This window comes from Ylistrum balloti, unplaced genomic scaffold, assembly GCF_031769215.1.
Source record: "Ylistrum balloti isolate Yb309-2 unplaced genomic scaffold, AGI_CSIRO_Ybal_v1 Utg370906, whole genome shotgun sequence".
NCBI classification, from domain to species: Eukaryota; Metazoa; Mollusca; class Bivalvia; order Pectinida; family Pectinidae; genus Ylistrum; species Ylistrum balloti.
Genome location: NW_026782514.1, coordinates 529,513 through 601,601, shown reverse-complemented (window position 1 = coordinate 601,601; position 72,089 = coordinate 529,513). Strand labels below are relative to the sequence as shown.

The window sequence follows — 72,089 nt, the reverse complement described above, 5'->3', positions numbered from 1 at the left end:
CCTTGTTTACTAATATGTTGAGAAAATCTAAATATGTGATTGAATATTTCACTTCCTTATTGATTGTACATTAAAAAGATGAGAGGTTTTTGTGCAGACTTTGAGGTGTAAATACTATATTGGTAGTACATATATGTCAGGTTTGATACAATCGTTGTATTTCCTGATGCATGTGTAACCAATCGTGTCTTGTTTTGATTAGTAGTGCATTCAGTTCATGTTCTGAATACATTACCGAAACTTTAACCTGCTGATTTCCTGCTATTTCCAAATCAATTCGGTGTTGATTATCTCCACCTGATCTGTTCCTATTGGACTCGGAATCATTGCTTGACCAAGACAAAAGGTAGAATGGAGTCCACGCATCTCTTTTATCTTTTTGATGCCTTTATCTGTACTAAGTTTATGTCACCTGTACGACAACTTAAGTTATGGCTGTAGTTACGTAATCAGAATGAGAACCTGTGGCCGTAGTTTACATAATTGAGAGGAAAAACTATGGTTGATGTTTACTTAATCAGAAAAATTTCTATGGATGTAGTTTGCATAATCAGTTATAATTTACATAATCGTGACAAAAACCTGCAGTTGTACTTCTATCATCATGAGTTCCACCTATTGTTGTAGTTTATGTAGTCATGACTACAACCTTTAGTTGTAGTTTATGTAGTCATGACTACAACCTTTAGTTGTAGTTTATATAGTCATGACTACAACCTTTAGTTGTAGTTTATGTAGTCATGACTACAACCTTAAGTTGTAGTTTATATAGTCATGACTACAACCTTTTGTTGTAGTTTATGTAGTCATGACTACAACCTTAAGTTGTAGTTTATGCAGTCATGTCTACAACCTTTAGTTGTAGTTTATGTAGTCGTGACTACAACCTATTGTTGTAGTTTATGTAGTCATGACTACAACCTTTAGTTGTAGTTTATATAGTCATGACTATAACCTTTTGTTGTAGTTTATGTAGTCATGACTACAACCTATTGTTGTAGTTTATGTAGTCATGACTACAACCTTTAGTTGTAGTTTATATAGTCATGACTACAACCTTTTGTTGTAGTTTATGTAGTCATGACTACAACCTTTAGTTGTAGGTTATGTAGTCATGACTACAACCTATTGTTGTAGTTTATGCAGTCATGACTACAACCTATTGTTGTAGTTTATGCAGTCATGACTACAACCTATTGTTGTAGTTTATGTAGTCATGACTACAACCTTTAGTTGTAGTTTATATAGTCATGACTATAACCTTTTGTTGTAGTTTATGTAGTCATGACTACAACCTTTAGTTGTAGTTTATGTAGTCATGACTACAACCTTTAGTTGTAGGTTATGTAGTCATGACTACAACCTATTGTTGTAGTTTATGCAGTCATGACTACAACCTATTGTTGTAGTTTATGCAGTCATGTCTACAACCTTTAGTTGTAGGTTATGTAGTCATGACTACAACCTATTGTTGTAGTTTATGCAGTCATGACTACAACCTATTGTTGTAGTTTATATAGTCATGACTACAACTTTAGTTGTAGTTTATATAGTCATGACTACAACCTTTAGTTGTAGTTTATGTAGTCATGACTACAACCTTTAGTTGTAGTTTATATAGTCATGACTACAACCTTTAGTTGTAGTTTATGTAGTCATGACTACAACCTTTAGTTGTAGTTTATGTAGTCATGACTACAACCTTTAGTTGTAGTTTATATAGTCATGACTATAACCTTTTGTTGTAGTTTATGTAGTCATGACTACAACCTTTAGTTGTAGTTTATGTAGTCATGACTACAACCTTTAGTTGTAGTTTATGTAGTCATGACTACAACCTTTAGTTGTAGTTTATATAGTCATGACTATAACCTTTTGTTGTAGTTTATGTAGTCATGACTACAACCTTTAGTTGTAGTTTATGTAGTCATGACTACAACCTTTAGTTGTAGGTTATGTAGTCATGACTACAACCTATTGTTGTAGTTTATGCAGTCATGTCTACAACCTTTAGTTGTAGGTTATGTAGTCATGACTACAACCTATTGTTGTAGTTTATGCAGTCATGACTACAACCTATTGTTGTAGTTTATATAGTCATGACTACAACTTTAGTTGTAGTTTATATAGTCATGACTACAACCTTTAGTTGTAGTTTATGCAGTCATGGCTACAACCCTTGTAAATTCTTATGATTTCATGGAAGGTTTGACCAGGTCTTAATGGATCAGATCGAGTTAGATAAGATCACGTAAGTTAAAACCAGGTCAGGTCAGACAGTCTGTGGCACTGTACATGACAATGATGATTGAATATATATTAGGTACTGAAACTGACTAGGATGAAGCTGACCTTTAAGTATGAGTATTACCTGAATATCTATGTATCTGATTAATAATATCCTTACCTGGTACCTTGGTGGTATATGTATACGTGCTCCTGCACACAGGATGCTATTTTAATCTATTAAACTATTATCTATATATTGCTATCAGTGTTCCTCTTTTGTCTGGTTGACTCACTCTTGATAGTCGCTGACCTACTTATGGCAAGCCATCAGGTCAAGGTCATTGTGTATTGAGATCCATAACTTGCATTGAATTGTCCTTCTGTCAAGTTGTGGACTGGTGAATTTAGTGGGTTTTAGTTGATGAACTTCAAATCTCTTCATTAGACTGACAAGTTAATACTCGTTCCTTTTCTCAATGAACTTGCTCTCCTTCGCTCCTTATGATTAGTACCTCCTCTCTGTTGAGAAAAACATAATATAAATCAATATTCCGCAAGATATGTATACAGCAATGTTTCAATCACAATTTGGAATTGACAGGACTAGTCATGAATAAAAGTGTCACACAAACTATACATTTTAGGTAGAACAGACAAGTTCATTTTGAGTAGAAATTTAAACACATCTTTTCTTTATAACAGGTATATTGTATACAGGCGTTCAATGATAAGAGCTGTTCATGGGACATCCATTGATGAAACTGACAATGCACTAACCACTAAGCAACTACGTCCCATATCACAAATGATTGTTTTCACATAGTGCTGATTGATGAGTCGGACATCGAACCTCAGTGTTGGAAAGCATTTCTATACTCACCTGGGCTGATGTGATATGTGAATACATTGCTGCTCCACAGCTCGGTATACACAACATTGCATGAGCCTCGGTTATTATAGGGATGCAGACTTCTTCTTCATCAGTCGATATCATTATGATGTAACTATATTACAATTAATTATGGTCCATTTCAGAAATGGTGGTATTTTCCCCCCTCCTCCACCAACACACACACATTCATACACTTACACAGAGATTTATGTGTCCCATGGAGAAATTACCTAGTGCTAGTTGAAGTTTCATCAGTACCAATGGTTGAGGGAATACCTTGTGTGATTTACAGAGAGAGTTTGTGATTAATTTTAATAGTTACATAATGTGTGGTCAAGTAATCCCTGACTACATTTGAACAGTGGTCATTGTCAACAAATGTGGTTGGTCAAAATCAGTCGGTATAGCTCTTCCTATAAACTTGGAGAACACCTGGTCGTACACCTGGTGGAAATACAGATAACTCACACCCATAACTTAGGCTCATTCACATGCCTGGTCAGCTCCCTTCACATGTTGTTGTGGTTTTAGATAGGTGGGTGATATGTGAGGTTGTCTTCATTTCTTTGTTATACAGTCCATCTTTTATACGAGCTGCTCCCCACCTACTGGACTAAGGAACAGTTACTCTCAATTGTTACAGAAATAAGTCGGAGGTCCAGAGGTCAATCCTTAACCGATGCATCAAGAATAAAATCATCTTTGCTACATTTGGCACGTAATCAGGGACCTCGAAAATATTGACAGAAAAGTAATGAACATATCTCATATATTCTTTATAATTTTGCAAGAAACATTGATGTTCGTTTTTTCATACTGGAAGTTGTCTAAATTTTTCAAACTCTCATAAACATTTTGTGTAATGCAATATGTATATTGTAGAATATATGGTTTTATTTGGTGAAAAGATATCTTTAAATTGTACCAATTATGTTTTTTTATAGTCAGGGAATTGGTATGATTTGTCTGTGCCTGAGGTAGAACACGCTGACAGCGTGACGCTACCTCTATTGTGTATCGCACCATACCCATTGTACTAGATCATTGTAGCCTAGTCCACCTTTCAACTCTATGCTAATTCTTTAAATGTACACCATTTGTTGCTTTTGAATATTATAATGGACTGCTTTCCACTTTTCTATACAAATGTAAATGGGTGTGATAAATGGCTGTTATATAGGCTGCACAGTGTATGTTGTCTAATTGTCTGTGTACGGCCTTCCAATACCTGTACTTTAATATGGGGATGTAACCTTGAACAACAAAACAGGATCTCAACATGTACCGATCTGTTCCTCATCTGTTTGTTTATAATGCAGAATTATTCTGAGTGTAAAACTCTTGACTAAAATTCATTTCCTAATGCATGCAAAGTCAGTCATTTGGTTTCTTGCCAAATATATAGAATTGATTTTGAATGTAGTAATTAAGTTGGTGATTATATAAAGATGAATATGTATGGAATACCGTTCAATGGAGAGGCAAAATTAATGTTCATATTTCATAAAGATATGAATATTCCCAAACACCGAACACTAAAGGAGGAACATTTCAACAAAATGTTGCAGTTTACTGTGGCCTTTCAATTGATGAAAGAATCATGTTTACTGTTTAAGTTATGAATTACTCCTAGACTGATGGGAAAGCATTTACATGATATTTGAAACACTCCAAGGTTTGTTATTTGATTCCAGTAGACATGGCCTATTGTCCTTTATTTCTTGCTTTTCTTGGTTCTACTATGCAAAAATTTCTGATTTTGTCAGCCATTTTCTCTAATCCTGATTAGCTAGCCATTTTCTCCAAACCATGATTTCTCTTTCCCTATTGAAAATGGGTTGTTTTTTTTTATCAAACAGGCTGATTGATTAGAAGAAAGGCCTTCCTTGATTCAAAATGACATTTGATCAAAACTACTGACACATGATAAAGAAAAACATCATCTGGCATTAGCACTAAGCAAAAACTTTGATTTAAAAAGATATTCTATACTGATTAATGATAAGACATTTTGTCCTGTTCAGTCATAGATGTATTTATACTGAAGTGGGGGGGGGGGGGCTAAATGAAGTTTCCCTCATTTATGTAGCATTTTATGAGGAATATTATATCATTTTTCTTCAAATTCTGTCCAATAAAATGCCAATAAACTGTTTTGTATGTTGAAAACTACCATTGTGACAATCAGAGGTTTATATTTTGCTAAGAACAAATGAAGCCCTCAATATGCATTTGACAAATATTCCAAGTCATCCTTTATTCAAGTCCTACCAAAGAATTTGCAAATTTTTATTGCTATTTAGAGCAATGGAGGTAAAGTGTTTTGCCCAAGGACACCATCATGACACCAATTCATTTCTCAGTTACCTAGGAAACAAGAACCACCACAGGTAGGAAGCTTCGAACCATACACCTGGGTTCTACACCTGAGGATACATAAGCTAGCTCTCGTCAGACTCAGCTATCGCTGCAGCCAAAGAGACGTAAGACTTCATTATCAATGGACTAAGAACCAGTTTCACATCTTTGCTGTACATGATTGCACAATACCAGTAAAGCAATTAATTGTATTTTTAGAAAAGTTAAGGTTCCCAAGCTAGAACATACTTAAAGAGGGTCCTTCACTATAGAAATCTTCAAATGTACAAATACGCTGTATTGTAAAGTGGTGGGATGTTTTCTCTTGTACACTGCTAAAAAACGAAGTTGCAGAAAAGGCAATACAAAGCCTTTTGTTAATTTGTAAATAATGTTTCACAGCATTCTTGTATAAAACGTGTGATTGGTCGCAGACAACAATACATACTAGTTAGTGAACCTCCGGGTAAATTGGTACAGAATGTGACTCACTTTTTTTATTATAGATAAGAAATGTATACATAAAAATGAAATAAGACTTTGAACCAATGTCAACAAACATTTAAATACGTGTCGCTGTTTTGTGACGTATTCTTTAGTATTGCACAGATTTATAACTGATAATTCCACGAGGGGGGCATACCAAGGCTTTAGCGTTGTCGTCAGGGAAGCAGCATGCACTGATATCAACTTGCTAGAGTATTCCCCCTACTAAAATTTGCTTTGCAGTTTTATTTTGAATTTTGAAGTATGTAACCGGCATGATTTTAATGAAATATTTTGTTTCTGACCAAAACTATCAGAAAGTTTCTCAAAACTTGATCTCTTATTACAGTTTTTTTAATGCTGTTGTAACACTCTGTGGTGTGCAGGTATCTACAAAAACCTAAGTGTGCTTTCTGTTGCAAGAGCGTAATGCATGACATTGCATGAAAACAATATTTCAGTTCTGCACTTTTAACAAATTGTTCTGATTTAAACCTTCAAATGAAATGAATTCCCCCTCCTCCCCCACTTTCTCACTTTTAATGCTTGCACCAGCTATCTTTTGTGTAAAATCCAATCTGGTATTAGGTATCTCTCCTTCTAAACCTTTATATCTCTCTCCCTCTCATAACAAACCAAAATTTACCTCCTTTAAATGCTTACACCATATACCTCCTCTCTATACCTTCATGCTTCAGTTATCTCCCCTTCTGAACCTAATCACTTTTCCATGACATCAAAGTTATCTCCCCCTCTGAATGCTCACACCAGATACACCTCTCCAAACCCACAAGTTAAGTTATCTCCCTTTTGGGACCCTTACATCACTCTCCCTCTGCAAATCCTCACAACAAACTTATCTTTTCCTCCAAATGTTCACATCAGATACCTTCCCTTCAAAGTTGTATACTTAAGTTACCACTCCTTTCAAACTTTATATCTCTTTCCCTCAAACCAAATTTACATCCCAACCACAAAAACACCTCTCTCTTGCATAGGTAGTATTACAATTATTATTGCCTGTCTACAGATCTTCATGATAAAAATATGACTGATGTTCATTTCCGCTGTTATGTGATATAACTGATACACTGTGACAGAGTGAACAATATCATATAGTCAAAAGTATCTATTTCCTATATAGTCAGATAATTAGTGATTATTTAAAGGTATTTGTGATTTTGAATTTGTATGAAATTTCAAATATCATTTTAATTGGCTGTCCAGTAGGTAAAGAAAAAGTCAGACTGTTGTAATGTGATAATCCTATTCTGATGCATAAGTATTACCATGCAAAATTTCTTACGGTGCCCCATGGTACATTGTAAAATTAGTCAGTAATAATGCCAAAAATGGACAAATACAGAAATTCAGACTTTCTGAATACTGTTGTTATCTCCCCTGTTTTTACCATTTCTTTACAATTGTGTGTTGGCATAATCTAGATTAATTTAGATTAATTCTTTCACTTTAAACCATCTGGGAAATGGTCTCAATCTCTGACCATCATTTGATGGAATCCATGAAAACATTTTCTGTTGACATTTCTTAGACTTGAAAATCGGTAAAATTATTTATTGAAAAACAGGAATAACCTTGAAAAACTGTAACATCACCTTGACCTATATACAGGGGTCGGATGTATTTTTGAAAAATTCTAGCAAAATTTTGTAAAAAAAAACAAAAAAACCATAGATTATAAAGCCATGATATGAAAGTATGTGTAACATGCCAGCTGTGAGTATGCTTTAGAAAGTAACATACACAAGTACCTATATAGGATCTAGTAAGTCATGAATGTTCATTAGTATGGATTTCCACAATATGCAATGTTCTAAATATACACCATCAAGTATCCAATTAGCTAATTACCCTTAAAAAATAGGAATGTCACTATGGTTTTCATATCCAAATACTTCTAGTATTACACAACAAATATACATCCCACACTCTTCTTCAAAGCGGTTTTTCTTTTCATTTTTTCCCCACTTTTTTCATTTACAACTGTACATAATTGCAACAATTAGAATGATAATTGTAAACAAAATTATCTGTTGAAACATGACATTTTTACATACTTTAGCGATGTAAACAAGCCTCTTCAGAATAAGGTAACAGTACATTTTAAATTTCATAGATTTAATAGAACAAGAAATATGTTTTAAATGACCTAAGGTCTTATTACTTTTTTGAATTGATGTATAAGAATTACACAGCAAATTCAGAGATCCACTTCACATACTGTCAACCTGACATGTTCCACAATAGAAATTTTAATTGGGTAAAAAGTCTCGGACACTGAGTGGCCTGAATAGGTAAGCAGCAGGTAGCCAGGATCCCCGTCAGCTGGACAGAGGCCACAGCCACAAACATGAGACCCTCGCCTAGGTAACTGCCAAACAACTTACCGCGGCATGAATTCTATTTTATCTGGCCCCAGCTTCAAGTGTCACATTATTGGATCACAGGGCCTGAGTAAAATCAAGCTCGCTTCTGATTGGTTCATTCTTCCATAAATGTTTACTATCAACTTTACTACGATGTTTATACTGATGGCATGACTGCGGTTTTATATATGTAGCAAAGCTTTACACCTTTGTGGAAGACAACTGATTTGGAAGAATTGCTGGTAAGTTGTTTGTTTGTAGAATTGTCAGTGCATGCATGTAGTGGATTATGAATATTGAGTGCATATGCATTTATGATGAAGGGTACAGTATGTAGGGGCACAGGTGTGAGCAGGTAGCGTGCGAGAGCTCCGGATATGCTGATGAGGTCAGTGTTACCTGTGAGTGTACAGGTGTGAACTCTTGTCAGCTCACCTGGTCAAGCAAACAGTGTAGGGACAAAAAACATTATTATTTATGTTACCTTAAGAAGAAAACACCTTTGTGTCAATTTTAATATTCAGCACACTTAGATTTGATTTTTCAACAATTTTTTGATATGTTGCATTCATTGTGAGAGATATTTGTTGTGTCGTGAGGACAATGATGATAACTGTTACACAGGAGAAGGAGATCTGGCACAGTGGCTCATAGTCATTAGTTAGAGAAAATAAGCAATGACATGGATTAGTCATGATGTAATTAGTTAACAATGGAGGTAGTTACCGTAAGTACATGGGGGACTAGAGAGGGAGAGATGTGGGCAGTGAAACTAGTGAGAGGAAGGTACATAGGGACAGGGCAGGGAAAGGAGGGGGGACCTGGAGCTAGTAAAGAAAAGGAAGGACAATGGAATCAGCGAGACAAAGTGGGGGGCAGTAGACCTAATGAGGAAAAAGTGGAAACAGTGAGCAAATGAAGGGACAATATAACTAAGGCGAGAACAGAGAGGACATTGAAACTAGTTATGTAAAGGATTGGGCAGTGGAACCAAGTAGTTAAAAAGTGGGACAGTGAAACTAGTGAGGGAAAGATTAGAGTATTGAATCTTAGTGAGAGAAATAAGGTGGCAGAGAAACAAACGAGTGAAAGGTGAGGGTAGTGAATCTAGTAAGGGAAGTGGAACTAGTGAAAGAAGGGGGCAGTGAAACTGTAGAGAGGGAGAGGGAGGGCAGTAAAACTAGATAGCTTAAAAGGGGGTAGTGATTTGTGGGAACAGTGCAGCGAGAAAGAGGAAAAGAGGGAGGCAGTGAAAAGTTAAAGGAAGGTGTGGGCAGTAAATCCTGAGAAAGGGAAAGGTGAAGGCAGTGGAACTATTGAGGGAAAGGTCAGGGCAGAGCAACTACAAAGGAAAAGGAGCTGGTGGCGCAGCTATAGCAGAAAAGGAGAGGGCAGTGCAAATATTAAAGAAAGGGTTGCAGTGCAGATAGAGATAGGGAGGGAATGGGGGACAGTGCAGTTATTGAGGAAATGAGTGGACAATATAACTATTGATATAATGCACTGTTAAAGATAGGAACTTGACAGGGAGAATTGGGAGCTGGAGAGGTGCTGGAATGTAGGCAGATATAGGGACAAGGAACAGAAAACTGGACAACAAATAAATAAGAAATTTCAGAAAACAAAGCAACAAGATGGAGGGGGAATATAGAGACAGTGTAAGAGCAGGGATGAATTTGTGTCTGAATGTATACATATAAACACTGCCTGTGTCCAAATTAACCATAAAACTATTGTTTTTGTAGATCTCTATTCTCATGATAGTGTACCCATTGACTATTCAGACATGCATGTGCATTACATGAGAGTGATGTTTATTAGTGTTGTATTGTTATGCATGACCATGTGTCAGAGCTTTGTCTGGACCATGTATGAGAAACTCTCATCAGTGCAGATGTGCAGCGATTACGAGGAATTATGCCAGTTGTCTTACATAAGTTCCAAAGGGTTTCCATGACAACAGTAAACAATTGGTAGATAGGTATAGTTGTACCCAGTAGATTTTCTCTCTGTATTGTGATGTGTACTTTTTTTGACTTGATTCCAAAACAAAGAGTTCATGTAACTACAGCAAAAAAGAAAGGAATCTTCCACATAATATTGTAAGAAAATATGAAGAATTAATAACAGTGCTTCTGGTTCGTTTGAAGGTGTGTATTCTAGTCAAGCTTGTTACAAGCTGCACTATACATCTCTCATCTATTTACAGGCTCAACAAACACAAAACATGTATCAGCACTTCATTTTTGCTGATTTTTTTTCTTATTTTCTTTTATTTCTATTATTTATTCATTTTTTAAATTTTTTTGTTTGATAACTGCTAGTGTGACCTGTTAGCATACTTAAGAGTTTTCAGAACATTAATATCATTTCAAGAGGGGGGAAAATGTGGACTTAATTTTAAAAGGTTTATTGAACTTTATACAGACATGTTTGCACTATACATATCCATCTATTACCAAGCTTGAATTTTGTTCATCAGTCTGTTACCACTATTACCAAACAGCACTACAGGTCTGAGTTTTGTCCGTCAGTTGGTACCACTATTACCAAACGGCACTACAGGTTTGTATTTTGTCCTTCAGTCTGTTAATAGTGTTAAGGTAGGGCACTACAGGGTTGTGTTTTGCCCGTCAGTCGGTTACCACTATTACCAAACGGCACTACAGGTTTGTGTTTTGTCCTTCAGTCTGTTAATAGTGTTAAGGTAGGCACTACAGGGTTGTGTTTTGTCCGTCAGTCTGTTACCAGTTAGAGGTTCCATTTCAGTGGTCAATGTCTCTAAAACTCTTCTTTGGTTAAGAAAAAACAATACAGTGCACATTAAAACTTTGGTTTTGGCAATATTTGTAAAAAAGGTAAAGTTTGAATAGAAAGGAGCAGTTGTCGTTGTTTAAGGATATGTAGCTGATGAATGCTTTAGTTCACCCACCTGCAAAAATGGGTACCAAGGAAGATTCAATTTGAAATGATCGATATACGTATAAATGGGATATACACAGCCAACATCATGTTGATCTCTTTCAAAATTGTCCTTAAACAAACTTCTATTCTAAAAATCAAAGGCACATTTTTTTTTCTTATTGAAAAAAAGACAACCATGTTTATTGAACATTATAAGTTCATGCTTTTTTGAGTAAATATGCACACACATGTAATGCAAACAGCACTTCATTTCCAGCTTTGTGCATGTTGTTTGACTCTTTACTTCAAAAAGAGAAGTTGGCATTTTTACCATTTGTGGCTAATTCTGTTCCAGGCTGAGACACAGCTTATGGTGTATATAACAACATTGAAATCATATTAGCAGCTATTTTATTTGAATTTCTATAGACAGGAAGAGAGGTGATCAAGTGTTTGTTTGAGAGTTTAGACCAAAGTTTGTAAAGTTTTGAGTTTCTCCAAATTTCAAACCCTTTATCCAATGAAAATGCAAGTAGGCAAACAGACTAATTTTAAAATTGGTATGACTCATTGTGATTCTGATAATTCCCGGGTGGACGGATCTTGTCAGTGTTAACGGCCTTGAACTTATTGCAAGGGGATTTATACTACTTAGAATAAAATCACATCACGTTTACACAGGTAAAATTAGTTGTAAACGTACCGACAGGATACACATGCGTTTGTCGGGGTAGCCAAATAGACTGCAACGATAAGGTATGTTTACTCAAAGTAAATTTCCCAAAACATCGATGGAAAGAAATGCTGTGCTCCATTTTGTTTCAAAGCAGGAATGTGAAAAATACTGAATAAATTTCTAAATATTAAGATAAAACCAACTGGAAATTATGTTTTATTTACACAAGAATGATCAGTACATTGGAAATCTCCCAGGTGTTAGAACATATCATGTGACTTCAGTATAGCGCTTTATTGTAGACATCAGAAACTAGTCTTATCTACCGTAGTATTACATGTGTATTGTAGTAAAATGTATGTTTATCATACTATATGCGTTACTATTTGCGTCAATAGTGAATATACAGTGAGTCATGCATTAGGTTCTATAAGACATGAAAATCAGCTGATCACAACTTTAGGTTGCATGGCTGCACTTAACATTTTAGGTATGTAGTTTGGTTGTCCAGAGTGATACCACATTGTCCATATGCTGGCCATATTAAATAATTTGTCTGGCACGAGAATAAAAAGCATCACACATAGATAATGGTATATATAGATACAAAGTGAAATGGACTTTTTTAAAACAATCAGCTCGGGAAATATTTTTTGTCCTCTACTGGGGGAGATGGGGACTAAAGATTTGTATTGTATTTCATACTTAAAGTTGTCTTTCATCCTGTCCTCTTCATCCTTACGTACTTATTTCATACAGGCTGTAGCTATCTCCTACACTACTTGTCACTGCAACTTCTCTGATACTTTGGGCATGGATTCGCTTAGGTGAGACAGTTTGTCAGGTACAAAAAGTAGGTCAATGTCACCTACATATTGACCTACATCAAAGGAAAGATTGTCCAAGTGCTACCACAATATGACCTTCAGTTTGACCTTCTACCTAAACGTTTAATGGATGGTATTATTGATTATAATTAGTAAAATTTGTTTAAATCAGTGATATCACCTACTAAAGTTAAGGATATTAATGCATTCATGCACTTTGACACTACCAATAAAATAATGAAAACCAGACTGAAATGTGTTGAATCACAGACTTAGACCTACGTTACACTATAAATCTGTGGTGGAATAGTCTGGTTGTATTTTGAAATTGCTCAGCTGTGGTACCTAATCTATTGACTTTCTTAAATTCTTCCAAAAGAAGAAAATCTATTATGGTTTTATACATCGTTTTACTAATACACTATTTTGTCCAATCAAATTATCAAAATGGAAATAAATATTCATGGAAACAAATAAACAGGAATAACAGAGAAAGTCTAACATAGTGTCAGATATGTTTCTGTAGTCAGGATATTTATCAGGAGAACTCTCACATTACTAATAACTTCACACTATCTTTACACATAATTGTAAGTTTCCTGTAAGAAACTATTATGTTACAGTGTTCTATTGGACATTTAGAGTTATCATGATCCTAGAAATCACAACTGTAAATTTTATTGCTATTTGCATTCATGAACCACTTTAAATAATTCATCAAGTGTTACTGAAAAGTACTCTTCTGTGTCTTTAATTAACACATAAACACAATTTCACTTAATTAAACATTAATTTTCAAAGTTGAACTATAATTACACAATTAACCATTTGAAAATTTAAAGAAAAATATCTTTTAAAAAAAATACCAAATATAGTAACATGGTTATATTTAATCAAGATTAATTAGCAATATGTGAAGATTTGTGTATAGATGTTTCATTAGACGAAGACTTAGTTGATAGTGGGGAGACATTTCTTACTAGGGGGCCTGTAAAAGGGATTACTCTGGTATTGTATTTCTGTGATTTTTCATTTATACTTAGGAAGTGTTTCAGGGGGTTTATCTGTAAATATTGATCCACAATGGTTATAGACCCCCACAACGGTTGTGTATCTGATCAAGACTTAAGTAAACATATAAATGGAACCTATAGGTGTTACTGTGACACCTGTAATCAAGGTTAACGACACCTGCTAACAATCAGGTATCTTTTACATATGTAATAAAAGCTGTGTAGAAAAAGTCTGTCTTAAGTCTTTTCCTACTATTGCAAAATTGGCCGTATAGAGTTCAAAGTGGTATATGACTTTTCTTCCACATTATTCATTAGTGTTTTCCCCACTCACTGGTGAGCTACAACACACCTGAAGATTTGGTCATTAATACTGTGTATACCTAGCTCCTGTATACTACACTGTTGGTTTTACCCCCTACAGACTTACCAGGTAAATACTGAGCTTTATTTGTGAACACTGATAGTTGGGAATGAAATGCAGCTAGAATTGAAATAATAATGGTATCAAATTTATTCTGTATCTGTTAATTATCCAGATAATTTCTTTGAAACCAGTGTTCTTATCTAGTGTGATCCTGTGTTCCCTAATCAGCAGGTCGAACTGTACTGGTCCCAATCAGTGCACAGTGACTGACATCTCGATCGACCAATCAGCTACTAGCTGATTTTTTAAGCTCCGCCCCCCTAGAGTGGCAATGAGTAGATACAAGTTTTACTACAGCACAAGCACAGCAATGAAAACAACAGCACATGCTGTTCTGTGAAACCCAATGTTGAGTACTATCCTAATGTCTGATTACTGTGGATTTCTATGTAGTAGTTAAGAGTGCTGATACTGGTGTGTATGTGTCTGGATTATCATCCTGGAAATATAACCTCACTATGTACAGAGAGCTGATTTCATCTCACCACAAGGAGACATACCTGTAAACTATATAGGATTTTTTTTACTCCAGTAACTTGTTTATTACCTGTCTTTAAGACCCAGGTGAAAATTTGGCATGACTCCAACTGATGTGTAGTGACAGTATCATGTCATAAAGTTTAAAGTGGTATAAAACTTGAGGATTAATAAACAGACAAACGTGTAGACAGGTTTGTTGGTGTCTTACTATAGTTACCTGTATTTGTTCTAGGATTCACTAGTTAGCGGATAACACAACTGCACCATGGACTTATTACCAGTCCTGATGCTCCTCCAGGTCACGGCCACTCTCTCCCAGGATTGGCATCGTGACTTTGAAGCTGTGAAGATCTGGCAAATCAAAGGTAAATATCAATTATTTGTATAGATCAGTGCTTCTGGAATAGCTTCAGGTTAACTTACTTGATTTGGAAATATTTAACTTATTTGATTTGGAAATATTTAACTAACTTGATTGGGAAATATTTAACTAACTTGATTTGGAAATATTTAACTTACTTGATTTGGAAATATTTAACTTATTCATATTATACAACATTTAAATTATCATGCTATATATGAGAGCATATGTAGAATGAAATGTTAAAAAGAGGTGCATTTTGTGTATAACATTTCCAGTTTTAGCGTGTAGAGTTGACACAAACCCCTGCCAGATTTTAATCTTGGTCAATGTAGACATTTTAATGGCAGGGTTTTGACCACCACTACAACTACTTCTAATGTGTTGACTTAGTCAGCAAGGTAAACCCTTCACCAGTCCTGATTTCTTAATGGTCAACAGTATTATACAACGAGGTCAGTGTTAGGGATGGTCCAGTGTCACAGCTAGCTAACCTATTTATCAGGGGAAATCCCACAGGTAAAGTCACGTTGATTGCACACCTGTGAAAGTCTGGGTTTTTTGTGGCATTACCTGAAGCGATGGGTAAAGATATACTTCAGAAATGTTGATGAGATACTCCAAAATTGGTTTCTGACATGTACGGTAGCACAAAATAAATAACTCCACAACAACAGGATATTTATATTGAAATCTATCACAGTCTTTCTCTCCCCTCTCGGCTTCTTTTTTAAAAGCTGAGGTGGTACAAAAATTATAATCTCAACATTTTATATTGAAATTCATTTATTCATATCCTTCTTATACTGAATAACAAAACAAGTTGAATTTAAATAGAGGGGGGAGGGCTATTTGATACAAAGGAGTTGTCAGGGTGGACATAATAGGTTTGTGGATCAGGGTAGGAGTGTTGGTTACAGGTAACTTTATACCCAGTAGAACCTGTCACATAGTCCTGCCACAAACCAACATCTAATCCTCCCCACTGACACTTCCCATCCAATACCAACAGCGCGGCAAAGTCAACCAACCGGCACCAGGACGCGTGATGTGTATACCAAAGGAGGCACATGGAGTCAAAAACCAGTCCCGCTTGTTTTGGTCTAGGTATCTGTAGTAGTGATATGTTAAATCTTATGAAGGATCATCATCTGGCATTAGGATATCAATTTCTTTCGTCACTACAGTCTTACAGGGATGGGAAATTTACACGAGAAATATGTTTACGAAAACAAAATTATTTGGTTAAAATCTATCAACAGGATATCTTTTAACAGTCTTCATCTAAATGATAAAATAAGGCATTTATCTTTCAGAGCTGCACATATTCATTTGACACTGATACCCTATTTCATAACTCTAGAAATGAAATGAATTGCATTAGGTTTAATTGATTTAGTGAAAATATTTCATAATTCCTCCAGTTCATGACAGTGCTGTATACAGTTGAGTCTTGGAGTCTCTTGAGTACAGCTGACTCAGACTCACTATCAAACGGCTCCTCACATCTGGATCTTAGATACAGCACTAGCTTAGTCCAACAGATTTGTAAACACTCACAAAGCTGTCAAAATCATCATAAATTATCCCATAAAATATTCACATGTCATTTGTCTGAAAGGATCTGTAAATGGATATTCACACTGATATTTGGGCTTCTGTAGTAAAATTGGAGTAGGGAGGGGGCCCTCAATCAATATTCAGGTCATGGATACAGACGTCAGGGCATTCCTTCTCCCTGGACATTCACAAATCAATGTACTGAAGGTCAAAATTATACAATTTTGTAGAGCACATTACTACAGACTGGAGTGAGTCTGTCTTGTGGTCCAATTATCATGATTGACCATTCCTTGACCTGCTGGCTCACCTGTTGAATCAATATAGTGGTCAGTTGTGACACCTGTGCTTGATAAGACCAGGGTAGTTACCTGTGTACTGCACCTGGATCTTTATCATGGTGAACTTAGTCATAAACATTGGACCTGTGTGTAACAATCTTTTACACACAGTCCTGTGTGTATGACTGTATACAGATCTATGGGATGGAAGTTTTAAGGGGTTAAGGGGTATAATTGAAAAAACTGACAGGTAGATACATATATAACACAGCCATATGGCTGTCGGTAATCTCGGCCTCAGCTCCTTTCTTCTCGTCTGCCAAGTTGTATTGGCCCCTGCCCCTATAAAACTGACTCTACTGGTCTGAAGGGTAAATGAAGCGGGACTTTTTTTGGCACCACTAGTTCTGTCTATCAGCCCTAATCTGTACTGGACCAGGGTCTTGATCCACTGCTCCTACTGAAATATTATCAACACATCTTATACTTCTTGCAATTTTATGAAAGTTTAGAAAAAAATTGGGACAAGATATGATAGGGGACAAAATTTGTAAATGCCGTGCTACTAGTTTAAAAAGATTCATTGGGATATTTAAAAGTGGGGTGATAATTTGATTATAATTGGTTTGGTGAATTGGTTTGAAGGTTCAAATGAATTTTTGAGCCTTTGATCTGTGAACACTTTCTCAGCGGAGGGGGAATAGGTGAAAAGTAGTAAAAATTAATGAGTTCACAGGTAAAATGTTGTCAGGCACTTCTGACCAGGAACAATAGTCCACTAACAGGTCTAGGCGAGGAAATCAGGGGGTCAAACAAGCAGGCGAGAAAACAATAGCTTTGGTAACACCTGCTGCTAGCTCATTAACCTGCACACAGGTGTCACATTTAACAGGTTACAACATATTTACCTGTGATAGGAGGGTGATAATTCCTCTCTTCTATTCCAATTAACACCACAACTAATCATACTGACATTTACATAAGCTAGGCATTTATCTACTTGCCAAGCCTAAATAAATAACAATTAAAAACATTAATTGTTATTTTTTATTAATATTTTTAAGTAAGAATTTAAGGATAGGAGATGAAAAATAGGGGCAAAAATAAAAGCTAGAAAAAAATTCAGAAATGATACAAAACTCTAATAACCATGCAGGTGTTTTTGTCAGCATCAGTTTTAACGGTGATATGGATCACTTGAAAAGTGATTTAAAATATAGATTTCAGGTTGTTTATAGAAAAAGAAACAATGTGGAGGTCATTAATATAACCTTGAGAAATTGCCTTACTGTATACTTTGTATTGTTTATTTTTATGTACATTATATACATGTTTTATAGTTGTCATTGTACGAACAAAAGGAACATGGATTTAATTATATTGAAGGTGACTCAGTAAATAATTTGTATAATAGAATCTTTATTCACAGTTCTGAAACATGTAACACAGGGTGATTGTACTGACTTACCTGTAATAAAGATGTTAAATAGCATTGTTTTAAACTTTAATTCATCAGTAAGAAGTCATGTGATTGACATGTTGGTTTTCCATTACAAGTTTCTGAAGTTCTATATTCTACAGACATTTAACCATGTCAGCTGATATTTGAATTGTGGTTTGAGCTGTACATTGTTGGTGACTCCGAGGGTCAAGGTCTGCATACACCTCTCAATAATTACGGGTATAAAGTTGTGTCATTGTCTCTGTGTTTTGCAGTGTGTGCATATTTACTGTATAAACTCTGAATATATCAAATGTTAAATTTGGAAAATGTCAAGTTAATTTCAGTGTATTTCATACATTCATCTCACTTTTAACCTCTGGGTCCTAAAACAGTCAGAAAAATCCCCCAAGCATTTGTTTTTTTCAAATTAACAGAGAACCTTACTTATATTGAAAAGCAAAAAATGTGTATAAAGTAAGATATTTTATATTCAGCTGTAGATAAAATATTAATACAAATACATGTAAATGTGTTGAATGTAACATTGAAACAAAATGGCTGTAGGTGACAGATCACACACACAATGTTCACACGCTTGAGATCAGAGGCTGTACAATATGGCTTTATGTAGAATCCCTAGTGATCTAATAATATTGTCCCTGTTACCAATATTCTACACAAACCTGCATCACTGGGTTCTATAATTGACTACCTAAATACTTCATGACTGGAAAAGGCTATGTGGTATCCGTCATACAAGGAAGCTTCCAATCGTTCAAAATCCAAACTCTATTTTGGGCATCAAAATATGTTTCAATGAATGAATTGATCGCTGATGATTCTAATACATCTGTTTCCTTTTTCTGGTTTTTACATTTCCTGTTTTGATTCATGAAAAATGACAAATAATTCCTGGGTTCACCAAACAACTTTATTTAAGGAAGTGATAGATCAATAATTTGTTGAAGTTGAATTTTAAACTTGAGCTTAGATGTTGATACCATGTAGATGTGTACAAGTCTGAAACATGACTATTCCATCAAAGACTAGATCTACCAGAAAAGCAAAATACCTTAAAAACAACCTACAACTGTTTTTTACTACTTGAGATTTTTTCGACAAGCTACACCGTAACAGGAAATAGGATAAGATGATTTGTGGTACAGGTCCTCAATAGAAGTATATAATTAACGTAGCCGGATTTCCTACACTTCACACCGTACTTGTAGTATCAAAGTCAAACCGAACCAGGTATATCCACGAACATTTCCGTGAGACGACTGTTCATGCAGTATATGTGTTTATTCCTGTGGTTAGGTTTCGATTACTAATATTCCTGTGGCTGCAATATCTTAACTTACTAGTGCTATTCTTTTGCTTTATTTTCTCATTCGATGCCTGTGAAAATATTTTCTCTTCATACTTATCTAACTATGTATGAATTGTTCATGCGTGAGAATTAATCCCCCTTTGAAAAAACATAGATTACGAAATAGATTTGTAAGATTCCTTCAGGCACCAAACTTTCACTACAAAGTGTCTGTGGACATGTCCATTGTCACGTCCTAACAGACATCACAATAGATAAACTATTGTCAACACACATCATGATAAGGCACATTTCCAAGTCATTTACAGATAGGCTGTGTTCATGATTCTTGAACAAACATATGCTGTTTGAAGATAGAGATATTTTATGGAACTACTGGTATAGTCGTCAAGACCTACAGTTAAACCTTTAGATTTGACAGCGACTAGTTTGGCTTGGGCTTGTAATGGTGTTACTTGTGATTTCTTTGTGGGCTTCTAATCTGGTGTGCTGGCTAGTTATATACGTTACCATAGGCAGCCATACAGAGCTGAAGAGGTAGGGAATGGACAAGAAGCTCCATCCTCACCAGGAAGCTTGGCCACACACAAACCAGACATCAGACAAGGCCTACATTTGGAGCTATATCTCTGAAAAAACAAGATGACACTGGGGGAAATTAAACCTTTCCACTAGAAGAGATTTCATCAAGGGAAAGCTGGCTGATTCCATGTTAAATTGATTTCAAAAGCAATTCTCCTGGGGATGGTATTCATTAAACACTGGTGCTGAAAAATCTTGCTTTGCATAATGAAATTTTTTAACAGTGTCATGGCCAGAATGAATGAAAAGATTCCTTGCTGATAGAATATTACTGGCTAGTACATGACTGATGTTGATTGGATGGCAGTAAAATCTGTTATTGATAAGTTTAGTATACTTTGACTTCAAACGAGCATGCTCCTAGTTGTCGACCTTATTCTGAAGGGCATGCAATCCTCAGGCATGGTGAAGCCTCAGGTTTATCACTACTGGTGAGAATTCACACTTCCCAATACAGGGACATTGATAGGAAGCCTGGTTGATTCAAGCTACAGTTGATACACAAGATTTTATACAAACACTTCAAGGCTTAATCTCTGTAGAAAGATCAGGATGCTACATCCTGGGTACTCAGTAATTGATGGTTATTATAGACAGACATTGTAAACCTCACATCTCCCTTCTTGACTCCTTCCTTTTAATCTCTACCCTCAACTTCCTCTAATCTATCTCCTCCACTCCTTCCTTCTAACCAGTCTGTAGTGGCGACTTTCAAGTTCTGATGATATTAAATAGAAATGATAAAAATAAATAACAAGCTGTGGATACTATAGATGATGAATTAAATTCACATGAGTGGAATGATCTAAGAGACCACCTGTATAAAGATATTTTAGACTTCTCGAATGTATAAGTTACGTAGGTAGTAATGATCAGAGGACTGGAGATAATTATCTATAATTACACTGTATTGGTGGTCGCTGGAGGGTTAGAAGATCTGTACAAACTTTGTATACAAGTTCATATGTAATCCTACCCTTAGAGGTAAGCAGCACATCAGATCTTGCCTTGGTACAGTGGTTACACACCAAGTACTGATCTATTGGAGGCACATTATAGTGATACATGTATCACCTGACACTGCACTCTAGGTACATAGCCAGGTTAGCTTGTCAGTTCCTAAGTACAGCAATAAAGAAGATTATAATATGTTGTTTGATATCAAACCCCCCTCCCCTTCCCCCCTCTCCCCAAACCCATGTTATCAACATCCTCCAAACATGTAGTACAATATTTTATTATTTGCTGGATCAGTGTGGTGAATCCTGACCATCAATCACTTGATTTGATGAGTACAACAAATTAACTTGTAAGTACAAATGAATCCACATAATGTTAGCTGTTGTCGTGACCCCAGGCAGGATCTGGCCTTCCCGTCTCTATTACTGACCCATAAAACAACATTTAGCTGACCAAACCTATACCCCAAGGGTCATCAGATAATGTCTCGAGCTTGACAGTTTTACGTCTGAATTAGGACAGTTTGTCTGTTCAGGTAGACCCTGAATAAATAGTCGTATACATAATAAAAATCAACAATGTCTTACAAGATAACGTTGCAACAGTTAGTAATGTTATGTAAAGATGACCATGAAAAGCAGACATCGTAATTAGCTCCCATGTAGCTGGCAGAAACTGATATATCATACAGATTTAAAAACAGATACTAATTAACAATGTCAAGTTTTAAAATATCTTTTTTTAATAAATTAAAAAAAAAATATGGATTACCAGGAAACTTATGTATCAGTCTTGAAACATGACAGGACAATCCCGAAGATTTAAGGATCAGTCCCTCGGAAGATTTAAGATAACATTCTCAATGTTCCCTCATACCTCTTCCTTTTGATGTAGAGTTTAATTGCCAACTGCCTACACTAAAGTGCATCATGATTTTGCCCTCAGAACAAGATCTCTTCTCACGATAGTGGATGGCATTTCAATATGATCTGATGATGTGGGTATCACAACTTATAGAGGCCCTTGTTTGACCGATAGATATACTTTTCTCCACACTGAACTCTTACATTCTAACACTTTAATTTCTGTTGAAATTTCTTTGATTTGATATTCATTTGTTTTTGAACTTGGACTTTGTGGCGACAACATAACAGATGACAGTTGACATTTGCATTTTAAAATATGCAAACACTTTTGTTTAGGTAGACATCTCCTACGTAAGGCTTGAGGCCATAAATACTTGCACTTACAAAAGGTGTAGGTATGCAAAATCTATGTGAAAATATCCAAAGGCCATTTTTGTCTGAATGTTAGGAAGGGATACATACCACACTCTGCTACCTACAAGATTTTTGATGATTCTGAATATCACCTGTCATTCCACACCTGCACATGAGAATACTTGTAATAATAATAAGAAAAACAGTATTAAGTACCGAAACCTGATTGATATTGGCAGAAAAAAAAGATAAGATGTCGGCCATTTTGTTTTACTGCCGCTGATGTAGATGTACTTGCTATCTTCTGTGATTTACCCTCTTGACTTTTCGTGTATGTAGCTAGAGTCGGGGTTAAAAGTACATGAAGTGTGTTTTATCGGACATCAAAGCGAGTTACAAAGGAGCTGACTGGACTGTACAAGTGATGCCCATTCAAGTCGCAGACAAATGTCTAACACTGGATGGTCAACATGTTGGCATGACCCAGTCTAGTTCTTTTTTTAACCTGACCAATAATCTTGATTGTTCGATTGTTGTCTGAGGAAATATGATGAATTGATTGTTAATGATAGGCATCAGGGGCAGGGGAGTTAAAGGCCGAAACCAGCGTTTCAAACAAGATAGGGATCATTACAGGTAAAGGAAAGGTAGGCACTCGTGGAGTAACTTTTGGGTCATGATTTAGATTCAGTAGGTGTTGTTTCTTGCCAACATGAATGGAGAAGTGCCAGGAGTCTGTTATTATAATATCAAATTGGTTTGATATTTGGCATAAATTGGTTCTGTATAAATTGTGTTTACTGTTTTGCTGTGCGTCAGATTGAGTTTTCGTGTCCAAACAACATCCTGTATACGTAAAAAGGATTAGCAATGCAAAGCCAGGAAGAGTGTATGCTTTAAACATTTGTTTACCTGGGGGAGAACAGTTGTTCTGTATAGAAATCAGTCTCTGAAGGATAAGCAGTGTTAGAAGTGTTTTCTAATATTCTGATCCAAATACATTAAGCCAGTACGAAGATTAAAGCCTTGATCACATCTTAATCACAAACTAATCTCCAATATTACCTAGTACCTAGTTTAAAAAACAATACTTAATTGCATTGGAAAGTTGACAAGAGATTTAGAGGCCTGCAACCTTCATTCAAATCTGTTAGGTTATGGAAATGTTTGAATGGCAGCACCAATGACTACATCGGGATAAGCCTTAATACGACTAAGATTATTATAGTATAGTTTTAACTCAAGTCTACATTAATTAAATGTCCTACATTGGTGACAACTTCTAATTATCATACAGTTGATGATAATTGTTAGCAGTGATAAATAATACATACAAATAAAATACACATACATTAAATTTAAATTTTACAAACAATAAAGAAAAAAAGAAATTGATTGATTGAACAGCACATTTTGGATGTGAAGTGTTTACTTAGGGTTGGGACGGGTGATGCTGACGTCACAGAAATGAAGTTTGACCTCAATAAACAAATATCAAGCAGAGTTTTTGTCAATATTTGTCTTCTGTTCTGCTATATGAAACTGGTATTACATGTTTGCTTCGTTACTATATTTTTTTCCAAGGACTATTTTAGGGTTTGGATTACGTCTGGGTGATCTTGTGTTTGATAAACCATTCAGAGTACACTACAAACTAGAGTGATTTAGAAATGTTGAGAAGTATATTCGAGGCGAGAAAATATTTTGGTGTTGAATACTGGTGTTGTGTGGTTATGTGGTATGAAAATCATTATAGTAGGATTTTATCTTTAGAGACAGTCATTTGTCTCTGTTGTAACAGCTAAAGTTACAGGTCACAAAGTGAGATTTCAACACTTAGAGTTATTGGTCACTTTAGGTGAAGACACTTGAACATATATTATAGGCCTAAAGTAGGAAAGCATGTTAGATACAAATAAATTGTTACCATGAAAAATGAAAGCCAGCAAAATAATTAATTTACCTCAACATATTGTTCCATGAAAGAAACATAGGTATAAAATTTGAGGTTATATCTGACAAGTTATCTAACTTAAACACTGACAAATAGTGGTGACGTCATCTGTGAAAAAAATAACATTGATTTACAATCCATGGTCGAGTTAAAGTGTATAGGCCTGTGGGAAAGTGATGGATGGATATAGAGAAATGTTTTTTACATCACAAGGTGTTGCTTATTACAATGTTTTGTGAAACATTACAGAATATTTTTTGTATTACGACTTGTTGTCTGTTACAAAACTTGGTGACACATTGGTAATGTTGTAAGAGATTGGCAAAATATCAAGACTTGTCGTACAAAAACCCACGTCACCCATTCTTGTTCTGGTAGGATCTTTGCCAAATCTTCATACAAACTTTTGTATAGGCAGATGGGTATCAAGAGGAAAAATAAATCTACGATTGTAAATATGAAGAAGTTTTTATATTGTATTAAATGTGACAGTGTGTATCGTATTTCCAATGGCCATGGAGTTGTGATATATACACAAGAGCATACAATATTGCTATCATATTTTTGGACAGGGTCAGCGATTTATATGAGATAAGTCGTGGGACGAGTCCTAGTTCACTTAGACATACACTGTTATAGAGTTTGTCAAACTTTTTATAGGGTATGACTTTTATTATTGAATATAGTAGATGTCCTCCTTCATGATATGTCAGACAATTAATTGTGTAGTAATTATATTATACTTTGAAGTAGGCCGCCAAATTTTAATTTGATCCTGACACACAAACTACCCCCTACCCTCCACGTTGCTTTGTAGTCCAAAGCAGTGATACATTATTATATGTTCATCACCATATTAAATTTTTATTAATTGCAACTTAAATTAACTCAAACAATACCAAATGTTTCACAATCTGATTAATTTGTTAAATAGACCAAATGGAGACTGTAGTATTTTGAGGGTTTTTTTTGTGTCATGGTGTAGGCTGAGAGTCTTGTAGACAGATATCAACACAACAGCTTTACATAATCACAAAACAAATTGATTGGAATATCATGATGCATTTTAAATATCCTTCAATTAAGGGTTTATCAGATGGGCGTAGGCCGTGTTATAGTATCGTGATTAGCTTTCAAATATTGACGTCAACATATGGTGGTTTGATTAGTTGTTACAGATAACTCCTCGGTGATCTACCTGGGTAGTCTGTTTAAATTAATAGGGTATTTAAAGAAATTATAATTTATTTCTATCTAATACTAATCTTAAATGAAGACTTAACGTGTAATCAAGAAGATTGAGAAATTCTATACCAAAGTTTTCATTTACAACAGATTGAACACACTGCTAAGAGTATACAAGATGACTGGTAATATGGTATAATTTCAGTTATAAGCCATATGTATGGGATCAGAAATAAACCCTGATATAAGAAGTATTTCCATAAGAATTATATTTATTCTGTTCACATTTTATAATTTTATTTTATAGGGTGGCTTTGCCAGCATTTATTAAAAATCTCCATTTAATTTCAAACCTCAACCTTTTCAAATTATTCAAATGAACAAAAATCTTCACATCTGTTTTGAATGAAGTTTCAAAGTTGATTTTATGCATCTTAGTTCTATTATAGAAGTAATATGAATTATTCAGCAGCTCCTGCTTGCCTCTCAGTGTTACAGGAGGTTCACTCTCACTAGCTCAGGCAGAAGCATTCTGACCTGGCAGAGTGCCAGTTCAGGTCAAAGGTCATAAAAACTAAAAGCGTCTGACATACAGATGAATGTTAAGGGCCCCTAACTAGAATCTCTGCCTTTTGCTTATCATGTCTGTTCTTCCTAAACTTTGTTTGATATTACCACAAATTATATCTGCTCTGACAAATTTTACAATTAATTTGTTGAGGAGCAACACATGTGTTCCATTTAGGAGTATTAACCGGATAAGGTGGTTCTGGGCTTTTCTTATATGTAAATTTTCACTGATAAGTTGGTTTAAATCTGTACGTTTTATAGAAATACTAATCTGAAATTTTACTTCAGAATTATAGAACATTTGACACTACTTACAACCAAACTTTTTTTTAAAATATGCTAATTGTGACCTGAAGTATGAGGTAACCTGAGATCTGTCACTTAAAGGAGTGTGTGAAGAAGTAGAGATATACGGCGTAAAAAGCACTTCACATTTAGTGTGATATTCTCTACAACGCAGTAGTCTTAACCTGCTGACATGTCTAGTTTAATACCGCAAAGTATTTACGGGATGGTCTCATTAATACCTTTACCTGGAAAGACATAATTACTCTTTCTGATCAGGAAATTATTTTTTGAAATAAATTCAATTAAAAATTGCTCAAAGACTCGAGATTGAAACAAATTTTGAAGTTTGGAATATATGAGGTGACCTTTTTTACAAACCTACACCACACATTTAACGGTTGGAACAAAGTTGGACAAGAAGAAACGAAACATCAAATACAGCATGTTTATTCTTAGAAAAGGATGGGAAAGAAAAACATGGCTAATTTAGTCTCACAGCACATAATCAGTAAATATATCTCACTGGTGTGGCAACAGTCCTAAGGTTATCCTTACTTATATCAATCACGGAACTGACAGTAACTGAAAGTTTCTAGGGTTTCTCCCAGCATTAATGATATGCATACCTGGTGTGTACTTGGGACATCAGTCATTCAGTACATCACTGACAGAGGGTTTAGAAGTCCCTAGGGAGCTGGGGCTTCTTCTTTATAACATTGCCTCATAACATCAATTCTGTCATTAATGATTCAGAAAGACTCCTGATAAAATATAGCTGTACACTTGGAGTAAACAGTGAAGCTTAGAAATTGCCATCAAATATTAACCAGAATATTGAGTGATAGCTTTCTCAATACAAAAAAACACTATAAAATTAATCCATCTATCTTATCTGTGAGGTTGTATCCGTAATCTTCTGTGATTATTATCAATTTGAAGGGGTATATTTCCTGATTATGAATTGCCTATCCTTTATAATGAGTTGTCTTTTCCTGGTTATTAATTGTCAGTCCTTCTTATTGGGTTATCTTTTCCTGATTATGAATATTTCCACTTTAAACATTAATATTGTCTCTTGTATTTTGCAGATGTGCCAGGAAGACAGTCATATTCTGGTGTCAGTACCCATTCTGACTACTTCAAACTTTTGTACACGGACCAAGGGTCAATGTCAATGCTAGTTGGAGCAAGGTAAGACTCCATCAAATTGATATCCATCAGTAGAAAGAGATGCAACAAGATTCAATACATAAGCAGATATTGTGGAAAGGGATAAATTTCATGTAATTTGTTTTACAATTTTTTTTATAATAAATAATGTTAATAAAAAAAATCGCTGTGGGGGAGAGTTTATTATTGGACAAACTTTCACAATACCTTAATATAATTACATTCATAAACCATTCTCTTTTTTTAACTCATGACATGTATTTCTATACATTCAGATGTTCAGAGCGTCATTTAACATTTTCAAATGTCAAAATACTTGCCATTCTATATTTGAATGTTTTTGTGTGTATGTTGACCTCTAACATTTAGAGGTCATGTAAGATCAGTGTATTGTTGAAGCTGTGAGGACGTTTTAGAACTTGATGTATACCTTTGAGGATGCCAATGCTTGGGACATTTGTGATATGACAATTTATATTGTTGAGAGAAGTTATGTTGGTTTGAATGGCTCCATCTGTTTCCCTGTTTAGTCCCGTCAGACTGTAGCTCCAACACCAGAAAATGTGTGTAAGATAGAGAAAAATCCAGGTGATAAGGCAGGGTACTTAAAAGTCCCTAGTAACAGGTCAACTTCTTCAAATGTGTAAGACAAGTGTGCCAGTGTTTGGCAGACATGTTTGTTTGTGGGATCAGGGGGTCACACAGCCTGTGTTTGTATTGATAAGGGGGCTCACAATCCTCCATTTGACTAGAATCTGAACTAGGGGTTTCTCTATACAGACCTGAATGGTCCGTGTTGGCCATGATAAGGTCACATGCAGCCTGTTTGTATACAGATTACATACAATGTGCCAACAAGCATCCAATAAATCTGTGATTAGGATATATGGACCAGTAATTGGTTTGGACAATTTGTCAGGCTTTTATTCATTTTACCTCAATGGTCCACACTTAATCTGCTGTCACTGAAGTGCTTGCCAACTTTTCTCTCTAATTGAATTTGTTACATAACAGTTTAAATATTCTGTTTATTTTTCTTTTTGTTATTTACAGGAATGCTTTACACAATATCAGCATGGTAAATTTAGAGGAAAGTTTAGAGGTATGTATAAATCATTATGTATGTTATCTAATATATATTGAAATGAAATAGAAAAATAAACATAGTGTGAAGTGCAATATATCATAATAAACATAATATGAATAACTCTGAAGTTTCTGAAGACTTGCTTAAGTCCCAAGTCATGATGAAATGACAAGATAACTCAAATTGGTAGCTGTTTATATACAGGTTAAGGTTTAAACCAGTGAAATGATGGATTGATTTCACTGGTATGACAAGTAAATACCTATTGTTGTATATTACAGAGGATTGAATGGTCACCTAGACCATTTGATATGGATGTCTGCAAGAAGAAACAGAAATCAGAGGTAAGTAAATATCCTGTGTGATTCACACATCACTGGCACATGTTTGGAAGATACTCTCCTATCTGTGCCAAAGAGTGACATTGGGAAGCAGCAGGTTATTGTTTGGGTTAGGTCACAAGGTACATTCTATGATAACTGTCCCGGATTTGACGTAGTTTGAGCATGTGCCATTATTGCACGTTCACTCTCTGAGCTTGTGTGATTCATGGACACATGTATGCCTACCTCCTACACATCTAACTCATTCCTATAATATGTCAGTACTCCAAAACTACCCTCACCTCAACAGAAATTGGTCACAGTTACCTGTATATTGTGATTAGTATAGGAAGCTCAGCCAGGGTAAAAAACCTTTCAATCTGACCCATATAGACTGGGTCACAAGACTTGGCATCTTGCATACATGGGTATCCATTTCCCCTACAGGTGAGCTTGGATCACTCAAGGCTGGCTAAATGACCATAAGACATGCACATTGATTACACTAGTCATTAGGTCGCTGAAGGCAGGCACGATTGTTTTACTGGTACTGGTTTTATACTGTAACCAGACACTTAGGACAAGCACCTGCGCCGAGACCTGCCTATTGTTCACCCAGGTGACAGGGATTTGGCCCAGGTACCAAACCTAAACACTGATTGTCTTTCCTGTAACTCAATCTCTGTCAGTTCCATGGCACCGTCGCCCATAATTCGAAAAATCTTGACCTTAGAGAAACCAATAAAAATATTGTCAGCTTTAATGAAACTGAAAAATGTTTGTTTCTCATTTTCTCCATCATTATTGCATTCAGGTATTTGAAGTTTCCAGGTGATTTCTACCTTAACTGTATAGATACAGACCCACTGTTGGGAGAAAGACCATGCTGTCACAGTCAGTGACTTGTGCCCTGGTCATATGTTCAATTCACAGGAATTTCTCCTCCTGTTGTGCAAGACCAAAATTAGCCCTGTTGTTTAAAGAACTGTTGACATGGTCTGGCAAACGGTCAGCTGCCAGTCAACAGCTGTAGTCTGACCACAAACAACTGATAAAACAATTCATTATTAAAGTCTTGGCTAATTGTCAGCAGGTGAAACGAGCCAACAGATCAATCAGTCTGTCAACAGATTCCACATTTTATGTCAGAACAATCGCGGAGGTCCATTTCCTCATTCACTTCTCTACACAGAGTCCTTCATCGACTACTACGTTTGATAATCATGTGATGCTAACATCCACACGTTGGTCTTCAGGAATTTGCTGCCATTTTCAATATAAAAGGTCTGATGTACAAACCAATTTCGGTATTGACCGAGCCAAACCTGCTGATGGAGAAAACGTCATCAAAGTAATATTACAGTCTGGTACGTTTAGCAAGGACAAGCATGTCCTGATGATCAACATTATAGAGTCTTCACAGGAAAGGCTTGCACTTTATTAACAAACCCAGTTGTAATGTAGGACCCAGAGTGATGATGGCAGGCTAATTTTCTGCTACTGGTTAACAAAATTGGCATCCTAATTCCTTCTGACACAAACGCTGGATACACAATATTGTAGAGTTTGGTTTGATTTGAAAATGGAAATGATGCTGTATATGTAGAGAATGACATCTGGGTTCCCTAAAAGTAATGATGTTTCAATCAATGTGTGTAGGACACTGAACCTTTGACCAGTTATCTGTAACAAATATACGAGGGTATATAGCTCTCCCTGTACAAATACAACCTGTAGTTATTGGTTTACAGAGTGCAGGTGAAAACTTAATTAGAACGTGAAAGGAAACTCTGAGTGTAAAGGTGTTACGAGTCATGAATTTGTGTGAATATAAGTTTGTAGAGGTTCCGATGATGGCGATCTTCAATTAGCACATTTCATTGTTGGAATAGAACAAAGCCATGACTTGATCAAAAACAAGGTAATGAGCTCAATATCCTGGTAATCGCTTTGTACATGAGTACTTCAAAAGCTGGTACACAAGCTCCTGTTTCAAATTGTACCATTAAAAGTCGGAAGTAAATGCTGGCCATTGTACAAGGTATAGGTATGCTGAGCCTGTCTTCCTGTATAACTACAGTCACCCACTGCTCCTCACCAGCCCGCAGTAAAACCTCAATCATATTGGGTAAACCGCTAAATAGTTGGATCAATTGTTGTTATGACAATATCTACATGTAATAAACTAATATGTGTTGGAAAGCTCAGTCTGATCATAGATTTGTTAGAAATGAAACAATTCTTTGATGTTTAAGGTGTAAAAATTCACCTAAAATATTTATGTATCCTTTTAGATTATGAACTTATTTTCAGATCAATGATACAAAAATTGTTGATTAAGTGATTTTCATTTAAAAAAAAAACCAATAGTGAGAGGTAAATATGTATAAATCTATCGATCAGTATCAGTGAGAAGGCGAGACTTATCAGGGTGGTCTGTTTGTTAGGTACAAAGCTCAGCCGTAACTGTACTTTTATCTAGACAATCATAGGGAACACAGGCCTTGTTGTCATGTACTGTGCTCGCGTCATTCTATTTAGTATTAGCATTACAAAATCACCTTATGTTTTAATGCAGTTTGGCGCAAAATTTATCTGAGGTGGGGCTTTCATAGCTGGCTTCACAATTTAAATTTTACATTTTTTTAATATGTCCCAATTTTCAAAGGAAAAAAATTTAGAACTCTGTACAAACAGAACTTTGTTGAATTAGGCAGATTCATGCCGTGTTTGTGTTTACGCTTTTATACAAAAGCTGCTATCAGTACAACTGTCAGGGGTCAATCAAAGACTGACTTCTTAAAAAAAAATCTCCTTTAAGTGGCAGTAGACTTGAGTTATCAAACCTGATGGAGTTTACTTAGTTGGTCCTATCAGATGATGTTCCTATCTCAAGATTTCAATCAAGACTCCAGATTTTGGAGGCTCACTTGTTTAAATGTCAGCCATCAAAACATAAATACATGTAGGCAGGGGAACCGATAGGATGGAGTCAACATTGGAAGGAGAGATAGATAAAAGAACAGTATTATTGAGAAGTGTGTGAGGAAGAATGAGAAAAAGATTCTAAATAAGGTGATATTAATATAAGATAGCAAAAATAATATAATGTAATTTCGTTGAGGATGTTGCATACTTAAGTAGACGAGACTTGTGCGGTGAGACAGACGTGTGCCAGTGACAACTGTCTTGGCCACTTGTCTGTAGCACTTTATTTTGGAAACTAATGTCAGGTTACTTATGTATAAACATGTGCCATGTAGGAAGAACCCTCCTAGGGCAGTCTAACCACATAAAGGAAAGCTACCAATGGCTGTCATGCATGCTTTCCCGTAGTTTCTGTAATTTCCCTGCCTTTTTGGTCTACGCCCGACATGCAGGACAAGCATGTTTTGTAGATCTGGAATTCTATTTACCAGTTTTATATGAAGTGTCAATGTCAAGCCAAACAGACCTCGCCTAACTTTTTGCACCCTTATTAATTAAGCAATGTTTTGAAAACATGCAAACAAAAAACTTTTAATTTGAGATTTGATACACTGGTCTGCAGCCCAATCTTTCTGAACTGTTTTTGTTAATCATATTTCTTAACATTAACAATGTATAACTTACTGGTAGTGTTAAACACCAGATTAAAGTGTGATGATATGATCTAAAACAGCCAACATGTTGGCTGTACAAAGAGATTACTTTTGTTTTGGACCGCGTCTGAATGTTCCGCCTGTATGGACTTGATTGTGTCCCTGGACCCTCCCCCTTCGCTCTCCTCTCCTTTCCCCCCCTGCTGATTTTCCCCACCAGACCCGGGAATTGTATACATTTACTGACAGAGGAACAATGGCCGACTTCCCTGTGACGTCTGCCAGGTCTATTGTTTCTGATGCCTGGTATCTATCTGAGTTTTTTTACGACCTGTCAGGGTCTGCTCGTGTGTACGTACAAATATAAACCAGCTTCATCAGCCAAAGCAGTTGGCAGTGCAATCACAGTTTTTGTCTTATCAGATTTTGATCTTTACATGAACCAGTGTAAAGGCATTTAAAACAGTATGACTTTCTTTAAACTGAACAATTTAAAAATGAAATTATTCAATTTTAATCAGTTAGATACACTATACTACACTATATGTATTACATTGATAGCGAATATCATAACTATCTTTGGGTTAGTGATAGCAAAACTTTAACACAGGCTGAGTGTAATAATATACTTGCAAGGGACACTATACGTGCTCAAGTGCTATGTGTGTGCGGTAATGTAGTGGAGGGAATTCAAGGCTTTGTCAACCATAGACAGACTTGACAAGGTTGAAAAATTACCCCTTTTTAATGGGCCCTAGAGAAACACATTATATCTCTCATAATTGTTGTGCTGGTGAGGTTCATATGAATCCTAAAATATTGTGGAAATTTATGTGCTTTTCCTATCTATTGTGTTACTGGAGTGTTCATAGTGTGTCACCGAACACACGCTGTGAAAAAAACCACGATAAACAAAATAATTGGAGCATTGAAAAGATTCATATTCTGATAGGAGACACTTAGTGTGTATCCTTTAAATGTTTTACATTCAAGAAATTATAGAGAATATGGCAGGACATTTATGATACCTTTAGAATTCTAGATGATGTAGAACACACATGGGCCCTGATGTGGAGCTCTGTAACCTACAGGAAATTTAGGGTAGTCACACACTATGTGTGTGTGAGTATAGCTAGCAAAGACACCAGTATACCTGAGTATGCGGGTCTCGTCCCCCAGGTCTACCTGACGTGCGGAATGACATGCACATCACCAGTCTTTGTTGTTACAGATCTGTATTCTGTTCCCTCCCCGCAGCCTTGTAATATCACCACGCTTACCAACCCATTTTATCAACATAAAGGCACCAGTTATTTCAAAGGATATCTCTTTACATAATGCTATCAACAAATTATATGGCAGGGTACAATGTCTGAACTGTATAGTAGAGCTAGATATAAGGACTCAATGTTTACAGAATGCACTTCTCTCTCCTTCAGATTATAGAGTAAGATATGATATTATCTTACAATTCAGTTTCTAGATTAATAGGTTAAACTTTCCGCTTCATTTTTCCCCAGCTGTTGTATGAAGATGTCATTGTTCAATATATCCACCAGCTGCTTGCTATATCACAATACAATGTGAACATAAAATGAACTAACTCTTTGTATTGCTTGACTTATATTTATATATATATATTTTGTTTTTTCAGGAGGAATGCCAAAATTTTATCCAAGTTCTTGGGAAAAAGGATTCTGGAGACCTGCTTGTTTGTGGAACAAATGCTTTTAAACCCAAGTGCAGAAGTTACCGGAAAAGCACGGTAAGTTATCAGGAAAAACCAATTTATTCATCTTAATCTCAAAGGCTGAAATGGGATTGTCTCTGATGGAAGATTATAAGGTTCATTCCTGTATCATCTGGCTGAGTCTGACCGCGACACCTACAGTAATCATAGTTGGAGAGACATGGGAAGGATTGGTAGAGTAGTTGGGAATTTGTGTAGATTCATTGGCTGGCAGCCACCTCCACTGACTGGGGAAAACATACACCACTGACCTGATGTGTTACAATTAGTGTGTAACCCTCCAGCTATAACTATCATCACCAGATTACACAGCAGTCGTTAGTTATCTAATCACTGGTCAGACAGAACATTAGTTAATGGTCAGTAGGTATATATATACAAAGGTTATTCTGAGCTACTGTGTTATTAATTGTTTGTATCAGATGTTCCTTTATTTATGTATCAAGCATCTGTAGTGGGCGGTCGTCCTAATACTGCTGAATATTATGAATATGAAAGAGGTTGGTTTCAAGGGGAATGGGGGGGAGACAACTCTATTGGTATAAAGGAATTGACAGGAGTAGAGTATGGATAACTACAATGTAAGGAGGTTGACGGAATTAGGGATAACTGGGATGATAAAACTGGGTTGGTTTGCAGGAGTGGATTGGCTATAACGGCAGACAATAGTAGCACCTTTATGACGATAATAATATGTGTCAAAAGAGAAGTGTGTTTACCAGCGTGGCTCCATGTTACCTGTAGAAGGCCTACTAGTATAACCCTACATTTGCCTACATGGCCCCAGGAGACAACAAATATACATATACATCTACACATGCTGTCATAAAACAGCCAATCTACTGTAAATATTGTACTATCTGTATCGTGTGGTAGCTCCTAGCCCGGCTTTATTCGCTGGTCACAAGACTAGGAGCAGTTTTACGGTAGGATAATGAAAAATAAATGCTGACAATTGAAAGATAAGAAAATTAGTATACTGATAATCAAGATTACTAAAATCATGTTTTCAAGACAATCCAATGAGTTATGGATTTTAATTAATGATTATTGGTCGATTCCCATTACATATATTGGAGTATGTTATACACAGTATCGTCAGTGTAATAATGTTAGTCTAGAAGAACTGGGTGTAGGAGCTGCCACTCTTAGAGACACTGCAGCGTCAGGAATTATCTTAAATAATTTGCAGGGCTTCTCAAAACACATAATGAAGCGTGGCAGTACATTATGTTAAATAATAGAGCTAGCATATCGGGCACGGTAACAGAAAATTAGGGACAATTTGCTGTTTGAATAGGAGAAGATTAACGGAGCATCAATGGGAGGTTGGAATAGTTTTAAAGTCTGACAGATTCAATTTGTACAGCAGACATATGTATTATGAATGAAGCCCCATGCTTGTATTCCACGACTGAAAGAATCCATATCTTTTACAACCACTACTTGTTGTTCACTTCTCGTCCTTTTCAATGACGCAGGAGAAACTGCTTTGTTTTTATTAGATTTCATATTGTTTTCCTAGAAAGATATGGCTCAAGAGAACAGCTAATCTGGTTGTTTATAGTTGAAAAACATAACATTATTTTTAATTAGTTAGAAGCATGTTTCTTCCTTATTGATGGAATTTCTGACGTAAGAAGAAATATTGATGTGAAGATGTGTTGCCCTGTTTTTCAGCAAGGGTGTGTTGCCTGGTGATTTGTTTTAGATAGACAACAGGCCAGCTATATGACTGGTACACTAATTGTAGACACAGACTTGTGTACCTCTCATGTGGCCAAATTTATTGGTAACGGGTTAGATACAACTTAGAATGATTGATTCCCCCTTTGGTGTTACCTCCCTTTCCTCCCACTCTTTCCCCTCTCCTGATGTCGGCAGACAGCATTAACCACTTTCTTGGCACAATGTCAGTGTATTAAATGTGGATAACAATGGCCTGTGTTTTGTTCTGGTAGAATGAAAACGGATTAATGTAACAGGCGGGTGGTTTACTGGGATCATTGTAATCCCTATGTTTGGATATTTACGGCTAAGGGGTTAGTGACTCGGCTTACAACTTCAAATTTTATACACTTCTTAATGGGAATATGCCCGGAGGAGGAAGGGGTAGGGGGGGGGGGGGGGGGGGGGGTAAAGTATAATACTATACCAACACAGAACTCAAAACATATCTTCTCTCTACAAAAGAAACTTGTTGTAAATTGGTAGGAAATAGTATAAAAAATCTTTATGGTGTTTCAGGCCTGATTCAATGAGCTGTTTGATTTTACATGCCAAATAGCTGTTGTCTAGCTATTCATATTTATATATATCTTCTTGTTTGAAATGATCATTACTGTATGGAATAAAGTCAGCACAAAATCTATGGTTGCAAGAAAAATAATTCTCTTTGATATTTTCTTTTGCCTCCCAAGATAATTCTTCTTTTGTGTAGATTGTTTTTATGTATGGTATACCATTTTTACAATATAGCTTCAAGGTCATGGTTTTTAGCATCAAGGTCATTGTTTTACAATATAGCATCAAGGTCATTGTTTTAAAGTGTTACTTTTGTTTACAGGATTCTATTGGCTATACCCAGATTGAGGAAGAGAGCGGAGTAGGAAAATGTCCATACAACCCCAACCATAACAGTTCATTTGTATATGCTGGTAAGTCTTATATCATCTGTTGTGAAATTGGACTTTTTATTTGCCCATAAACCATGGTAATGACACTTAAATTTAGAAAGTGAAAGTAAAAAAGAATCATAAGGAGAAATGTTAGTTGGGATATGTTACTTCAAGCATCTGATCGCCTCAGATTACTGAATCATCAGGTCAAAGATTAAAGGTCAGCATCTTAGCCATTGTTTAACTGTACGGAACATGACATGGATATAAAAGTATCCAAAGTGATGTGGAATGAGATAATAGCTGTTTTTTATTGGTGAGTGTTTGGTTACTATGGATACATTACAGGTCAGTGATGGTTACTGGGTCTGTATGAGACCACACATAAGCTGCCACATCTGTCACTGCCAACACTTACGATCACTTACATGTGCACTTTAACAAGCAATTGTCCAAAACTATTTTGAGGATCATTTTTTTGAAGTGTTCACTTCAAGATTATGTCAGTTTGTTTATTACCAGCTCCATCAGACCAAAAATGCAAAGAAACAATTTTATAGCTTCAAAACATCACAATTATCATACTGAAATGTTTTAACTGCAGGCTTTTCTGCTCTGTAATGAATACAAACAACATCCTTTTTTTAAATCTGTTGTATTAGATTAACACTTGGGAAGGCATTGTTAAGTGTAATTTCACATGTTTTTAATCAACAGATGGAAGGTTATTTGGAGCAACAGTGACTGACATAGCAGAACAGAACCCACTTATTCTGAATGGGCAGATGATCCGAACACGATCACATGACTCAAGATGGCTCAATGGTATGCTTATATATTAAACTTTACCTACTTCCTCAATATATTTTCTGTCATTTTTGCAAACTTTTCTGCAATGATATTATAGCAATATGGAATTTTGTATCTTTGGAAAAAGCAATTTTTCAATAACATCTACTGTTTTCTTTACAGATCCAAACTTTGTTGCTTCATTTGATATTGAAGATAAGATTTATTTCTTCTTCCGGGAGACAGCAGTGGAAAATATCAATTGTGGCAAGGTAATGATAACATAAGAACACAGGTTAAAATAGAGGTGATCACAACAGCTGACATAGGTGAGACAGGTTTAATCTGAAGGGGACACAGGTGGAATATTTAAAATACCAATATCTCTATGCCCACTGCACCAGTAGGATCAAATTCATGTGAAGAAGAATTGTATCATACAAATTTGAAGGAGTTTGAAAACCTAGACGTTATCGTGTGTGTGTTTGTTGGTGCGTCCAGTGTTAAGGGCCCGCTGTCAACCCTCTGATCGGGACGGTGACAATGCTTTATACACAAAATACATATATATTTGTGGAATTTCCTGTCTGTCAAGATCTCTGTTACAGAGTTGGGATCAAATAACTGATTAAAGTATTTTAAAGATTTCAAGATTTCAATTTTCACACTTGAGTTACACTGTATTTATTACTTCTCTCATTGTAATTCACTTTAATTTTAATTCAATTTAATTTTAATTTTATATCCTTTAAAAGCCATATCAGCATTTTCTGATTTTCATAATCTAATCCTTGACAAATTAACAGGATAAAAAAACCCCGAAAATTTGACAAGTTAGAGAGAAGTTCCTCTTATGACTAAGACTTAGAACAGTATAGAAGTAGTTGTAACAGGATAGAAGGAGGGGGAAAATGGGGGTTGGGGGGGTATGTGATGATACCACAGAAGCAAGAAAAGTTAGGGGAAGAGGGTACACCCCCCACTGAGACTGTCTGGTGACATCAGATTGTATTTTTACCAGTACTAGATACTTAATTAACTAGTCAGGTATCCTAATATTTGTACAGTGAAATTGGCAGCCACAGCTAGTTGCTGATTATGCATGTACTATAAATAACAGTGCACAAATATATCGGTGTTACCAGGGACTTCCTGATGTAAGTTATGATACAAAGATATCCACGGTCTTCAAACACCAGGTCTACTCCATTAATCATCTACCATCCAAACTGATCATTACGGTGCTGTCATCAGTTATAATGGTGTTCTGATTACTGTGTTACCTTCACATGTTCCCATCTCATTGTCCTGATTTCATTGTTGTGTCTGCATCACAGTACAACATGCAACAGATCTAAGGCAATGTGCATTCACAAACAGGTGAAATGGGCTAACTCTCTAAGTATTCACACATGCCTTAAAGATGACAAAAGATTGGAACTGAAAGCACATGACTAATACCATAGCTGACCGTTTGGTTTTCTTTGTAAATATAGGTATTGAAGTCACAGATAATGGATTTTCTTGAGAGCTAAATAATGACAGCTCCCTGGGAGAGGTCTAAATACAGGGGAGAAACAGATGAGATATAATTATTAACACAAATATTCCTGTGGTTAAAAAGTGATGCAAACATACTATTAGTTTTCTAATGACCAGCTTTCCCTCCTGGTAATACAAGAAAAATATTGGGTAAATACTCATTATCACCAAGTATAACCGGTTCCTTAGTGATCTGGATTATAGTTATAACTTGAGAGGTAGACATGTGGAACTGATCAAGGTTCATTCTTATGTGGTAACTCTGAGTCTAGTTACATTGGAACAACATACATTCTCCATTGTGATTCTGCTGATGTATCTCCATACTCTGCCCCACACTTACTGTCCCCATATAATGACCTCCGTTTTCTTTTGTAGGCTGTATTTTCACGCATAGCGCGAGTATGCAAGAACGACAAGGGAGGTAACATGGTGCTGGATAACACATGGACCTCATTCTTCAAAGCACGTCTGAACTGTTCCATACCTGGGGAATTCCCTTTCTACTTCAATGAAATTCGTAAGTGGAAAATTCACTTGATGCATTTTTTCATTCATTGAGACTTTTGGAATATTGTGTAAACTTATATTAAAGAAAACACTTCCATAAATTAATTCCAATTTATAAAGGGACTATTATTTTATCTCATTTCAGAATCGACATCCAACTTTTTCCAGGGGAACTATCGCTCAACAGACTTAAGTAAAGACAGACAACAAATGTTTTATGCTATTTTTACCACTCCTGAAAACAGTGTACGTGGATCAGCAGTGTGTGCTTTCAGATATGATGACATTGTCAATGTTTTCAAGGGCAAATTTAAAGGCCAAGAAAATTTTGGACATGAGTGGTTACCTGTCCCGGATGAGGATGTTCCTAAACCCCATCCTGAGTCCTGTTCTGAAAACAGCCTTGACCTTGGCGATGATACTATGAACTTTGTCAAATCCCACACCTTGATGGACAGTGCTGTTCCATCATTTGGAGGCGCTCCCCTGCTGATGAAACTCAGTCTAAAGTAAGATTACAAGAACTTCTGCTGTATGATATAGTAAAGATGTAAATAACCAAGAGACTTGTACAAAAGATATCATTAAGCATTGACCCTCACTTTCAGCTCCCACTTCAACACAGTATTTGTACTGATCCTTATGCCCTCTAATTTCCTGTACTTTTTACATCTCTCACATATGTTGAAGTAACTCTACATCTGAAAATTGCTTCGCTTTGTTGGCATTTATTTATTTATGCTTGTTGAGGGAGCAGTAGTGTTAAGCCAAGAGTGTTTGACATTTATTCATTGATTTGCCGATGGCAGCTCTAGAATCTGGAGATTATTCAGTTGTAGAGAGTTACGTAAATGGAATTTTCCTCTGCTTAACAAATTCATCATAGCATGCTATATAGGAGATTAGAGATTGAGGCAGCCTAATGTATCCTCGTTTTATTTCCAGGTCTAGATTCACAAAAATCGCCATCGATTGGCAAGTCCATGCTGCTGATAACCGTTACTACGACATCATGTTTGTCGGCACAGGTAAAATCACTTACAAAAACAGTTATAGAATGCATGAACTGATAGGAAGAAACACATTCTTTATAATAAAGAAAAAAGATTTTCAACCCATTACCTGTATACTATGACATGATGAGTTCTATATATTTAACTTCAACAAACAATGTGTATTGTCTGAAAATCCACAGAAAAGAGTTGGGAGTGACAAAGAAGTCTCAAACTAACAATTCCTGACGTTAAAACCTTTTAAAATAGCTTATGACCTCCTAAAAACATGATTGCCTCTTTTTAAATGCTCTTTTGAAAAGAAATTTACTCCTTGTAGTTTTACTTTTTTGGGTGATAATTGTACACTCAGTTGCACCAACTATAGATGCACATTGAGTATTTAAGATGGCGTAGATGTTTGCGGAGAGTGTTGGTAACATATACCAGGTACAGGGCGTAATAGTTATCAAGTTAATCTGTAACGATTTGTTCTACAGAGGACGGGAGAGTGTTGAAGGCCATAAACAAAGGACACACTAAAGAGATAGAATCCGTGATTCTGGAGGATATTCAAGTGTTTGAGGACAAACAGCCAATCACTGACATCAAAATCTTCCACGATAAACAACATGGACTAGACAAACTTATAGTGATGTCTAGAGAGAATATAATGTCAATCCCTCTTCATCGCTGTGAACGAGCTCTTACCTGCAGGTAAAAAAAGAAATCTCAATCTTGAGGGAAAAGTTCTTGGCATTGTTTGTATTAGTAGTAGAATGTTGTATTTGATACTTTAGAAAATATAGTATTGAAAAGGTTCAAAGAAAGATTTTTCTTTTAGAGTAAAATTTTAATTTTAGAAATTTCACTCAAAGGTTTTTAGAAATATCTTGAGGGAAAAAAAACATATATAGGTGAGATTTATGTTCATACTTATGTTATGATGAAAGTTGTTTCCTTTAATTGAAACTAAGTATAGCCTTATGGACCCATGATTAAGTTAATGTAGGACTGGTAAGGTTTATATAGGTCTGCCCTATTGTATCTCCCCATCACACACACAATGACGATGGATTGTCACTGTAAGGTGATCAACACACAGTGGCTTATCTACCCAGTATCCCTAACCTAACTTTCCACTTCACTGAACTTCTTTAGAAATACCTCCTCACACACGGTGACAAAGCAGAATGTACACCATACAATTTCCATTTGAAGAGGCTATAGATCGCTCTTATATCAACAGAGATACATACCTGACGTCAAATTTTAATTTGGAGTTGTCGGGTAACTTATAAGTCCTACTGGAGCCAGTGTTCATTTGATCAGTGTACAGATTTACAAAAATAGGCATGAAAGAAGATTAAAGGATAAGAAAATTACTGAAATTAGAAAAGATGATAAAAATAGTCTTAAATATTAAGTGATTATTTCTGCTTATCCTAATATAACCAACCATTAACACCGGCTTTATATTTAAATACAAATTAGGTCAAGGGAAATTAGATTTAATTATATGTAGGGTTATGTTGATATGTAAATGTTTCCTTATTTTATGTCTATAATGTTGTTCCATTACATCTTTGTTTTTAAATCTTTATAATATGGTTATTGATTTATATTTTACAGTGAGTGTGTTGCACTACAAGATCCCTATTGCTCCTTTGTGGGCACTACATGTGCGGCCTCGGATCGAGGGTATGTAAAGTCTTTCATTCTCTGTCTATTGTATTGCTTGTCTTGATTCACAAATTAAGTAATTGTACATCTTATTTGTCTCCTGTTCATCAGGAATTTAGATTGTACAATCATATATAGATATTACAATATTCTTAAACCATTTTCATGGAAATGAAAAATTAAACAGATATTTTCAGTTAGCTTTTATTTCCTTAAACTTCAGAATTATGTCTTCCCAATTTTAAGAAATTTGTTATTTATATATGGCAAAAAATTAATCAAAATTAAATGAAAAATAAATTCTTTCATTTCTTTACAGATTACAGAATATTGTTGAAGGCAAACTACCAGCGTGTGGAGCCCCATTAGGTAGGTTTTTTTACCAACTTTACACATATACACTATTGATGTTGTATATGCTTATTTTTCGTTGATTATTTCTCTGTCCTGTTTATCTTAACATGCATGAATATATTTTCAGTTTAATATTATTGTTTCACCCTGAGTTCACTGACGTTCCCTGTTTCTAAATTGGCTTGTAATTAAGATTGGTAAAAGGGACATATTATTTTATTATATTTCACGTTTCACTGTCACCCGATAGCCATTCCTAGGATATACATGTGCACAGTTATTTATATCATTGGTAATTTCTATAGAAACAACTACAAAGAAAGTGACACCGGAGCCAACAACTGTTGTCATGTCAACATCCAGCCCAAAATGCAACTGTAGCTGTGGAGTCCCTAGCAACAACATCCCCAATCCTCATTCTCGTAGCAACTTTGGTTAGTTGAGGCACTGCAATCTCAGCCAAGTGTTCAAAGATATTTGGTTAATTGATTTCTGGAATATAACTTCATTAATTTGGTTGATTAGTTTTCCTCATTATGTAATACCATAGTAAATTTTTAATTTTTTGTTAATCAGTTAAATTTATTTTCAAAGCTAGTGAATCAACCAAATTTTTTCTATTGATTTATTTTAATATTTATAAAACTTATTTCCCCCTCTTCAACCGTTGTCTGATAGGCTGTAATTTTTCACAGGAGTGACGAACAATACAGTCACAAAAATGCCACAAGCTGGCATGACCGAGAAACCTGATGAGAATGCGTTTGCACCCAAGCTGATGGATGAAAGCTCAGTTGGTAAGGCAGTGAAAGCCTGTCTGTATATCACAATGGCTAATATCGTGTGTCACATAGCCTCAGCAGCTTGTTCCTTGGTGACGGACTTGTTCCTTGGTGATTGGTCACCGTATAACCACTGCCACCCGTAATGGGCGCCACTAATACCCATACTTCATGTTAATCCTGCTTTACCATGTATTCTGCTATATCACGTTGCCTAGTTACACTAACACCACCCGCTGTTTGCTGTCGTATCATATAATATATAACTAGTTAGTTACTGTTTCACCATGCCATATTTGCTGTCCTATTTTTCACCAGTATGTCACCTTAATTGTCTGGTTCAGGCTGCTACATTAACTTTACATTATTCAACACTTACAAATGTGTCTTTGTCATCATTCAATACTACTATAACTGGAAATGTTGTACCAGGCAACCTTTGACCCATCTTATTATTTGCCTTGTCATCGTAGTCATCTGTTTTAATGCCTCCTCAAAGTAGGCCTATATCATTACTACTCCATTTTAATATTTCTTCATCACATTTATTTTATGATGTGTTCATTTTCATCTCTCGTTAATTCATAATGTCCCCGAACTCGTTGTTGTGGTAACTTTGGCGTGATATGCCTTGTAAGAGTTCTGTAATGTTTGATGGGTTTATCGTCACAACTTACTCTGCATCTTGTATATAAGGACCCATCAATCACTTGGCCTGAATTATTCATGCCCTGCCTAGCCTTGTGTCGCCTCAGATGTCAACTGGTCGTATCATCCCAACATAATCATGTTAAACACACTCCACTTTATGGCTTTTTGTTTCTTGTATGGCTTACTAATTCAATTAGATTTTCAATTAATTATTTTTGATTACTTTGTATGCCTTGAAATGTTTTTACTTCTTCTATTATTATTTATTTAGATATTAGTTTGTCCTTCATTTTAATTTTTGGTAATTTTATTATTTTGCATTACCTTTTTGGTTCAGTTCTATAGCTGTTGTAAACGTGCTGACTTTGTGAAGAGCCATTGTGAACATCATGGTTTCACTGCCTGTTAAAAGACTAAATAAAATGAATGACATGTAATTAACACAATCAGAAAAGACTTAACAAATTAGTTAATGCATGTGACTAGAAATCAATGGCTGCATGGCAGCATGATTGCCAGGTATTAATTACTCACAGGTCAAGGTCATGTGAAGGTCGTGTAGGCGTGTATATAAGATGGATAACAGCATGACTTAACCAGTGGATGACAGTGCCTCATGAACCTGACCTTGGTGTTACTTTAGTCTACTGCTATCACTTTTAAGCTATTATTAAATAGTTTTTATTCCTCACAATCATGATAAACTTGAACATTATCTGATGTAAATGACTGTATCAGCAGTCTTCTATTGTTAGACCTTCATTATATATTGTATCTGAACAGGATTTCTAACATTGTCCTTTTTTTTGCAGTTGTTGGCGAGAGATTGGAGGAAGCAGAGCCATCATCATTAAGTGTAGCAGAAACAGCAATTGCTATTGTGGTTGCTATTGTAATATCCTCCATATTAAGTTTTGTGGCAGGCTACAAAGTGCGTTCCTGTACTCACACCAACGACGACAATGATGATGCGTTTCTCACAGAAAAACATGACATTTACGGTTCTTTACATAAAAATCACCAACGGACATTGTCACAAGACTCAAATAAAGAACCAAGATATGTGAACCATTCCGATATAAACAATTCAAATAAACAATTAAATTTAGTTGTGAACTTACCTAAAGGATCAAATTTACCCAATGGCAATGCGCCGGCTAAACCAATTTCCAACATGAACGTTCCGGTGTCTACAGATAATAAGACCTATGTGTAGTATAGAGTGATTGTTGTGTTCTATAAACGCACAAGTTAAGTGCTGTGATATACTCTTGGTTGACAAAGGTGTAAGGCCAGTGTTACCAGACATACATGGTTTGGGCTGTTCCAGCCAGCAGGTCCGGAAACTGACTGTGAGTTTTCTGGATTGCAGTCTGTAGGGTTCATCTGTTACGCAGAGTGACATTTTTCATCTGTGATGTTAAAATGTGGAAAAACAATAACCGATTCTTACATTCCAAGATGAGATCAAATGGAGGTACTTTCAGAAGCAGGTATTCTGAAGAAGGTCAGAGGTTGCTGTGTGACCTAAACCTTACAGTGTGCATCGTCATTCCAAAATGAAGGATGTTCTTTGTCCCTCTTCAATGTGAATGAACAAACTGCCATAGACAGTGGTATAAGTGCTTAGAAGCTACAGACACATTGCACAATAAACATACATATTGTACATATGTATATATTGGATGGATTTACTGAAGATGGCAACCCATCAATTGTAATCAAACAGCTAGAAGATCATTACAGAGCCTCTTTATAGATTCTAGAAACATCTTCTGATTGAGCAGGTTCTTCAAAGTAAACCTAGGAACACAGGGGACTTTTCATCTTGCAAACCTGATTCAGAAATTGCTCTTCTGAGACAATGAATCATTGCGATTACTCCAGCAGACTCCATGGTGATTAAAACTGGGTCTCTCCATATCAACACCACTCAACAAATCTGCTTCTATCGAATCAAACATTCATGTTTTCTATGAAATGAAAACAACAGCTTGAAGGCAGCTAAGTTAAAGATAAAATTGATCGAGTACCTCAACATGGGGAAGCTCTCGCAGAGCTGATTAGTAAAGGTCAACAACTAACTGGAGGTCAAGGTCAAATTTTGGTCCAAGGATTAACCAGGGATCATTGGACAAATCCACCATAGAGAGTGAGTGTTAAGTGTGTGGTAGGGAAATAATGACACTATATTATTGACTTAAGTCCACACTGGTCATAGAAAGGTATGGTGAAGTAGAGGGGCCATCATACAGACATTGTCAAATGAACATGGTGTGGTACTAACTAAAGTGTTCCCGACCACCAATCATATACTAGGCTGTGTTTACACAACTATTCTATGCATTTGCTCTGTGCAGTCACTGACAATTCTACAGAGGATAAAGTACTTATTGCATAATTTTAAATTGTATTCAAATCTTCTGTTCATTTAAAAAGAATGTACAAAAATGTTTTTGTAGGAAGTCGGTGACTGTATGGGTGCTTCGTTGTTAATATTATTACTATTATTTAAATGATCTCAGTGTACTTTGTATGTTTTAGTCCAAAAACAGGCCAGTGCTTCCTTATCCACACCATCTGATTATTCTCAAAGACAAACATTTTGGAATTAATTAACTCATTGGAAGAATCTAGATTTGATTGGTTGATTTGTTCTTGTCTGCAGTGTTTTTTCAATGTGACAAAGATGACAAAAAGAAAACTGATTTTTAAAAGGATGATTCTTCATGGTTATCAAAATAGAAATTGAATCCATTTCAAAATTTTAAAAATGTAGTTTTCTTTGAATGTATGAGATTTTGTGAAACAAAAAAAAACGACAATAGGTATTGCTGTCTACACATGAGACGGTGGTTTGATGTGGATTGTTTAGATGATTGTGTAGATATGTCTCTGATCCTAACCATCTGACAACCACTATTCATCCAGTTACCCAAAGACTATTAAAAGATAACAGGAATCAAAATTTAAAACAAAAAATGAAAAAACCAATTTGATACATCTATTTGATAACGTGTGATTCTGAAATGTTTAGATCCAGTTTTTTCATGAAAACTGTTTTAGCAGAGAGTGATTTACTGAGAGACATTTTAGTAAAAGATTTGAAGGAGGGGATAGTGTGTTTGGTACCGCTGCTTACAATCATATAGATAGAATTAGAATTGGCCAAAGGATCTCTGTTACCACACTAACACAGTGACCAGTACTTATCACAGAAAGAGAATGCTAAATTCATTTTACTGAAAGTTTTCCAGCTTTTGAGATTCAAGACCATTTTATAGTTTTAAGAACACTTAATAGATAATTTGAGTGTACATATATACTACTGACTGTGCTATTGTGTTACAGAAATCTTGTTAGTCTATTTTAATTACACTTTTATAAAAATCCTCATGGGAACATAAATAAAAAAAATGAATGTATAAAAATAAAAAAAAAGTAGTGTTTGTAGATGTAGTGTGGGCAGCGATACTACAACAATCTGGACTGACTTTGTCTATATAATTATATATATATAATTTCTATGGTGCAGTGTGGCACAGCCCACAAAGTGTATATAGTGTACATACTGTTTATACTGCCAAATACATGTAAAAATACCAAAATCTTTAATGTATATATAGTAAATGTATATCTTATTTACAAATGGTTTCAAATTTATGTGATTGAACATCTTAAAGCTTATTTATCAATCATGGGTATCTAAATATAAAAATAACATTTTGATTTGGAGTAAATTGATACTGAAAATCTATCAAAGTATGCTATGTTGAATCATTATAATATGAAGTGTTTGTAAATGATGATATACATTATCTGTTGTGATGTACCTGACAAATCAACAGGTGCATTTAAAACAAAATAAAAGATGTGAAGAGAATTCATTTAAATCATAAGTTAATACTATTGTTGTGAAAATGGTTGAACATTTTCCTTGTTTATTTTTGTGTTAAATCATCTGTGGTTAAAATTTTTCATCCCGTTTGTTATTTATATCTCCTGTTGTTACATCAGCTTCATACATCTTTGTCATATAACTGTTTGAAGGTAGAATCTGTGTCATGTGAATGTTTGCAGGTATAATCTATGTCATGTGAATGGTTGCAGGTGGAATCCGTGTTTTATGAATGTTTACATTACATATTATAAAATGCCAGGTCACTTGTGTATTCTTTTCTGATTTGGAAACTAAAATGTTATATCCCAATCAGCATTAGAATTACTTACTTCATATATCTTTATCAGTAGATATCAATCACTTTTATGAGATTTCCCAACACAAAATTTTGAAAGTAATTTTTCACTGCCATATTTCTTTGAAAGGAAAATTATAACTGATCTCAAAAATTTGAACTTTATTGTTAAATCTACTTACTTTCATTTCATATGCAAGTACTTATTGTTGCTCTTGTCCTCATCATGTTCTGCTACTGACATTACGCTGAATTTTCAGGCATTCTGTAAAGGGCCAATATTGAATATATTCTAGACCAAATACTCGGTTTTAGTACTCAATCTTAGGGGAAAATCTCAGTTTTATCAGTATATAAGCTTCAATTGTAACAGCGCAATGCTACAGTTATTGGTGCTTTAAGTATAATCGCTGTTTAGGGTATTGGTGAGAGTGGTGGTAAAGAGCTTTAATCTATCTTCTGACACATACTGCATCACAAACCTTCATATGTGCCTAAAATATTTTCTAAAAACTTTTTTGTTTGTTCTGTGAAAATGAAATTAAAGAGTTAATATATATATAAATCTTAATTTAGGATTAGTGTAAAGAGATTTTTTTTTTTAAAAACCAGGTTAAAGTTTTAGTGAGTTTAATTAGAAATTTGAAAAATGAATCAATATTTGCTGAAAGTCATTAATTAAGAACTTAATGAAAATCTTATACTGTACACATCAGCTTTTGATTGGCAAAATAATTTTCTGAAAGGATTTCACACTGAATGCTATTTAACAGTTTAAGTATTTAAGATACTGTAATTTGGGATGAAGCCACTTGATCAATGAACTGTCATTGATGTCCAAGAAGTCCATAATCCCATAACCTGGTCACTTTTGATTTAAGATATGGACTTTACAAGAGGTGTAAGCCTTTGGTGCAGTACTTGTGTCTGCTGTGTGATAGCTAAGAACTTTAAATAGCTACTCATTCATTTGTATTGATCATCCACAACGAAAATTTTATTTTTCTACGTGTCCTGTTCCTGATTTATAAATACTTTGTAAAACATCAACATGGCTGGGTCAGGTGTTAAAACATCAGCATGGCTGGGTCAGGTGTTAAAACATCAGCATGGCTGGGTCAGGTGTTAAAACATCAACATGGCTGGGTCAGGTGTTAAAACATCAACATGGCTGGGTCAAGTGTAAAACATCAACATGGCTGGGTCAGGTGTTAAAACATCAGCATGGCTGGGTCAGGTGTTAAAACATCAGCATGACTGGGTCAGGTGTAAAACATCAGCATGGCTGGGTCAGGTGTTAAAACATCAGCATGGCTGGGTCAAGTGTAAAACATCAGCATGGCTGGGTCAGGTGTTAAAACATCAGCATGGCTGGGTCAGGTGTTAAAACATCAGCATGGCTGGGTCAAGTGTAAAACAACAGCAAAGCTGGGTCAGATGTTAAACATCAGCAAAGCTGGGTCAAGTGTAAAACATCAGCATGGCTGGGTCAAGTGTAAAACATCAGCATGGCTGGGTCAGGTGTTTTTTCAGCTTGCCTTTATGGTCTAAACAAATCTAGGAAAAAAAGTTGTGTTAAAAACTGTGACATTTACCCACACAATGTATGTATTATTCATCATCATTATTCAGCATATTGAACAAATATATGTATATAACATTTATGAAATAAATATGACTTAAAAATGAATAAAAATACTTAATAAAAAATATCAAAATTGAATGAAAATTTCTTCCTTTGTTGTTTTTGTATAAGCTCACCTGAGTAAAGGACTCAAACTTTCATCTCAATTTCTTTTCCTTTTTCTCTGCCAATTTTGTTAGCTCACCCAAAGGGCCAGGTCAGCTTATGTGATGGCGTGGCATCAGTCGTCTGTCCTCTGTCCGTCCAAGGTCAACATTACATTTAAATCACTTCTTTTCAATAACCAGAGAACAAATGTCATGGTATTTAGCTGACAGGTTCCTAGGATGAAGCCTGGCAAAGTTTGCAAAAAGGAAATGACCTTGTCATGTATTAAAGGTCACAGGTCAAATTTGTTAAAATCTTTAAGCAACTTTTGACTAACCAATAGATGCAGAAGCATATTTGGCTAACAGATTCCTAGTATGAAGCTCAACAAAGTGTGCAAAAAAGAAGGACTTTGATCATTATTCAAGGTCACAGGGGTCAAATTCAATCAAAACCTTTATACAGACACAGAAGCATGGTATTTGACGATAGGTTCCTAGGTTGGTGCCTAATAACATTTGTGAAGGGAAATGACCTTGACCCATAATGAAGATCCAGAGATCAACTTTGTTATAACCTGTAAACGACTTCTTCTGGTAAACAAACATCGGAAAAGACGGATATTTAGTGGAAAGGTGTTTCTAGATCAAAGCCCAACAAATATTGAGAAAAAAAGATTTGGCATATACTTATTATCCAGGTTATAACTGTCACTGTTTAGAATTGAGTATAAGAAGCTGTTTGTTGTGGAAATTGGTTAAAATTCATTGGATGTGCCCACTTTGAATGCCAACGGTTTACATGTCAATATATTTGTGATTTTAACACTGATTCTGTTTTGATAAACATAGCATACCAGGTGAACAATGCAAACCCATTGGGCCTCTTGTTAAATTTCTTATAAATGTAATTTCAGGCAAAACATGATGGTCAAGATGGGCTCTATCCAAAACAATTGTTAATTTTTGTCAGAACTAACAATGGTCAACACAATAAGAATTAGGAAATTAGAACTAATTTTTTTGTTTATGGTCAATATAACCGGAGAGAGAGAGAAGTGGAAAGGTAGTTTTGGTAATATATCTAAATTACGGAGGGTATTACTGTCAACTCAGTAAGGAGTGTCAATTATAATTCAGATTGAGAGGTCCTGCCAAGCTGTCTGATATCTCAGTGTTAACTATTTACACTGCTGATAGCTGTCCTTGAGGAAGCGATTTGAACTGTTACTAAAGGACGTTTGACGTCATAGAACCAAAGCATCACAATCAAAGTTTTGAGACAGTGATGAACATCTCATCACGGAATTGTTATAAAACCAGAGACAAATATAAAATAATTAGGTCTCTAAATGAAACAACTTCTGGTGTGTCAATGACCACTGAGTAATTACAAGCAAGTCTGGTTTTTTTCTCTCCTAGCATCTCATAAATGTGATGTTGTTATGGTTACACAACGAAATAAAAACAAAAGATCACGATGAGTCAACATTTATATCCGACCTTTATTGTGTCGGATTGTAGGTCACTTCGCCAAGGTTCACAGGAAGTGTCGCGGATCTATCACAATCTATCTTAATTCTGGCTACACAGGGGAACAAGGGATCTACTGCTCACCACGTATCACGAGACAACGCTGTGTAGGAACGGCATACCAGGACCATTTGATCACTACAGATTTGGCACCGTGTTAGAATACCGGTGTGGTAGGATAGAATTGTCGTCGTGGTATATTTCAGCGCTTTAGTGTGGTAAACGGGTGCGGAAGAGGGACGTCGTCGGTACACCGATTTATCTCCTTGGGGTGTGTACCTCACCAGTATAACGCGCACGGCGCCGTACTGGACATCACCTGGTCCCGGTTGTTCAACCACTGGTTAGCGATAACCAATGGTCAAGGAATATTTTCAAACACTAATCATACAACATTGGGAAATTCTGTATCATTTCACAAATGTAGATTTATTGAGACAGGTATTATTGATATATTTTGAGTGTGACATTTGGTTTTAATTTTCTTGTTTGTTCATTGGCAGCAGTTGTAATTTTTAATCATCAGTGGTTATATCTAAATAACTTTTGATCAACCGGGTCAGGAGGGGATGGTTCAGAAGAGATGGGCGTGATGATGTCTCTAGACTTAAACATACTACTGAACTTTTCGTAGTCAGAGTTTGTTGTTTGATGTTTAAAATGGGGCATCATAAAAAAAGTTCTGCCGAGAGACACGCTCAATGGCCGCTCTATATCTGTTTCTAACGGCAATAAAATCTGTCACGGCACCTGACAAGATGTGTGGTAAAGGGGACTGTACGTACAATACGTCACGATTTCGGTACATCACTGTATGGCGACTGAGTTTGAAGCAGGATAGCGGCCCTCTCACTTGGAAATGGATTCATATTTCGGAACACTCGCGAGTCGGTCACGAGCATCCGTCCTGATACGTGCCAGTCTGAAGGTGGACGTCGGCATCTAGGTAGTTGGATGATGTAAATGGCGGATGTCGGTTGTGAATCCGAGATCACGACATCCCGAAACGTCCCTAGAGTGTCTTGGTTGTCGGGTAGTAGAAAATGGCGGACGTCGCTTGTACATCTAAGATTATTGTATCCCGAAACGTCCCGAGAGTGTCTTACTTGTCGGGTAGTAGAAAGTGGCGGACGTCGGTTGTACATCTAAGATTATGGTATCCCGAAACGTCCCGAGAATGCCTTACTTATCGATTAGTAGAAAATGGCGGACGTGGGTTGTATCCGAGATTACGGTATCACAAAATAAAAACGTGTCAAGAGTGTCTTGATTGGACAGTGGACGACCGCGCCGATAATTACGCAAACTAGCTTCGGGTTTTCTATATATCTTGGACATTTATTATTATCAACACTGTTTATATTTGTATTAAATGTATGTAACGTTAGATTGCAGTTTTCCTAGTTTGTGTGGTTGTTGACTGTAAGCTGAGGCCATTATTTAATGGTGTAGATTTTATATCATAGCACTAACTCTACAAAACATGCCAATGTTACGTCACAACAAGCTTACACCACCGCTTCACAATTAACAATGAAGGTCAGAATTTGGTTTTTATGATAAACAGAATCTAAGATGTGATCACATCCAATAAAACAAGCAATCACTTAGACTCGTTTAAACCTATTCAAGATCGTCTACCTGTAAACTTATTTACACTTTCGACAAGCCAGACTCTTGTTTAGGTTTGATTTAGAATCCCAACTCTGCTGTGAATTTTATCCGTGAGATGGTGATGCTAGGACGAGTTTCTGCATGTCCCCGCGGCCCCTGGGATGCCTTCCGTTACACGCTGAACGTTATCACCGCTATCGTCTTCCGGGGGTCAACAGGTCACGTCATGTCGTCGATAACTTTGAAGCGCGCTTTTATATCAATTTCAATGAGGAAACTGGAAGTGAGAACAATATTCTACAGAGTTATTTTGTAGACGTGATTTGCTGAATAATCTGATATACCAAGTAACAATGTGCCTTTGTAACAGGCGTGAATGAGCATATTTTAAACTTACGAGGCTGGCTTGCCTTGGCTGCTGAGCAAGTCGACCTACTGTCCTGGGTATGCGTGGGATTTAAAGAAATCAGAATAGATTGAAAATAATAAAGATAAAATCATGAATCTGAACAGGTATCAAAGAAAAACTGTAGCAAAACTATATGAAATAGGGAGAAACATGAGATAGTCTTATCTCCTCGTCAAGTTGGAGGTGGTCAGTTATAGGTGGTAATTATTAATGATTCTTAACATCCACGTGCTATTGTCTGTATAAGAAGTGGTCAGTTATGGTCAGTTTATGGCCGCCTACTGAAGATTTGCGTCCTGCCAGCCGTAGTTGGCGAGGATTTACGTACTTCGTGTCGATATTTTCTATCACCCAGCTCGATACGTCAATGTTTATGACTGGTCTATGTATTTCTGGTTGTTTGTTACAGTTTATGTGCCAATGGCGATAATTTGTCACCATGGCGTCTTGTGGTCAGTTTACTGCGCGTGTCGGTGTCCACCTGCACTCACCTGTAATTAACGCCCACTTTTCACGTCGAACTAGACCGCCAATAAACGTCTGCAATCCAATATATTCCAGTCTCATAACCACACAGGGGGATAGTGCGTTTATTTTAGGTCAGTCCGTCCGTCGGGCCGTCCGTTCATTAGATTGGATTGTTCCCATTTCTGAATGATGATACAGATACATAAACTATATAGTATATAGTTGTTATAGTATATATAAGTATATATAATGGATTAGCACATAGTTGGTCCTGACCAAAATTCAAACCAATGCGAATTTCTAAATTAGATGATCACCGTCTACTGAAAATCTTGAAAGACTTCTCTTTAAAGCTCCTCTATGTTTTTGTTTATACCACTGCTATTTTATCAAACTAAACATCATCCCCTCTCTATCAGTACTTCTTTATTTAGTTTCCTTCAATGCTACACAGTTACGTCAACAATTCGCACGTTAAGTATGTAAGGAATATCTAAAAAAAAATACCTAACTCGCGAGCTCTGATTTACAACCCCGGAGGTAATTTGAAAAAAAACAAACATTGCTGACTGGTTTTGAGTATGTGGTAAATTATTTGTAATTTTACAATGTTATATCAGCATTACGAAAAGGTCGTTCCGAAAAATAAACGTAAAGCTTCGTAGAAACTATGCACTTCATTTACAACTTTATAAAATGTATGTCTGACTTCGTTCTTCAAACAAACCAGTCTGCGCATGCGTGTTTGATATATTTTCCGCAGTTTATTTATAACGAAAGTTGAGCATCGCATCCTATCATAATGATGATTAAAAAACCTGACAGCTTTAAGAACATGGTCCATACTGGTCTCAAATGAAGCTTTGGTTTTATGTGATATTCACGAAGGCCACCTGAGCCGCAATCTTGAAACTCTTGTGAAGGGAACTTCTTCTGAACAGAAACTACACTGAGATGGCGAATCACTGCCACGTTCAAGCTGGCCACCACACCGAAAAACTTATCGGCGCAAGCTTCTCCTAGAACAAGGGTCCCAGACATGCTGGCGGCTGCAGCTGATGACTGATGAATTTGCTACCGATGACACGGTGGTTTTCATCTAACATTTGAAAACGCTCGTCCGCTGAAAGACCGAAAGGCTGTAATAGCGAACATTAAGATTATAAAGTGTAAAAACGACAAAGAAACTAACAGGGCAACAGCATCTTATTTCAAATTCCATTGGAAGCGTCGTAATAATCGATCTGCATGTATTGTGATGATTGCTGAGCATTTTCATGGTCAACAAATGACCTTAACTGATATTCGAGCCCTTGTTGCATTTAATATGACCACTACACATGTAAATTGAGAGAAAAAAGACAAAGAACTGTTATCGTTAGGATATTTATTGAGTAAGGCTTGGCGATGCTTCCTGACGATCAAATTGATGGTAATTCCTAACTATATTTGGCAACAGTTTCTGATTTATTTCTGATAGAAGCTACAAAAGTGTACATCATTTAAGTGTGTCTCGTAACTTTAAGTGTCGGGTCGATTTAGCTATTTACAGTACAACATGCCACCGATAACTTCTAGCAGTGAAGTAGCTAACCTGTAATCCGGAACAGGACGTTTGATAACGAAAGTGTTTCGGTATGATTAATTCGATTTCCAGGTATCATGCCCACGTGAGGATATGAATTATATCTTATTTCGAAATTCCCGTCAACTGTTTATCCGTTTTCCCGATTAGGAAATATGTCACCGAGTCCAAACGCCTTCTCTGAGAGAACAGTTTTATTAATAGCTACTGTGTGTCACGGTGTTTCGCTCTAGTTATTAAGATTATCGTACGAGATTTGTTTAAGTTTGCCTGAGACGTGTGTGTGTTCTACAGAATATCGCGTCTACCCCACGACAAGTTGGAGAGCTATGTATAATAGGTTTTATTTAATCATAACCATTTAAAGCATGGTGTTCGAAACGTTCACTGGAAATCAATAAATACCCTGATTGACGTGATACAAACTATAAGAATCAATTTTAGTTACCTGAAAACAATAAAGGACAATAAGATGAAAATCATCGTTTTTCTTTCTCCCTTTTTTATGAATGTCACTCGACAGTGGGAGTGTTTATAGTTTACTACAGTCCCACTAGGACGGAATTCTGGAATCTGTTCGTTGATGCGGATCTGTTTCCTCTCGATTTGAATGTAACACTTCAATTATAAGTACTTTCAAACCAGTGGATGTTAATACTCCTCAGTAAGGAATATCATATCAGTAGACATTTCTTTGCTCCATCAGCATTTTGTACGTTAGAAAAACGGTGGAATCTGTCAAAACCTTTACTAAGCTCTATTGTAAAATTCGGCAAAATTAATTTAAGATGATATAAGTTTTTTTTTTAATTTTCGACCTTTTATATGTTTACTGAATCCGCACTCTGTATCGTGTTTGTGACGGAGATATTAAAAATGGCTACATGTGTACGTAAAACAGTGCCGCTTTGGCGGGAGCAAAAAAGGACATCTATAAATGTTGTAATTTCATTTCAATTTACTCGTTGTTAATTGTGACAATTGGACAGAATTCTGTACACGATTATAAAGTGGTAATTATTATACAATGTTGTAAAGTCACGCGCTCATCTAGGCCGCGCCTCGCGTGTCGATGAGAACATGATGTTGGTACAGGACGACAGGACACGAAACATGGTTTGACACGAGACGGATTTGTTCGTAAGATACTAGAAGGTGTAAGGTAGTAAGACAGTTCAAGATATAGACAGGTAATATGCTATAACCCCGACACTTAGGTACATGTGTCCTCTGTGACACAGCTATAAACCCGACACTTACGTACATGTGTCCTCTGTAACACAGCTATAACCCCGACACTTAGGTACATGTGTCCTCTGTAACACAGCTATAACCCCGACACTTAGGTACATGTGTCCTCTGTAACACAGCTATAACCCCGACACTTAGGTACATGTGTCCTCTGTAACACAGCTATAACCCCGACACTTAGGTACATGTGTCCTCTGTAACACAGCTATAACCCCGACACTTAGGTACATGTGTCCTCTGTAACACAGCTATAACCCCGACACTTAGGTACATGTGTCCTCTGTAACACAGCTATAACCCCGACACTTAGGTACATGTGTCCTCTTTAACACAGCTATAACCCCGACACTTAGATGTATTTGTGCTCTGTGAGACAGCTCTAACCCCGACACTTAGGTACATGTGTCCTCTGTAACACAGCTATAACCCCGACACTTAGATGTATTTGTGCTCTGTGACACAGCTATAACCCCGACACTTAGGTACATGTGTCCTCTGTAACACAGCTATAACCCCGACACTTAGATGTATTTGTGCTCTGTGAGACAGCTATAACCCCGACACTTAGGTACATGTGTCCTCTGTAACACAGCTATAACCCCGACACTTAGGTACATGTGTCCTCTGTAACACAGCTATAACCCCGACACTTAGATGTATTTGTGCTCTGTGAGACAGCTATAACCCCGACACTTAGACGTATTTGTGCTCTGTGAGACAGCTATAACCCCGACACTTAGATGTATTTGTGCTCTGTGAACACATAGCTATAACCCCCCGACACTTAGATGTATTTGTGCTCTGTGAGACAGCTATAACCCCGACACTTAGATGTATTTGTGCTCTGTGAGACAGCTATAACCCCGACACTTAGATGTATTTGTGCTCTGTGAGACAGCTATAACCCCGACACTTAGATGTATTTGTGCTCTGTGACACAGCTATAACCCCGACACTTAGATGTATTTGTGCTCTGTGACACAGCTATAACCCCTACACTTAGATGTATTTGTGCTCTGTGACACAGCTATAACCCCGACACTTAGATGTATTTGTGCTCTGTGAGACAGCTATAACCCCGACACTTAGATGTATTTGTGCTCTGTGAGACAGCTATAACCCCGACACTTAGATGTATTTGTGCTCTGTGAGACAGCTATAACCCCGACACTTAGGTACATGTGTCCTCTGTGAGACAGCTATAACCCCGACACTTAGGTACATGTGTCCTCTGTAACACAGCTATAACCCCGACACTTAGGTACATGTGTCCTCTGTGAGACAGCTATACTCCCTACTACACATATTATCATGTGTAACTCGCTGATTATCTGCTCGAATGCGTTAATTGTCACACACATGATTCCATTACATAAAATAACTATGAATTTATTATCTTTATTGAGTCAGAAAGTTACTGTATGATGATGTTTAGTCTGTATTAGTGGTCGTTTGATGTATAATGTATTGTTAAAACTCGTCAAAGCGAAAATGTTAAAGTTTTAAACGAGGAATGTTCCATCACTATTTAAATATGTGTATCAGGTCTCAGGGTTTTCAATCGTATTTGACGAGTTCTAAATATTTAAAATGTTTGTTCTATGTTCCTTTTGACTAACGATGTAGAACGGAGAGATACTTAAGTGTATATCAGCACAGCGGGGGATTATTTTTGAGACCGGTTCTCCGAGGGTAGGGTCAGCCCACGACGTAATAACCAGTCTGTTGTCCTTCAAGGTCAGGAATCCGAATCATGTCAAACCTGGACTATCCCAACATATTTAATCTCACTAATATTTCAGCGTATGTGATTGTGTTCTGTGAATTTCAATGTTAGCTGTGTATATATGTACGTACAAACATGACATGTGCGTCCTGATTTATGTTAATTTTCACGGCGCGCTACGTCAAGGAATTTACACAAACATCATCACAACATGTTTGTGATTACTTCTGATTTTGTTTTTCATCTCATTATATATTGAGATAGTTTAAATGTCAATAAATACAATTGTACTTATTAACACGAATTCAGGATTTCGATTTTATCGGCAGAGTTCCACCTCCGTGTCCTGTTTTTAATATGTCGACCACGTGTCATACAAGTAACATATTAAATACCTGACACGGAACTCTGTCAACCAAATATCACAATAATAAAGTAACTGACAAACATTGTATCCGACTCGGGATCAATGGCTACACTGGCGATGGAAACAACAACATTGGTTATGAAATATTAGGTGATACCTCCCTCGTCATATGTCAGGTATACACTTTATATTGTCTGTTTATCTAACATATATACCGCATGGTAAATGACCCTGCTACGGCGAGGATTTGAAGCTGATGGAAAACATCCCAGTTTTTTTCACCAAGTTCTATCAGACAGATATGATACGGTACGGTCTTTGAGTCGATTTCTGGGTGTGTAATGATACCTAGGACTGGAGGTAGGGATGTCGAGATGAAAACTGGAGTTATCAGAAATTTAATATATGTTTTAGGATATTTGAGATGATCTATGATGATGGTTTAGGAAGTAAACATGAGATATATTGAATCTAACATGGTTTAGGATATCTAAACGTTTCCAAGTCATAAAGATAATTTACACGATTATATGTGCACTGTTTAATAATTAGGCAATAATCAGACGGTCCTGAAGCACAAACATAAAAATGACTATCCTTCAATCATCTGTGGTGTCGTAAGGAGTCCTCATATTTACCTCCGATAACATAACAACGGTTTCTTCGGTACAATCAAAATTCACTTCGAACAAATACCTAAATGTACAAATTTCCCAGTTTCACAGTATTGTGAGATCAGTGACGACAGTTGTAACAGTTTAGGACCCTTTGTCATTACATAAATCTATTTCATTACGGTCACTTGCCTTTTTTGACCATCGAAACTAAGCTTCCGGTCAGTTATGTTACACTACTGACAGTAAGGTTTAATAAATAAATTCGTAATTGCTTTTACATCCAAGCTATTAGCTATTATCAACAAAACGTATTTTAACAAATTAGCAAATATATATATCAATATGTTATATACAGCCTGTGCATTCCAGAAGCCTGCCTCACTTCAGTTGTCTTTTTATCAAAAACATCCATGTCCTACAAATGTTAGTAGGAGGGGGAGGGTTTCATTAAAAAGGGCATTATGGTGACCAGATCATCAAACTAGTCATAGATTGGTTACTATGGATAATTCTGTATTTCGCCAGAAAATTAGGCGGTTTTCCTCTTAACTTGCTTGTCACGGTTGGAATGCATCATGTTTCAAAACACCACAATGACGTAGTAATCTTAAAACTGAGGAACACACGCTTAGGAAAGCACGTTTTCTCCCCAAACATATTATAATACCCGAAACAAACAAGATGTTCCGGTCACGGAGGCTGACATGTACGTCACCAACATCTGCGGAACGGTCTGGTTCGTATAGCACTTAAACACGAGAAAACAAATAAACACAGAGATATAAATACGGAAGTAAAGAAAGGACAATATTTGTCCCGTCCATGGAAACACGGTGGTGAGTTAAACACAGACGAGGATGTAAGAAAATGATAGTTTTAATCGTGGTAAGATTTAACAGACAGTTTAGTGGAAGGCGAGGATATAATTATACACGCTAATGCGGTACTGGTGTGTAACCACGAATAGGACTATCGTGTATGTCTTAATATTCATTGTAACTCGTACTTGCTGAACCCTTGTTTACAATGCACCGATCGATCAATCAATCAAGCAGTCAATCAATCAATCAATCAATCAATCAATCAATCAATCAATCAATCAATCAATCAATCAATCAATCAATCAATCAATTAATCAATCAATCAATCAATAAATAAATAAATAAATCAATCAATCAATCAATCATTGAACAGTCTTTAACAACAATATTTTGATATGAATACTGAGAAAAATATGAGTTGTAATTAAGCAGAACTATAAAGAAGCTAGACTTGAGTCTTGTGCCCTTTACCAGAGACAGATATATGCCTCTATTTCCTGGTTCTGACGGAAACTTGTTGATGTAACAACACGATCTCTATTAATAAATGAAATGTCACATATTTTACACGTTTGACGTATATCTCTAATGATACACGGTATATACACATTGTCAAGCAAATGGGTCTACTCTGGATTTGGGTATACTAAATGTGATATTTATTTTTTATTCACAGTGTTCTAGTAGTTCCACTGCGCCGGAGTACAACCTGCTGAGTACATACTACGAACTTCGTAAAGGGTTGTTCACGATGAAACACTAAAAAATTTACACTTTACAGAATAAAACAGTATATTCGATAATTTGATATAAAATACCAAGGTAAATCTGGAGGGAATGTGAAACCCTTTGAGCGGACCGGTTTTAGATCTTAACGATTGTTTAATTACTTTGTGAGTTCGTATAAGATATCAAGTGTTGTAACCCGACGTTCGTATTTTCCGAACTGCTCCATTATTGCATTATTTTATAGAGGGCTTTTTTCTGTATCGATACTATTGAAATAAGTCCGAACCGAGTGAGACTTCCAGGTTAGTGGGCAATGATGTTACTTGCTGTACATGGTCCTATTGCATTGCTTGCAGGAGGCGACTGATGTGAATTCACTTGCAGGGTTGTGCGACGAAGAAACCAAGGGAGGGTAATTGTGCAATTGAAATTGAAATAAATAAATTCTTATTGTTATATAAAACCTAACGGCCCATTTAAGTGTCGTCTTCATTTTTTTCAACTTTTAGTTGTACTTGTGTCGGCGTGAGAACCAGAGAGAACTTTAAACAAATAGACACAATCTGAAAGATCATAACCGCTTCAAAGCACTAAAAATACAGTAAATGATCGTAATCAGTGATTATACAAAGAGATACGAGACATTTCTAGACGTAACAAACTTAATAAAGACCTAGATGACTATCGGCAGATCCTCGAGGGTACGACCAAAACAACACTCAACAACTCGGAAACGGTAGCTATATATAGTTGTTGTCTCTTTCAGTTCCAATCGCGAGGGTACACCAAACGTCAGAGGACGCCGGGTCTGGCGAGTGTATCGACGCTGTGGAGGCTTATTATTTTATCTAGGGACAGAAGCTTTAAGTACAACATGCCCTAAACTGGAATAATAACAGACATTTTATCTGATTTGATTACAATTACCGTTGTCACCAACACAGGGACAATCGTCATTATAATCGGCACGAGAATGTCACCGGATGTCAGGCATATGTAGTGTATGACGTCACAAACTGATTTTGTTTGATCAAGCTCTATTTTTGAAAACAAATGACACGTGGAGATTCGCCAGAGTTAGAAGTACATGATGGTCTCAATTATGATTTACTGAGTTGATGACTTTGCGACAGTGGTAGACTCGTTATCTCGGGTACCGTAACAATCTGTAGATACCTCCTCATTAAACACAAGACGTGGTCACATCATGACGCCTGACGCTATTACAGAAAGATAACAGAATCACGTGTTCTCTTTTTTTGTCAATTATTCTAGCAGGAATTATGCGAATTAGTGTCTCGCATGTCCTGTATTTCGTTATATATGTTTTACTGTACAGTGAAGTATCCCTACCAAGTATTACACACTAACGCCCAGAATTCGGGAGGACCACGTTCCCTCACGTGTCCTGTGTTTCGTTATATATGGTTTACTGTACAGTGAAGTATCCTGGCCAAGTATTACACACTAACGCCCAGAATTCGGGAGGACCACGTTCCCTCACGTGTCCTATTTTTTGTTATATATGTTTTACTGTACAGTAAAGTATTCTTATTGGGAAGGTTATGCTCCCTCACGTTTTTCTCGTCAACACAAACCCTAATCAGATGAAATTGAAGTCTTGTGGTCAATGCCGAGTATGGATAAGAGTTGTGCCTCTCAGCCGACAGTAGTGACATTATACAAGAGAAGCCGATCGATTATCTTTTAAAAGCTGATTACTTTCACCTTGTCGTGGTTGTCCTGACAAGCTAGCAATCTTTCTCACCTTTTTGATACGCGATGTATTGTAATTAGTTTTCAATCATGATTTCTCTTCAACTGAGTTGAATTCCGGTATCTTCTATGTCGGTGGTGATTAAATTTAATTGATGTGTATTTGTAAGACAGCGGTTCGTTAGAATCATTGTGTACTTAACGATCGCAGTGATCTTTTATAAGAAAAAAGGGTGTATTTAATACAAAGCTTCAGAAAACAACTCGTTCCTAAAGACACGAGAAAGGTTTAATCATGCAAGTTCAGGAAACAACAGGATATGGTTTGTATTTATTTATTTTTTTTTATTTGTTTGTTTTATTTGGTTTTGAATTTTAATAAACAACTTATGCTGGAAGACACGAAAAAAGGTTTAACCACAATCTCGTTCCTTAACAGTCACAATACACCTCTGTAAATAATATCTACCAGAGTTGTCGTTCCTTAACAGTCACAATACACCTCTGTAAACAATCTCTACTGGAGTTGTCGTTCCTTAACAGTCACAATACACCTCTGTAAACAATCTCTACTGGAGTTGTCGTTCCTTAACAGTCACAATACACCTCTGTAAACAATCTCTACTAGAGTTGTCGTTCCTTAACAGTCACAATACACCTCTGTAAACAATCTCTACTAGAGTTGTCGTTCCTTAACAGTCACAATACACCTCTGTAAACAATCTCTACTAGAGTTGTCGTTCCTTAACAGTCACAATACACCTCTGTAAACAATCTCTACCAGAGTTGTCGCTCCTCAACAGTCATCATACACTTCTAAAAACGGACTACCAATAGCTGACCTCTCGGTCAGTGTCAAAGTATGACGTCGAACAAAACTATGGCGGCATCCCTACCAACATCAACATATGAGCAATACATGATCTTGTATCTCGAGAGCCGAAAAGTAAAAGTACAAAATGAAAACACGACGGTTGGTGACTGTTTACTCACAATGAATCATCCACAGTATAATCCATAACGCTTGTAACCATGTGAAATGTAAGTAAGTAAATGTAGTAATTTTCCAGATGAACAAACATCTAGTTTCGAAATAATGATCCAAATAATACAACAGAAAAATAGAAAGGTTTTAATAAACAAGTTTTTCTGGAAGCTTATAGAAAGGTCTTAATAAACAATTTGTGTCGATCACTTAGAGATGGGTTGTGTTATACAGCTTGTTCAGGAAGCTTAGAGATGGTTTGTGTTATACAGCTTGTTCGGGAAGCTTAGAGATGGGTTGTGTTATACAGCTTGTTCGGGAAGCTTAGAGATGGGTTGTGTTATACAGCTTGTTGGGGAAGCTTAGAGATGGGTTGTGTTATACAGCTTGTTCGGGAAGCTTAGAGATGGGTTGTGTTATACAGCTTGTTCGGGAAGCTTAGAGATGGTTTGTGGTATACAGCTTGTTCAGGAAGCTTAGAGATGGGTTGTGTTATACAGCTTGTTCGGGAAGCTTAGAGATGGGTTGTGTTATACAGCTTGTTCAGCAAGCTTAGAGATGGGTTGTGTTATACAGCTTGTTCGGGAAGCTTAGAGATGGGTTGTGTTATACAGCTTGTTCAGCAAGCTTAGAGATGGGTTGTGTTATACAGCTTGTTCGGGAAGCTTAGAGATGGGTTGTGTTATACAGCTTGTTCAGGAAGCTTAGAGATGGGTTGTGTTATACAGCTTATTCAGGAAGCTTAGAGATGGGTTGTGTTATACAGCTTGTTCGGGAAGCTTAGAGATGGGTTGTGTTATACAGCTTGTTCAGGAAGCTTAGAGATGGGTTGTGTTATACAGCTTGTTCGGGAAGCTTAGAGATGGGTTGTGTTATACAGCTTGTTCGGGAAGCTTAGAGATGGGTTGTGTTATACAGCTTGTTCGGGAAGCTTAGAGATGGGTTGTGTTATACAGCTTGTTCGGGAAGCTTAGAGATGGGTTGTGTTATACAGCTTGTTCGGGAAGCTTAGAGATGGTTTGTGTTATACAGCTTGTTCGGGAAGCTTAGAGATGGGTTGTGTTATACAGCTTGTTCAGGAAGCTTAGAGATGGGTTGTGTTATACAGCTTGTTTAGGTAGTTTAGAGATGGGTTTCGTTACACAGCTTGTCCTGAAAGTGTTGAAAAAAGATTTACTGAACATCATGTTCCGAAAGCACAGAGGAAAGGTTTTACTGATCAGCTCGTTATCAGAGCCTACTGAAAGGCTGTACTCGACAACTGGTTCCGGAAAAAAAAGTTTGTACTTGTTCCGGAAACAAGAAGGAAAGTAAAACTTCTTCAGTTGCAATAGTTTGTTAAATAACAAAGGTCTCAGGAAACACCCTGTTCCGGAAACTAAAAGAGTAATTGAACTAATATCACACAGCTCCAGATGCATCAATAAAAGCTGTAATAAGTTATTTTGTACTAAAGTTTTGTACAAAGTCAATCTCTAATTGATGATAAACATCAATGTGTAAAACAAAACATCTCTATGAGATGTGATATAATATAACAGTGAAACAAACATAGTCCACACGATACAATACACCTTGGGTGGCGCAATGGTCAAGTAAGAATTCACTTCTATGTTATTGTGATGTTTGATCGCTGAATGGTGTATCCTGTATATGGCATTAGAACGTCATGGGTTTTCCTATCATCGTGAGGTATACTGAGCACATTGTTTTAGGGTTCACTCTCGTATCGAACGCCTTTGAGAGTTGGTTATTGTTTGGAGATATTATAAGAATTTTTCTCCAAAAGGTTTACTATCAAACACTAGATGATGTGTGATACAGAGCCATTCTGTAATCATATCGACTGTTTTATAAATTGCTACAGTCCTTACTGATCCCGTCTGGTGTCCAGTAGACATCTCTAAATTTTTCAGAATATCCGTATCCCTGTGTCAACGATACACAACACAGGGCTAATTTACATTTAGATGCGTTTCTTGTGCAAGGCTTGAGAAGGAGGAAATTGAATTTAGACAGGAATGTATTGACTCGTTTTTCTCTCGGTATAGCCTATATAACGAGGAGAATGGCGATTAGCGTACATTAACACACCGTCACGTCGCCAGAAAAACGCTGCCACTATATTTAGTTGTTGCCCTCCGGGTTATCTAAGATATCGAATGTTTCGTATGAATAAAACTTGATTATTTCATGTTTAGTTCGACGGACAAGTTGGCGACACCAGGGGGCGTGATATTGCTTAGATAACTTCCGGTGGCGACACAGTCGGGTGGATGGGGTGGAGGATATAATGCGGTATTGTTGTTGCCGGAACATTGCAATCAAGATTATCGATGACGATCAATTTCTAAACGTGTGTGCCTTGATATACAATCTTTATTAGAATGATATTAGGTAAGGTCATGTTGAATTAATTGATTATCACTCGTATGTCAACTTTCAAATCAGATAGCACAAGAAAAAACCTAATGGCGGATGATATGGTATCTACAAAAGGATCAGTACAGCGGGTATAACACCTCATGACTCATTTTGACTACCGTGCTTTAGTCTTATTATTACATTTGCCACCCTCCGTCTCCTCCTCCTCTAATCTCTCCCCTCTATCCCTCCTCTTCCTCCTCTAATCTCTCCCCTCTATTCCTCCTCCTCTAATCCCTCCCCTCTATTCCTCCTCCTCCTCCTCTAATCTCTTCCCTCTATTTCTCCTCCTCCTCCTCCTCTAACCCACCCTCTATTCCTCCTCCTCCTCTAATCCCTCCCCTCTATTCCTCCTCCTCTAATCTCTCCCCTCTATTTCTCCTCTTCCTCCTCCTCCTCTAATCCCTCCCCTCTATTCCTCCTCCTCCTTCTCCTCTAATCCCTCCCCTCTATTCCTCCTCCTTCTCTAATCCCTCCCCTCTATTCCTCCTCCTCTAATCCCTCCCCTCTATTCCTCCTCCTCTAATCCCTCCCCTCTGTCCTCCTCTCTCCCCATACCTCTGCCTCATTGTCCGTCATCACCTTTTCCGTTTTCCTTGAGATCATTCCTACAAGTTATGATAAAACACAGATGTTTCGATGAAGATCCGTCCTCAATTTATAAAAGTAAGAATTATATGGATATAACTTTTCTAACATCAAGACGTCCTCTATCTCCAAATTATTGGGTCGAAAGGTGAAACAAGAGTTTTAACTGGCGTTACGACAGCAACAACCTGCTTTATCAGAATTTGTCAACTTCTAGGTTGTTGAATTGTAATTCTTCCTTTCTCAGATGTTGGCCGTAGTATGTAACTGGTGGGTCTGTTGTTGTTGTTGTCGTCGTCGTCATCGTCGTCGTCGTCGTCTTATTCGCCTGGTAGTTGTTCAGAGGTTTCCGTACCAACCTTTGCTTTGGTTTACTGACATTGTTTCAACCAAGCTAATGGTTTACTGACATCGTTTCTACCGAGTCAATGGTTTACCGACATCGTTACTATCAAGTCAATGGCTTATTAACATCTTTCTACCAAGTCAATGGTTATTGACGTCGTTTCCAACTGAGACATTGATTTATTGACATGCTCCGAAACCTTGTATGTGATATTCGTGTACGTCATGTGTACGTCGTGGACTTACTACACTCAAGCTACTTTTTACGATATGAATCATAATTGTGTATTCAATAAGGCCGCTCACAACGTTAAGTATAGCCACTCATTGAATGTAAGTACCGGAATGATATAAAACACTACCAACATCTCACGCATCATCTTAAAGGACTGTAGATAATCTATCCAAGGTCGTGGCGGACTGTAGATAATCTATCCAAGGTCGTGGCGGACTATAGCTATCTAATGCAAGGTCGTGGCGGACTGTAGATAATCAATCCAAGGTCGTGGCGGACTGTAGATAATCAATCCAAGGTCGTGGCGGACTGTAGATAATCAATCCAAGGTCGTGGCGGACTGTAGATAATCAATCCAAGGTCGTGGCGGACTGTAGATAATCAATCCAAGGTCGTGGCGGACTGTAGATAATCAATCCAAGGTCGTGACGGACTGTAGATAATCAATCCAAGGTCGTGGCGGACTGTAGATAATCAATCCAAGGTCGTGGCGGACTGTAGATAATCAATCCAAGGTTGTGGCGGACTGTAGCTATCTAATCCAAGGTCGTGGCGGACTGTAGATAACTAATCCAAGGTCGTGGCGGACTGTAGATAACTAATCCAAGGCCGTGGCGGACTGTAGATAATCAGTTCAAGGTCGTGGCGGACTGTAGATAATCAATCCAAGGTCGTGGCGGACTATAGCTATCTAATCCAAGGTCGTGGCGGACTATAGCTATCTAATCCAAGGTCGTGGCGGACTATAGCTATCTAATCCAAGGTCGTGGCGGACTATAGCTATCTAATCCAAGGTCGTGGCGGACTATAGCTATCTAATCCAAGGTCGTGGCGGACTGTAGATAATCAATCCAAGGTCGTGGCGGACTATAGCTATCTAATCCAAGGTCGTGGCGGACCGTAGATAATCAATCCAAGGTCGTGGCGGACTGTAGATAATCAATCCAAGGTCGTGGCGGACTGTAGATAATCAATACAAGGTCGTGACGGACTATAGCTATCTAATCCAAGGTCGTGGCGGACTGTAGATAATCAATCCAAGGTCGTGGCGGACTGTAGATAATCAATCCAAGGTCGTGACGGACTATAGATAATCAATACAAGGTCGTGGCGGACTGTAGATAGTCAATCCAAGGTCGTGGCGGACTGTAGATAATCAATCCAAGGTCGTGGCGGACCGTAGATAATCAATACAAGGTCGTGGCGGACTGTAGATAATCAATCCAAGGTCGTGGCGGACTATAGATAATCAATCCAAGGTCGTGACGGACTATAGATAATCAATCCAAGGTCGTGACGGACTGTAGATAATCAATCCAAGGTCGTGGCGGACTATAGATAATCAATCCAAGGTCGTGGCGGACTATAGCTATCTAATGCAAGGTCGTGGCGGACCGTAGATAATCAATCCAAGGTCGTGGCGGACCGTAGATAATCAATCCAAGGTCGTGGCGGACTGTAGATAATCAATCCAAGGTCGTGGCGGACTATAGATAATCAATCCAAGGTCGTGGCGGACTGTAGATAATCAATCCAAGGTCGTGGCGGACTGTAGATAATCAATCCAAGGTCGTGGCGGACTGTAGATAATCAATCCAAGGTCGTGGCGGACTGTAGATAATCAATCCAAGGTCGTGGCGGACCGTAGATAATCAATCCAAGGTCGTGGCGGACTGTAGATAATCAATCCAAGGTCGTGGCGGACTGTAGATAATCAGTTCAAGGTCGTGGCGGACTGTAGATAATCAGTTCAAGGTCGTGGCGGACTGTAGATAATCAATCCAAGGTCGTGGCGGACTATAGATAATCAATCCAAGGTCGTGGCGGACTATAGATAATCAATCCAAGGTCGTGGCGGACTGTAGATAATCAATCCAAGGTCGTGGCGGACTGTAGATAATCAGTTCAAGGTCGTGGCGGACTGTAGATAATCAATCCAAGGTCGTGGCGGACTATAGATAATCAATCCAAGGTCGTGGCGGACTGTAGATAATCAATCCAAGGTCGTGGCGGACTGTAGATAACTAATCCAAGGTCGTGGCGGACTGTAGATAATCAATCCAAGGTCGTGGCGGACTGTAGATAATCAATCCAAGGTCGTGGCGGACTATAGCTATCTAATGCAAGGTCGTGGCGGACTATAGATAATCAATCCAAGGTCGTGGCGGACTGTAGATAATCAATCCAAGGTCGTGGCGGACTGTAGATAATCAATCCAAGGTCGTGGCGGACTGTAGATAATCAATCCAAGGTCGTGGCGGACTGTAGATAATCAATCCAAGGTCGTGGCGGACTGTAGATAATCAATCCAAGGTTGTGGCGGACTGTAGCTATCTAATCCAAGGTCGTGGCGGACTGTAGATAACTAATCCAAGGTCGTGGCGGACTGTAGATAACTAATCCAAGGCCGTGGCGGACTGTAGATAATCAGTTCAAGGTCGTGGCGGACTGTAGATAATCAGTTCAAGGTCGTGGCGGACTGTAGATAATCAATCCAAGGTCGTGGCGGACCGAAGATAATCAATACAAGGTCGTGGCGGACTGTAGATAATCAATCCAAGGTCGTGGCGGACTGTAGATAATCAATCCAAGGTCGTGGCGGACTGTAGATAATCAATCCAAGGTCGTGGCGGACTGTAGATAATCAATCCAAGGTCGTGGCGGACTGTAGATAATCAGTTCAAGGTCGTGGCGGACTGTAGATAATCAGTTCAAGGTCGTGGCGGACTGTAGATAATCAATCCAAGGTCGTGACGGACTATAGCTATCTAATCCAAGGTCGTGGCGGACTATAGATAATCAATCCAAGGTCGTGGCGGACCGTAGATAATCAATCCAAGGTCGTGGCGGACTGTAGATAATCAATCCAAGGTCGTGGCGGACCGTAGATAATCAATCCAAGGTCGTGGCGGACCGAAGATAATCAATACAAGGTCGTGGCGGACTGTAGATAATCAATCCAAGGTCGTGGCGGACTGTAGATAATCAATCCAAGGTCGTGGCGGACCGAAGATAATCAATACAAGGTCGTGGCGGACTGTAGATAATCAATCCAAGGTCGTGGCGGACTGTAGATAATTAATACAAGGTCGTGGCGGACTGTAGATAATCAATCCAAGGTCGTGGCGGACTGTAGATAACTAATCCAAGGTCGTGGCGGACTGTAGATAACTAATCCAAGGTCGTGGCGGACTGTAGATAATCAATCCAAGGTCGTGGCGGACTATAGCTATCTAATCCAAGGTCGTGGCGGACTGTAGATAATCAATCCAAGGTCGTGGCGGACCGTAGATAATCAATCCAAGGTCATGGCGGACCGAAGATAATCAATACAAGGTCGTGGCGGACTGTAGATAATTAATACAAGGTCGTGGCGGACTGTAGATAATCAATCCAAGGTCGTGGCGGACTGTAGATAACTAATCCAAGGTCGTGGCGGACTGTAGATAACTAATACAAGGTCGTGGCGGACTGTAGATAACTAATCCAAGGTCGTGGCGGACTGTAGATAACTAATCCAAGGTCGTGGCGGACTGTAGATAACTAATCCAAGGTCGTGGCGGACTGTAGATAACTAATCCAAGGTCGTGGCGGACTGTAGATAACTAATACAAGGTCGTGGCGGACTGTAGATAACTAATACAAGGTCGTGGCGGACTGTAGATAATTAATACAAGGTCGTGGCGAACTGTAGATAATCAATCCAAGGTCGTGGCGGACTGTAGATAATCAATCAAAGGTCGTGGCGGACTGTAGATAATCAATACAAGGTCGTGGTGGACTATAGATAGTCAATCCAAGTTCGTGGCGGACTGTAGATAATCAATCCAAGTTCGTGGCGGACTGTAGATAATCAATCCAAGGTCGTGGCGAACTGTAGATAATCAATCCAAGGTCGTGGCGGACTGTAGATAATCAATCAAAGGTCGTGGCGGACTGTAGATAATCAATACAAGGTCGTGGTGGACTATAGATAGTCAATCCAAGTTCGTGGCGGACTGTAGATAATCAATCCAAGTTCGTGGCGGACTGTAGATAATCAATCCAAGGTCGTGGCGAACTGTAGATAATCAATCCAAGGTCGTGGCGGACTGTATATAATCAATCCAAGGTCGTGGCGAACTGTAGATAATCAATCCAAGGTCGTGGCGGACTGTAGATAATCAATCAAAGGTCGTGGCGGACTGTAGATAATCAATCCAAGGTCGTGGCGGACCGTAGATAATCAATCCAAGGTCGTGGCGGACTGTAGATAATCAATCCAAGGTCGTGGCGGACCGTAGATAATCAATCCAAGGTCGTGGCGGACCGAAGATAATCAATACAAGGTCGTGGCGGACTGTAGATAATCAATCCAAGGTCGTGGCGGACTGTAGATAATCAATCCAAGGTCGTGGCGGACCGAAGATAATCAATACAAGGTCGTGGCGGACTGTAGATAATCAATCCAAGGTCGTGGCGGACTGTAGATAATTAATACAAGGTCGTGGCGGACTGTAGATA

At 37.1% G+C, this 72,089-nt stretch overlaps 1 protein-coding gene and 1 long non-coding RNA gene across 4 annotated transcripts in view; one reads left to right on the top strand and one right to left on the bottom strand.

Annotated features, from left to right (window-relative positions):
- The window catches only part of LOC132559397 (uncharacterized), a 12,446-nt gene extending 9,254 nt beyond the window's left edge, over nt 1–3,192 (bottom strand). The window contains exons 1-2 of one of the 2 annotated variants that reach the window (XR_009554625.1): nt 3,110–3,192; nt 2,523–2,748 (exon numbers count right to left, since the gene is read on the bottom strand). This is a non-coding gene — a long non-coding RNA (uncharacterized LOC132559397). Of the gene's footprint in view, nt 1–2,522; nt 2,749–3,006; nt 3,087–3,109 lie in introns of those variants that run through there. The other variant, XR_009554626.1, reaches the window with a different exon arrangement.
- Nucleotides 3,193–14,532: 11,340 nt separating this feature from the next.
- On the top strand, nt 14,533–50,171 carry LOC132559396 (semaphorin-1A-like). 2 transcript variants are annotated; one of them, XM_060224008.1, is made up of 17 exons: nt 14,533–15,044; nt 27,503–27,605; nt 28,638–28,686; nt 28,953–29,015; nt 34,230–34,340; nt 36,892–36,982; nt 37,661–37,768; nt 37,916–38,004; nt 39,653–39,794; nt 39,930–40,293; nt 40,730–40,812; nt 41,277–41,493; nt 42,409–42,477; nt 42,779–42,828; nt 43,119–43,247; nt 43,509–43,610; nt 45,059–50,171. In XM_060224008.1, the coding sequence occupies exons 1-17, from the start codon at nt 14,945–14,947 to the stop codon at nt 45,460–45,462; spliced, it is 2,274 nt and encodes a 757-aa protein (XP_060079991.1). In that variant the 5' UTR covers nt 14,533–14,944; the 3' UTR covers nt 45,463–50,171. The 2 variants fall into 2 exon arrangements, with proteins under 2 accessions (XP_060079991.1, XP_060079992.1); XM_060224009.1 differs by lacking the exons at nt 43,119–43,247; nt 43,509–43,610.
- The last annotated feature ends 21,918 nt before the right edge of the window (nt 50,172–72,089 follow it).

What these genes read in the sequence shown, in the direction of transcription:
- LOC132559396 (XM_060224008.1), top strand. Translation starts at nt 14,945, where the DNA reads ATGGACTTATTACCAGTCCTGATGCTCCTCCAGGTCACGGCCACTCTC. An exon ending in TGACTCAAGATGGCTCAATG is followed by an intron (nt 37,769 to 37,915) that starts GTATGCTTATAT and finishes TTTTCTTTACAG; the next exon opens with ATCCAAACTTTGTTGCTTCA. An exon ending in GATGGATGAAAGCTCAGTTG is followed by an intron (nt 43,611 to 45,058) that starts GTAAGGCAGTGA and finishes TTTTTTTTGCAG; the next exon opens with TTGTTGGCGAGAGATTGGAG.